Source organism: Meriones unguiculatus, chromosome 2 (genome assembly GCF_030254825.1).
Source record: "Meriones unguiculatus strain TT.TT164.6M chromosome 2, Bangor_MerUng_6.1, whole genome shotgun sequence".
Taxonomy (NCBI): Eukaryota; Metazoa; Chordata; class Mammalia; order Rodentia; family Muridae; genus Meriones; species Meriones unguiculatus.
In genome coordinates, this window is record NC_083350.1 from 126,724,061 (window position 1) to 126,787,424 (window position 63,364).

At 43.8% G+C, this 63,364-nt stretch overlaps 1 long non-coding RNA gene across 1 annotated transcript; it reads right to left on the bottom strand.

Annotated features, from left to right (window-relative positions):
- Positions 1-47,314: 47,314 nt before the first annotated feature.
- LOC132652451 (uncharacterized) lies at positions 47,315-54,428 on the bottom strand. Its single transcript, XR_009590034.1, has 3 exons — positions 53,944-54,428; positions 52,887-53,341; positions 47,315-48,301 (listed from the first exon to the last, which is right to left on the bottom strand). It is a non-coding gene; the product is annotated as an uncharacterized LOC132652451 (long non-coding RNA).
- Between the last annotated feature and the right edge of the window lie 8,936 nt (positions 54,429-63,364).

Here is a 63,364-nt window from a genome sequence, read left to right on the forward strand (position 1 = left end):
CCTTCTTTCTAGGAGCCCCCCCTCACTCTAGCATTTATTCCTTCTAAGAGGCCTTAGACTTAAACTATCTGCAGCTGGCAAAGAGCCCAGCTCAGAATTCGAATGAGGCAAATAGACTGCTGCTGTGGACAGTCTGAATCAGCCCTATATCCCACATCTGAGATTAACCCCAAACATGTTTACATAACATAACTGAGTTTTTAAAGACAAGACTTCTAAGATACCCTACCTTCCCTGTAACAGTGTTACAATTTTATAGAAAAGATGAAGTAAAAGCAAAACAAAAGCAGAAAACAGCCACAGAGAGAGGGTGGCATTGCTGTTTGCCACTAGAAAGGAACCAGAAAGCAACATTCCAGGCTTTTCCGTTGTGAAATGGATGGAGCTTCTAGAACCATCTTTGGCTATGAAGACAGGAAACACCCTAGGGATGGTGGAGCAGAGTGAGGGAGGTTGGTGGCTTCATGGCTGTGCCACACAGGTCCCAGTCATGAACCTGCACACTTAGTAATGTCAGGGTGTAAATCTTGGTGCAGTTCAGCTGCTGTCATGTAGGTTTACTGTCACGCGCTGCCAAGTCTAATGAATAGTTTAGGAGGCTGCCTTAGTCAGGGTCGCTATTGCTGTGATGAATCACCATGACCAAAGCAACTTGGGGAGGAAAGGGTTTATTTGGCGCATCCTTCCACATCTGGTTCATCACTGAAGGAATCTAGAGACTGGAGCTGATGCAGAGGCCATGGAGAGATCCTGCTTACTGGCTTGCTCCCCATGGCTTCCTCAGCCTGCCTTCTCATAGAACCCAGGACCACCAGCCCAGGGATGGCACCATCCACCATGGGCTGAGCCCTCCCCGATTGATCACTAATGAAGAAAATGCCCTAAAAGATTGCCTCCTACAGCGACTCTAGTTTGGTCAAGTTTTGGCATAAAACTAACCAGCACAGGGATCCATGGAGCTGAGTGTGTCTTATCCATGACTGACTGATAGCTCTGAGAGTGGAATTTGGACTCTTGCTGTCTCTTAAATGAAATGAAGCAATTTGGATTCTGCGTGGAGAGAAACAAATGAAAATGTCGTATCACCTCTCAGGCATGATTATAGTGTTCTAGAATTTTCCCCTCCAGGCAGTCACAGAGGAGTAGCAGATGGAAGAGAAGAATCCTGTGTGCTCTGTAGATACAGGAGGCAAGAGGCTGTTTTGTCTGGGGAGGAGAATGGCAATGGAGAGAGAAACACATTAGCTAGCTCCTAGGCATCTTCTGTCTTATACTCACAGGGTAATTATGCAGTTAAAATTAAGATAATTTACCTATCTGACATTTTGCACAAGCGCTGCTGTATTCATTAGCAGTCAAAACAGAAGAAAAAGAGATATGGTCTGTCGGGAACTAGAGTCCTGGGTTTCTTCAAGGTATGATGAGCCAGTGTGAGGGTGAACAAAAGAGGCCTAATTCCCGACCGTGTGGAGCTCACAGCTAAGACATGAGAGACTGGTATTTTTCATGGCACCATCTGGGAGGACTTAATCTTTTAAAGCTATATTTTTGTTTATATTTCTTTTTATTTATGTGTGTCTGTGCACACGTAAGTTCAGAGGATAACTTACAGGAGTCAGTTCTGTCTACCTTTAACCACTGAGCCATCTCACTGGCCCTCGGGAGGGCTTTGTTTTTTTCTATTGATTAAGTTGTTTATTTACTTTGCATCCTGATTGCAGCTTCCCCTCCCTTCTGTCCTGCCTGGTCCTCCCTCACCCCTCCCCTCCCATTCACTCCTCCTTCCTGTCTTCTCATTAAAGGGGAGGCCTCCTATGGATACCAATTAGCCTTGGCATATCAAGTTGCAGTAAGTCTAGGCACATCTTTTTCTATTATGCCTAGACAAGGCAGCCCAGTTAGGGGAAAGGGATTCAAAGGCAGGCAATGTAGTCAGAGACAGCGCCTGTTCCTGCTTTAGGAGTGCCACAGGAAGATCCCACTGCACAATTGTTACACATGTGCAGAGGGCCTAAGCCCATCCTTGGGAGGACGTGTGTGTGTGTGTGTGTGTGTGTGTGTGTGTGTGTGTGTACATGACGGTAGGCGAGTGTGCCATGACATACAGGTAAAAGTCAGAGGAAAACCTTAAGTGCTGCACTTCATCCTTCATCTTTTTTGAGATAAGGTCTCTTTTTTAAAATATGTATTATGTATATGAGTGTTTTTTCTTCACACATACCAAAAGAGGGCATCAGATCCCATTAGAGATGATTGTGAGCCACCACATGGTTGCTGGGAGTTGAACTCAGGACCTGGGGAAGAGCAGGCAGTACTCTTAAGTACTGCGCCATCTCTCCATCCCCCTTGGGAGGGCTTTTAAAGAGATAACACAGCCTAAGAAGACCGAGCAGCTCAGAAGAAGAAAACTGCCTGGAGAAGTCTCCTGGAGCCTGCCCAGGGCTGAGAGTGTATGGGACTGTGAGAAGACCAGACATGAAGGAAAACTGACTGCAGTATAATTTAGCTGATGTACACCAGCAGGAGCCTGTATTCTTCTAGTTGGGACTACTATTGAGGTGGTATTAAAAGTTCTAACCGTAATCATCGATAGTGGCTTAATGAAAGCTATTTTTTTTTTTTAATTCATTGGTGACCGGAAACAGGTGCCTGTGAACTTTGGCGGCCAATCGCATCTACTTTCCGGGAGGAGGCTCGCTTTGACCAACTGAAGTAAAGTTGAATTAGCTATTTAGAAACGAACATATCAGCAGCAGTGAGCGCGTTCACAATGAGCAATGATCACTAATTAGATAATTAGTTCAACATGTCCCTAACTCCAGAAGGAAACGGCACACTCACCAAATCGCCTTCCAGTCCCACTCCCGGGGCCTCCTGTGAGGACAAATATTTTTTTTTTTTTTTTTTTATGGGGTCAGTTAAGTAGGATACTGAATGCAACTGGAATCGGCCTCTCTACAGCCTGTTGTTCACGGCTTCTTTGACTTAGCGTGATGCTGTGGAGGGTCATTCATGCTGTTGTGAACATTAGACCTTCATCCTTTTCTGTATTGTACAGCACATTTTGTTGATGGACATTTGGGCCATTTCAAACTTTTTAGCTATTGTAACTACTGCTGCTGTAAACAAAGGTGCATGAACGCTTACAAAAGCCTCTTCTGAATGTGAATCCAGAATTACCAAGTCCCAAGGTAAGACATATAGCATTCTGAGGAACACAGGACTATTTTCTATTGTAAATGTTGACCTTGACATTTTTATCAGCAGCGTTAGGGGGGCTGCGATTTCCCCACATCCTTGCGGTGCTTTTTATTTTCTATCCTTTTGGTGGCTGCCATCCTCGTGAGTGGGAGGTGCTACCCTGTTGTCGCTTTGGCTTATATTTGGTGACAAGGGTGGGATCGTTGATCAAAACATCTTTGGAGGCTTAACTGTTCAAGTCCTCGGGCCGTTTTGAGAACTGGGCTTTATTGTTGTTGTTGTTGAGTTGTTATAAAAGTGCTTGAAGCGTGTCGCTTAATTATACTGTGTTGCACACTGAACACCCATATCACTCATAGAGGTGTGTATGTTGGTGGAGGATGAGTAGGGAGAAGAAACGTTGGAAAGCGTAGGATCAGGGAACTTGGGGTGTGCCTTGAAAGTGTCATGTTAAGATTTGAGTTCTCTCATCATTCAGAGAAGTTTGACGTCTATGCATTCCTGGATTCTGTGGCTTCAATCTCAAGGTCATGTTACCTCCCATGTCAAGCTCAATAATAAAGAACTGCTCAGCCTGTCCTAGAGCTGGGGACAGAACTCAAACACCTCTTGCATACCAGGCAAGCGCTCAACCACAAAGGTACATCTTCAGGCCAAGAGCGACCACGTTTTCCCATGCCCTGCACACACAGTTGCTTACCAAGCCTCACAGTCGTGCCCAGCTGGTAGTTTTATTCTAATGTTACAGATAAAAAAACTGAAAGTCAGGGAGACTGAGCGACTGGCTCCAGAGGAAGCTGAAGGGGCAGGGGCTTCCTTCTCAGGTTCACGCCCTTTCTTCTTACTCCCCGGATGTCTGGGAAAGCCCCCACCATCCTCTTTTCCTTTGTTATTGATGTCCCTCCCACAGTCCTCCCCACAGCCCACAATCCCGTTCTGTTTGACATGGAAATTTTATAAGCACATCCTTGCTTGAAGTCTTTTAATGGCCTGTCATTCTTGGGGGACCCATCTTCCCTTTCATGTCGTCGTCTTTCGATTCCCTCATTTGTGTTCCACTTTCCAGCAATGTCAGGCAGCTCGTGATTTCTGGGACCTGTCAAGATGCTTCATAGCCTTGTGCTCACAACACAGAGTCCCCTCTGCCACGAACAGATTAAAGGTTTTCAACTCCCCCCCCCCCCGCAGCCCACATTATGAACCTTTCCCATACCCTAAAATGCACCAGTATTGGCAAAAAGAAAGGAATCGGGGCAGAGGCGAGGAGGCTGCCGGTATTTATGTGACTCACCTTGACTGCCCGCAAAAACCAAGCGAATCAACTAGAAAGCTAATGAGACAGCTTAGCAGTCGGTGCCAAGCCGTAGACACGTCAGCAGCCCTCCTAATCCCCTGCAGTCACTGGTTAGAAAATGCAGTGGGAGGCTGAACTCTGACTCCTAAGAGCGCCCCAAATGATAAAACACCAGAAAGAAGCTTTAAAAACGTGTAGTTCGCCATTGTAAAACTTTCTGAAACATGACTGAGAGGTAAGAAAAGGACACCCCGATCCACGAAAATACACTCATGTCTTGACGTTTCTGCGTGAAGAGTTTAATTCCCGTGACTGTGAGCCTGAGGCTGGTCTGCTTGGAGACGTATTATCATCTCTACCAACTGTTTCTCTGGGACGTCTCAGGAAAATGGTGCCATATGTCTAGGACTTAGCTTTCTCGTTTGCAAAATGAGGGTAAAAGTATTAGGTAATATAGGTATCAAATATGAGGATAAAATGACGTGTTTAGCACACTCAGCCCAGTGTCAGCCACATGACACTTAACAAGCTATTTTTATGTGCTGAGTCTTGGGTATTGCCTGACAGATGTGTTTTGGTTTTGGTTTTGCCTGTGCTTTGATGGTGTGTGATCACTGGCAGCCTTCCTTCTTTGTCTGTTTTCTTTTGGTTGTACAGGGATAACTCTACAATGATTTCACTTCTTTAAGTATCTCCAATGCCCTGACAGCTCCCCTGGTCCCACTAATGACCAGCTTCTCCCGTTTTCTCAAAGGCAACTGGATTTTAATGCTGTGGATTACTTTTGACAGTTTTTGGATTTGTTTGTTTGTTTGCTTGCTTCTGGCTTTACATTTTAAAGATTAATCATTACTCTGGGTGTGTGCGCGCGTCCGCGTGCTTGAAGGCTCTCTCATACGCATAATGCGAGTGTGTATGGGGAAGTGTAGCCTGCCACTACTGTCTGGAAGCCAGAGGAAACTTTGTGGAGATGGTCACCTCTTACGGGTATATGGTGGCAAGTGCCTTTATCTACCGAGCTATCTCACTGGCCCTGATTCTGGCTTCTTTTCCTAAACTATGTTCTGAGAGATTCAGACAGGTTCTGTGTATAGTCATCTTATTACTTTCAACGCTGTGTTTAGAACTTTTCTTCTATTGTTGTACGTTTAAGCCATTCTCAATTGGGGGTATTTCTAAGGGCATGGCTACAGTCTCATCCGTGTTTTTGATGCATGAGTCTGGATTTCCCTTGGCTATGTACCGGGGAATGGAAATGCTGAAAGGGTGTTAAACTTCAGTAGACAATGCCAAAGAGATCTCCTGAAGTGGGTTTGTATTCCTGCCAGTAAGGGGGTGGGAGGGTGAGAGACTGTTAGCAGCCTCATGTCCTCAGCGCTTGGGCGTGCCAGTCTTGTTAATTTTGGCAGTTCTGTTGGGTAGGTTGTATTGTTTCATTGTGGATTTATTTTGCATTATTTTCCAATTGACAGAAAATGTTTTCCCAAATGCCTTTTGGGTCATAGCAGGAGGATCACTTCCCACCTTTTAGGAAATGGATTATCGATCTATCGTTATCTCTTTCATTTATAGGCATCTTTTCTAGACGTGAATTATTTGCTGTTTGAGAATTACAAGTTCTTTCTCCCAGTTCATGATTTCCTTTTGTGGCTCTTTTATTTCTGTTTATTTATTTGTTTGTTTTTTGAGATTGGGTCTCTTTACATAGCCCTGGATGTCCTGAAACTCACTATGTAGACCAGGCTGCCCTCAAACTCATGGAGACCTGCCTGCCTCTGCCTGCTAAGTGCTGAGCTTAGGCATGTGCCATGCCAGGCTCTTGCTTTTTGTGTCTGTGTGATGTCTTTTGATGTACAGAAATTCTGAGCGGTTTTGTTTGTTTGTTGTTTGAGACAGGGTTTCTGTGTGTACCCTTGGCTGCCCTGGACTCACTTTGCAGACCAGGCTGGGCTAAAATTCACAGAGATCCTTCTGCCTCTGTCTCCCAGAGTGCTGGGATTACAGGAGTGCAGCACCATGCCTGGCTGGAATTCTGATTTTAATGAAGTAAAATCCATTATATATATATTTAAAGGGTGGTTTTGAATTTACTTAACAAACTTTGGCTAATATGGGAATTAAGGCTTTGACACATGAATTTGGTGAAGATATAACGCAGAGCCTTAACACTGTAAAATCTAACAAAAACCCTAATTAATAACTTAACAAATCACTTCTCCATCTGCTAGCTCATCTTTTTCTGTTTTGTTTTTTAACATGGAAATTAAAATATGATACACTACTAAAGTGTTAATGCTGTGGTCCTTTTCATTAAGGCTTTTAAACCTAATGTTCAGTGTTAGTAATTATGATTTCTACCCAATTAAAAAGATCTTTCCTAGGCTGGAGAGGCGCCTATTGAATGAACCTGGCTCTGAGATTGACTCTTGGGTCCCGTGTAAAGGCAGAAGGAGAGAGTCAAATCTATCAAGTTCTCGGGAACTTTGGTTTCTTTCCTGCCCTGCAATACCATCTGAACAGGAGAATGCCTGTCTGTTTATTTCTGGTCTTTGGTTAATTTACTGTCCTTGTGTCAACATCATCCTGCTTTGAAACCTGATGACAGAAAATTTTCCATCTTGTTCTTCAAGAATGTTTTGACTAATTCTGATATTTTTCTTTCTTAAGAAACAGCTTAATAAACAACTTAATAAACAAACAAATAAAAATTATGTATGCATATGTATTTGTTCTTGTGTGTGTGACTGTGTGTGTTTGTGTGTGTGTGTGTGTGTGTGTGTATAGGCCAGAGGCCAACAACTGTTGGCCTCTATCACTCTTCACCTTATTTTTTGAGACAGGGCTTCTTACTGAGCCTGAGCTCACTGATTTGGCAAGATATGTTGCAGGTGCGTGGTACAACACCAGGCTTCTTATATGAGTGCAGAGAATCCAAACTCAGGTCCTCGGTGGAACCTTTATCCCAGCTCTCTTGCATAATTTCAGAAATGGCTTGTTAATGTCTGTAGTCAAAATGCTGCTGACGTTGCTGGGTATGGTGGTACACACCTGTCACGTCAGCCCCAGGGAAGCAAAGGAAGGAGGGTTGGTACAAGTTCAAGGCCAGCCTGGTCTACATAGTGAGTTCCAGGACAGTCAGTGCTCTGGAGTGAGAAGCTGTCTAAAACACTGAAGCTGTGGAGTGGAGGTGTCTGGGGGTGTGGGGATGTATTTTGGTGGTCGGTCGATTGGCCCTGCGTTTGATTCTTAGCAATGGGCAGAGGCAAGGATAAGGGGAGAAAAGAAAGTGGTGATCACTGAAAATGCACTGAATCTAATAGGTCAACTTGGAAGACCAGGTCGAGACCCCTGGCAGATGCTTTCTTACTATGTTAGATTTTTCTTATGCAACATTTCCTTAATTAATTAATTCTGAAGTTAGTCATATGATTTGATGCGCTGAGCTCTGTTTAGTCATGGGCTAGTCGATTGCCAGAACTATGTACTTCATGCACCTTTGGCCAAACACTCATCAAAACAACCAGTTGTTCAGTTTTTAAAGTTGGCACATAATTTCTGGTTCCTTCAGCTCCTCCTAGGAAAACACATGGATCTGCAGCTCCTGGATTAGGAAATATGAGTTCCTTCCCAGTTGTTACACAGACTGGTAAGTTTCAGGCAGTGTGCTCTGCGGTCCTCTGCACTTCAGCTGCATCCGGGCATTCCCTTCCACAGTGCCCGCTATCTGGAGTCTGTCAAGGTCTCTGCCCTGGGACAGAAGACAGTGTTAATAAACCTCTAAGGCAAAGGTTATTATTCCCTGAGCCCAGAGTTGTCCTGGAGACGCTGCCTGCATCCCCAGGAGCCTTCCCCTCCGCGTTGATTTCCAGGCTTCACCATTCCACGTAACTTCAGGTGGAATCTGGTTCTTTGCTGCCTCCCTGGATTTTCATCATTGGACAGTTTCCTGTCCGTGAGCCTCAGGAGTTTCTGCTGAAATTTCATTCTCAAGGTCATAAGGATTCAGAGTAACCCAACTGAGCTTTAGAGAACGTGTTTTAATATACATGGCAACTGCTAAGCGATTGCTGTGTTGTTTAGAGGGAGGCCTCACTCACTACAAAACCCTTGACGGACTTTTTGAAAAGGTCCCGTTTATCCGTCAGACTAGAAGAAACATTTTATTTTGCTTAATGAAATGGTCAGAACGTTGGGATCATTGCAGGTACACACAAGATATATGGTGCATCTGTTCACCAGAGCTCAATGATGATGACTTTCGTCATTAAGTAAATAAATAAAAACTCAGTCATATTGAAACTCCTGCTCGGAACTCCACCTTGTCACACCACTCTGCAGTCAAGTGTCACACCCTCCCGCCCAATTCTTTTGAGTGATTTCTCAAGAAGAGGCCATTTGTTCTCCAAATGTGCCATTTTCAACTGTCAAAGGTTGCTTTGCGATTAGACAAGTACATTCCAGGAAATGGAGTTCTTCCCCTCTCAGGGAAAGATGTAACTATCATTGGACTTTGCATGTGTTTCCTTTTTGAGACTCCGACCACAGAATTTGTTTATGACTATCTTTAGCACAAACAGGAAACCTATGATGAAATGGGTAAGGGAACTGAGTTAAGATGTTACAAAACTCAAGGGGAATATGTTCCAAATGATCCAGTGGCTTTAAAAAGTGCCCTGGAAAACCATGAGTGTTGCAACACGGGCTTGTTTTCTCAGTAATGGGGAGGCCATTGCACGCCAGCCTAGTTTCTGGCCCTGTTCAGAAAGATAGATAGGTGGGACCAGAGCTGTGGTCTTTAGGCAAAAAAGTGTTTCTCTGTGTAAAAATCTTTCTTGTTTGTACAAAGGTTAAACCAGGAGCACTGACTTCTTACAAGTGTCCGGATCTTAACCTTAACCACCTTCGTGATGCTGGTTTTTAAACTAAGGTGGTTTATTGTGCAATCTAAGGAGAGAGGTGGGTGTTCAGGGGCGTGTCTTTGTAGATGCACGTCACCCTCTATGGAAGCAGCAAGCACCCTCCACCTGTCATTCATTTCCTCCAAGTTCTATTTATGTATCATGAGGTTTCACCGTCAGTCAGCTTAGGGCAGGTTCTGCTGCTACAATAGCAAAAATGGCTAAACTCTCTGTCATTGACTTAAGATTTGCTGGTGGATAGTGAAAAAACCATTACAATAGCCAGGAAGAATGTTTCTCCTTCTCTCCTACCAAACATGTTTGGCATCGTGGCATCCCGGAGTGAGGTGGCCAGCACAGTCCCAGATGACTTTCGGTGCAAATCCACTTTTGTTGTTATAAACCACTGTGATGTAACAGCAAAACTTGTTTTATCCTAATATACTCTGTAGAATACTGGTGGGCGGCGAGTGGACAAGTATTTGCATAGGTTAAATAATTGGTACAAGACTAGTGGAGGGCAGGGGAAGCCATGCACGGCTTCTAACACGTGGGACTGACTATATCTGGCAGAACTTGAAAGAGCTTTTTGTTTTCTCCACTACTGAATCATCATTCTAATACTCATTCTGTTTGCAGGAGCTTATTGGAAAAGAGGGGGCCTTTTGCATTGCAAATAGTGTGACCAACCAGCTTCGTTTGCTTGGGACTCTGAGTCTGATCTAGTTTACCAAGAAAGACTCAGACAAATTAGGACCCAAATTGCTAGGATGCTGTCCTGTAGTAACTGTTTCGATTTAGACATCTTAGAGTCACACTGTATCTTGTGATTCTTTCCATCATAGTACTCATCACACCACGTTGCAAATGACGAAGACAGTTCAGTGTCTGTGTGCACACAAAATTCTGAACTCCAGAGACCAGGGGCCATCCCATTTTCTACTCCCAGTACCTTGCATGGTACCCACAACTTCAAAAGAGCACAAGAAGTACTGAGTGGATGAACAATGTTTCTCAGATACAATTGGCCTTTTCTCCCTTGAGGCTGTGATTAGCATTTTTCCTCCATGAGATATTTTTCATTTTTAGTCACCATTTTACCCAGATGCCAATTTAACTACAAAGAAGGGTAGGGAACCTTTCTTGAGCTTGTGTGAAATTCTCAGTGTGCCCATAGCAGAAAATTATATAAGCTAAGCACTGAGTTTCAGCCTGAACTGATTCCTTACTAGACTGACTGAATAATTGAATTTCCTTGTTTGGTATTTGTTTAAAGACACGAGGCCGTGGGACCACCGGTGGTTATTTGAGGCTGTAGACACATATGTTATAAATTTGATTTAGCTGTTTCTGGTCACTGGGTATGCTGTGACCGAAAACCCAGGCTTCCCAAGTCTGCACCCCCCTCCCCTGGGGATGCAGGGCAGTGTTCCCTCTAAAACCAGAGGCAGGGAGAAAATCTCTGCAGGCATGCCTCAGCGATGGGCTGCGTTCATGCCCAGTTAAGGACAGCCAGCAGCAGATGGAATGATTGGCCCCACAGAATCAGAACCAGTTGAATCTCCTCCAGCTGAGTGTGTCCACAGCAGTGTAGGAGATGCGCTGAGAAAGAGTTTGTGGTTCCCAGTGACTCCATTTAGATTAACTCCCTGGATGTCTTCCCTTTCATCCATCATCTCTCCTAAACGACTAAGATCTTCTGAGGAGTCCTTTAAAGTCTATGAAAAGGCCCCGAGGAGCTGTGGGAATATCACGGCACTTGCAGTGCTGGCCATTTTCAGGTTTCTCGTGTAGAAAATTGTTCTCATTACGTTTCTCTTTCTTTCTTTCTCCTTAGGTTGATTCAACTTGTTCTTTGACAATTTCACATACGTACAGAGTGCCTTCCTCTCACTTTTCCTCCCACCCTCCTTGTCTCCCTCCTGCCCCTGAGAGGAAGGATGAAAATTAAATGCGGCATTAAAAGAAATGGATGCACTTAGAAAAGATATTTGGCTCTCCACTGTAGAGAAGTGGCAACCAGGGTATGTTGATAAGTCCTTGAGTCATTACTGACTTTTAATAGATGAAGCCATCCCAGACAGCCAAGTGGGAACACAGAGTAGTCGCAACACTTTGTTCTTTACAGCAAAGAGTCTGGGCTATTAAGAAACGTCAGTCGTATTTATATCCCCCGTTAGAACATGCTGACCCTCGCCATTTGCAACGGTATTCGCTGGAGTTATTGCATGAGTCGTTTGCCTTCCCCACCCTCCTCAGGAAGTCCTTTCCTACCACTCTACCTGTATTCTGAGTAGGAGATACTGTAATTGATAAAACTCATCAAAGGCATATATGAAAAAAAATGCTTATATGAAAAGAACACAGCCTAATAAGGAATGCTGCTTACTGACCTGCTGTCTGGAGCTTGCTCAGCCTGCTTTCCTATACAACCCACGACCCCTTGCCCAGGGGTGGCATCACTCATGGTGGGCTGGACCCTTAACAGCCAAGGAAATGCTCACAGACTTGCCTATAGGCAATCTGATGAAGGCATTTTGTCATTTGAGGGTCCTCTTTTGCAGACAACCCACATTTGTGTCAAGTTACAAAACAAGCAATTAAAAACAAAACTAGCCAGCACAATACCCAGAAAGATACAAACTGAATGCAGAAGTTTTTCAATGGAAAAAAAGTTCAACTTTCTTTTCAACATATGCTTTCTCAAGCTTTTCAAGTTTGTTCTTTGTGGCTCTACTAAGGATGAAAACCATAGAGCTAGTGATTGGCTTTAAGGACATCTGAGGTTAAAAGGACAAGAAAACTTTAACACACGAGTAATGGTCCAGATACTCAAGATACATATTAATGAATTCAATTATCATACCAGAGACTTTTGTTGATGAACAGGGCTCTGGACACACTAAATTATCATGCAAACCATTGCCTTTGGAGACGTTGGATGCTTGTGCATTTTAATTTGCAAACAAATCTTATAGAAAATTACTTTTTTATTTGCTTTCATTTTATTTAAAGTGTATGGGTGGTTTTTTTTTTTTTTTTTGACTGCTTGTTTGTCTGTGCACAACACGCATACAGTGTCTAAGGAGAGAGTAAGACCCCCTGGGATTGGAGTTACAGATCGTTCTTAGCCACGACGTAGGTGCTGCGAACTCGACCTGGGTCCTCTGGAAGAACAGTCAGTGCTCCTAACTGCTGAACCATCGGTCTTGCTCCTATCATGACCGATTTTTAAACTAAGTCATATCTTCAAAACTAAATACATAGAGAACCCAGGGAATACAGTGAGCTCACCGAGGAAGCCTTTAATTATATTGATATGGCAGAAAATGCAGACATGGAAGATAAGTGAAAAGCGAATGCAATATTGCACTCAGCTCTGCGGCTTCCGCTCAGAATGCGGTTTAAACACTACGCCCCTGTGATGCCTAACCGTGATTGCAACTTGACACACCTGGGGAAAGAGAGCCTCACTGGAGCGATTGCCTCCATAAGATTGGCCTGTGGCACGGCATCTCCGTGCAGCTTTTTTTTTTTTTTTTTTTTTATTAATAAGGGAGGGTCTGACCCACTATGTGAAACAAACAAACAAACAACAACAACAAAAACCAAGCTGAGCAAGCCGTGGGAAGCAAGCGAGTTAGTTAGTGGAATGCCTCTGTGGTCTGCTCCAGTTCCTGCCTTGACTTATGACAGACTTGTGACATAGGTGTCTTTGTTCTCTCTCTCTCTCTCTTTCTCTCTTTCTCACTCTCTCTCACTGCTAAACAAGCCTCGCTTCATAGAGATTTACCTGTTTCTGTTTTCCGAGAGATAAGACTAAAGGTAGGTGTCACCGTGCCCAGCCCTTTATCTTAATTTTATGTTCGGGGAATAGTTCACAGTGGTTTGCATATAACACAAAGCCCTGAAGCTAGATCATAGCTTTAATCGGAGGTGTGGCTATCTCATGGCTCCTGAATTCCCAATCTAACTCCCCATCTGTAATCCCCCACCCCACTTTTCGAACTTTGGATTTGGCTTACTAACTCTGATCACAACGTTTTGATTTTGTAGATTTAGTTACTTCAGACTTAAATGTTCCACTCCATTTTCCCATAGGTCTCTTCATTTCCTGAATTCTTGAAATTAAAACAACAACAAAGAACAAAACAAAACAAAACAAAACAAAAAAACAAAAAATAACCATAGCCCTGGCTGTTCTGAAACACCCTCTGTAGACCAGGCTGGCCCTGAACTTGTGTCAGTCCTCTAGCCCCTGTCTCCTGAGTGCTAGGATTACAGGGGGGGTACCACACCTGTCTTGCTTCATGGCTAGTTTTACTTGAACATTTCTTGAAAAAAAGAACAGGTTGACCTGCATCTAATAATCTAGGTATAGGTGTTGAGGTTTGGGTACCAGGGAGGAGTAACGCTTCCAGATGTGTTCCCAGTTCTCAGATGTCTGGGTGTCATTAGCTCTTTGGCTGAAGTAGGGCATCCCCGGCAGCACAGTCTCCAGCGACGGTCAGCAGCCGTGTGGCCAGCCTTAGGGAACACAGTGTCCTGAGCTCTCTTGAGTTGGTTCATTTGTTTACTCAACAAGTATTCTAAAATATCATGCCAATCTCTATTTTGGTTCCTGTGGAGAGCGAGGAGCCAAGCATCCAAGTCCCCAGCTGTGTGGAATACACTGAGCAGATAGTCGGATACACACAGGAATGTGGGGCAGCTCAGGCAGTAAGTGCTAATGTGGGGGAGGGGGTGGAGACGGGGCGAGGATTGGAGCAAGGTAAAGTAGAAGTAGAAAGACAACTGAGGACATGCCTTTTTAGACAGGGTGGCCAAGGACATTCCTGATGAGATGACATTTGAACATACTGCAAAGGAAACCAAGCTTATTTCAGGAGAGAATATTCTAGACCAGTGGTTCTCAGGCTTCCCAATGCTGTGACCCTTTAGCTTGTTCCTCATGTTGTGGTGACTGACCCCCAACCATAAGATTATTTTTGTTGTTACTTTATAACTGTAATTTGGCTAGTGTAATGAATCATAATGTAAACATCTGTATCTTCTGATGGTTTTAGGGGACCCCTGTGAAAGGGTCATTCGACTCTTCACCCCCACCCCAACACACACACACACAAAGGGTCACACAGGCTGAGAACCACTGTTCTGGGCAGGTAGAAGGTACAAAGGTTTTGGGGAAGCTATGTGCACTGGTTGAGGTACATCTATGTAGATGCAGCAAATCCGGAGCGAAGGGGTTTGGGATAAGAGGTAAGAGTAAGGTCAGAGTGTCAGGGTGGGGTAGAGATGAGTGGTAGTGAGTTTGCCCAGCTAACAGGAGGCCCCGGCTTCATCCTCAGTACCAACAAACAACAAAGAGGAAAAACAACAAATCAGAGGGCCAGGCACAGGAAGATCACATGTGGTCTCCTAAAACCACAGTTCTGCATCTGTGTTTTATTCAGCGTGAAATAGGAAGCCATCAAAGTGTCACAGGCTTCCCAGCCCACTCTGTGGAGGACACGGGGGAGGGCCGGGGGCCAGTTAGACAGCTGTCCACATGAGGGGCAGGATAGGTGCGGATTTGGGTTATGGCAGAGATAGGGACAAAATGGGATGGGATCTTGGTCGTAGATAACGTGAAAGAAAGAGAAGTACAACTAAAACCAAGATTTTCAGCTTGAAGTGTTAGATGGATGCAGTTACCTGTTATTGGGTTACGGAAATACTGTCACTGGGGTGGTGTGTGTGTGTGTGTGTGTGTGTGTGTGTGTGTAATGTGTGCATGAACTGTGAGCATACATTTTTATATATGGCGGTAGGAAACTGGGGCCTCTATGATACACTACATCTTTGGACACATCATATGAGTAGAATGTGTCCAGGGAAGAAGGCAGGGTTAGAGTTCATATGGACTCGCACATATTAAAGACATTTGGGGTGGAGATATCCTAGTGTTAAATGAGATCGCCTAGATAAATAAATGGATTTGGATTAGGAGGAAAGAGGGAACATCGGACTGCACTCTGGAGCCTTCTAGCGTACCACTTCAAACTTGAAGAGATAGCTGGGTGTGCTGGTGTGTGTCTGTACTCCCAGCAATCAAGAACTGGAAGCAGGAATTCAAGGTCTTGCTCAGGTATACAGTGAGTTTGAGACTAGCCTGGGCTACATGAAACCCTGTAGGATGAGCTGAGGCAGCCCTTGCTTGAGAGAGGCAACAGTACACTTTTATACTTGTGTGTGCTTCTTGCTTGTGCCTACACATGTAGATTTTGTACCTTCTCTTTGTGTATCATTTTCTAAGACTTAGCACGCTGCTCTGTCTATTGCTCTGTCCCCCCTCCCCACCCCCCCACTGGTCTGTGAGCCTTTTGAGAGCAAAGACCTAGGTACATTTGTGTGTAAATGCTATCCCAGGATGGTGACTGGGTCATAACAGTAGTAATGACTTGTTATGTCGTAAAGGACAAGAGTGGTGTTCACTCTGTGCCCCAGATGTTCAGTTACCTGGTGGGGGCTACTGGAAGAAGCAGAGTAGAGTGAGCTGGCCTAGGTTAAAGACTCCATCCATCTGTTCAGCAGGAAACTAAATGACAATAGCTGTCATCACCTACAGTGTCTTCACGTCTGTACTCTATTTCCTTCCTGTCAAATAACAGATTGAAATCTATTTTCTCCAAAAGGCTTCTGCCGATTATCCATCTGTTAGTTGGTCTCCTTCCTAAGACACCTCGTGTTATCACTACGGCCGCAGCTGTAACATGCGCGCTCTTGGATTTTATAGTTCTTCCTTTACTGGCCACATTGTGTCCTTAGAAATCATGTCTTTCATAAAATGGAACATTTTCCTACACTGTGACAATGATACCATTAAAATTAAACGGTGACCGGGAACTTAGTATCAAATAAAGCATAGTCACGATCAATAACTTGTGAGAGTTACAACTATAATTCTCCAGAGCATGAGAAAAAAGTCATAAAACTGTACTCAAGTTTCATATGAAGCAGTCATAAACACACCCCGGTTATACAAGAGGACCAGGGATGGCATAAAATGTATGTAAAGAGTGTGATTATACCCCATGCTACAAGTTTCCCCTAAAACAAATTTATATATTAAGATGAATGTTTCCTAATGTAACCTAAACTATTAGGTTATTGGAAGATTATTCAGACCCTTTAAATAATGATTGCTTCTAGCAAGTTGGAAGTGATTCCCTTTCATTCTATGTGGGTTCTTTTCCCCAGAAGAGAGGCTTTATAAGAAGTCCTATTGATCCTTTGATTACACCAAGGCTCAAGAAATGATTCCCATCATTTAAGAAAAAGTGGGTACTTTTTTTTTTTTTTTTTTTTTTTTTTTTGCCTGTATTAGAGTTCTCTAGAGGAACAAAACCAAGAGAGTGTGTATTGGATTGGATTAGTGATATGATCAGAGGTTTGGCGAGTCCAACAACAGCCGTATATACATTGAGGAGGCACAACACTCAGAAGCACAGGACTCAGTAATCGGTCAGTGCAAAAATCTAAAGGGTACAGCAGTCCCAGTGCAGTGCCAAAGCTTTGAAGGACGCCTGGATGCCTGCTTAGAGCTACACGGAGAGGACAAGGAAGATGGAGTCTGATGGCCGTTGGGCAACTGCACCAACAACAGACATACTGACAAGGTGTCTTTTCTTCTTATAAAGTGCATTTGGTCCAGCCAGCCTCCTCTTCACTCCACTGAGTTGTGTTTTCCCCACAGTTACGGTCCCACATGTAAATTTTCTCTGGAAATGTCCCCCCAGGTCTTCACTATTCGTAGGCATCTCCCAGTCCAGTTGAGAAGACGATCCATAAGCCCCATCAGAAAACCGTTTTTTCTGCTCCACTCTTCCTGGGAATGGAGCTTCCTTCACAGAATTTTTTATTGTAGAAGTAATAAAACAATTGCTGATTGGGAGAAAACTCAATAATAACAACAACAATCATGATGATGATGATAAGTAACAATTATAGCATCCTCAGGAAGTCTGTTACAGGCTTTCTAACAGGTCTGACTAGCCTTTCTTGAAAATCAATAAGATAATGAACTTTGTTGAAGGCCTACTGGGTGCTGGGCCTAACACGGGGCGCAGGAGACATTGAGGTGACTGATTTGGCTTTTAGGAAGTGCTGTGAGGTGTAGATTGTCCACGACTAGTCATGAAGTATTTTCTTTAAGATGGTAACAGATTTGGTGACCTTCTATTAGGTAATTTGGTCACATGGTGAACTGCTTTGCAATCAATACTGATCTGGGGATGAGAAAGGACATTTGGAGATTGTTACACATCTCTGTTTTCTACTGAAATCTGAGCATTGGAACTTACTCTAATTAAGAAAAATCTCATAATCCCACTGACAGCATGAATACAATTACCATAATGTTAGGTGAAGCCAACATCATATGTGATAGGGAATCCAATTAAGGACATGCAAGGCTGGGACAATAATGGGAAAGAGCCCCTTGGCCTCCAAGGGCAGAGCATATGGAATGATCTTCCAAAGAGGAAGTGGGTCGAATATGCTCACTCAGATTTATATGGTTTAACTATTTTCTCTCAGAGCTCTAAATTGTTCTCCCCACCTAGGAGATGACAATTTACATATTTCCATGAAAATACCTTGGATCCACACACATAGTAGTTTTGTGGGGAAACAACTAGCTTCAGGGATAGGAGTGTGTTCAAATAATTGCTAAAAGCAAAACAAAACAAAACAAAAAACCCAAAATGTATAAGCAAAGATTTAGTGACCTGGATTCAGATGTAAACAATTATACAAAATTTGGAAAGTTGTTGCCATGGGTCCAACTTATTCACCTGTTCTGGTTTAGAACATGAGTCCCAAGTAACATTTTGATTAGTATGAGTAAAGTGAGAAACAAGACCTCAGAGCCCATGAAGTTTTATGGCAAGATTATTAGTCTGAGCTGTGTGTTTCTGTATGCGTGTGTGTGTATGTGTGTGAGGTGTATTAAAAAAAAAACATTTCTAAAAGTAAGAAATGACCTTTCTGAAAGCTTCAGCGAGTGTGTGAGTGTACCCGTGATGCTCCAGAAGCTAAAATATATACAATCAGAAGACTCAGAGGCACAATGCCTTATGACTGCTCTTCAGTTGCTTTTGCCTTAGCTTCTGATCCACTGACCTCCAATTGTTGAGGCCTCCTTTCACAGATGTCTCTGACTAGACCCCCTTCCTCTGTGGCTCCTCACAGAGCTCAGTAAAAGCCAAACTTATTTTATTTCATGATGGTGGAAACAGAACACAGGGTCTAGGGCATGCTGGGTAAGTGCTCTACCACTGGACGGCACGTCCAGCCCAAGGGGAAACCCTTTAGCACGGCACTTGAGGCTCCTAGAGCGTGGCTTTCCGGGCTCATCTCCCAGCATTCACTAGCATACACCATGAACCCTCCTCACACAAGGAAGGTGCTATGCATTTAATGTCACCCTTTGGAGCGAAGCAGACCTCCACCTTGGAAGCAGTTCAAACGTCACTCTTAATCTTTTAAAATTCCTCCAGGCAAGTGGAAATCTCTGTGTGGAAAGGATTTCTACAGCACCACTTCTCAAGATACGTCATCTATGTTTGTTGAAACAGAATGCATTCATCTCGTGTAGCAATTGATGCTACTAAGACTCCAGCGTCTGAGACGGAAAACCAGGTACCAAGGAGAACCGCTTTTCCAGAGCAGATGCTAGACCACAAGTGCTGGGGTTGCGAAGGAGAGGTGCCAGCCAGGTTTGATCAGCTTATGATTTACTTCAGGGATAGAAGAGACTGGAAGAACAGCCTATGATGTGTGTCTCTCTTCTGATGCCCGCAAGGGAAGAATGGAAGGAGAGACTTTGCTCTCTCCTCAAGTCAGAGAAGGGACCTTCAAGAGCGCCATCCAAGTGAAAACCAGAAATCCCATGAGGATTGATAACCAGTGATTCTGCTCTTGAGACTCTGAAGGCAAAAGACAGTCCACTGGCTGAGTAGAGGAGAACTTTTTCTCACTGGAAATTATCTGTATTTAGATTCATAACAACTTGCAAGAGTTATTAATTGATCAGACATGAGAATCAATGTAGCGAAGTCGCCTAGAGTTTTTTTTTTAAACTAGTGCTCTTTTGATTAAAAAGTTTTATACAATGTATTTTGATCATATTCTTTCTTCTCCCCAGACTTGCACTCACTCAACTTTATGTTCTTTCTTTCTCTTTAAAAAAACAAACAAGCAAAGGAAAAAACCCCAAAGAAATGGAAAGTCAAAACGAACGAACAAACAAACAAACCTAATAGACAACAAACACCAAAACAACAACAATAAAAAAGTGCACAAGAAACCCAGGGAGTCTGCTTTGTCTTGGCTAGCTACTCCCAGGCATGGGGTCTGCCCTGGGGTGTGGTGGTATACTCAGTAACACTTCATTGAAGAAACCTGATTTTCCTTTTCCCAGCAGGTATTAATTACAAATAGCTTCATGGGTTGAGAGTGGGATTTTATGTCCACTTTGTCTTCTCTGAGCTGGAGTTTTGTGTGGGTTGGGCCTGTGGAGCTCCTGTGTGCGTTTCCACAGTCTCTGGGCATTCACATGTGTGCAGCCATTCAATAGGAGAAACCCAACGTGTGCAAGAGCTACTCTAAGGGTCTAGTACGAAGTTTCTGTCACCTGAGGTCACTCCCCTATGGAGAACATTCCCTCTTGGTTTGTGTCCTGTAGAATAAACACGCTTGAGTTTTTAGGCCGCTGCTGGCTTGGCTCCATCAGAGCGTACAACCCATTGGATTGACCTCAGCTTTTCCATGTGTGTGTCTGATGTTGCTCCTTCATTCACCCCAGTTAGTTCCAGCCCTAGTCATGCAGGTTGTGACAGTTAAGATTAGTGAAAACAGCATAATACAATAGTCCAGGCTCAAACTTACTAGTGTTGGACTCTTTGGCCAGTTACATAACCATGTAAAATTTAATTTTTTTTTTTTGCCTTCTTTAGTGGTAAAAAATTGGATTCACTTGAGGATGATAACTATTTATTAGGATTTATTAGATGTATGGTAACTATACAAGATGCTTAGTTCCGTGGCTGGGGACTAAGGAGCGTTGATAACTGAGACTTGTAATATCGGAATCATACTGTCATTAACATTGAGTTGATGAGCGTATACTGAATGTTCCCCAGTCCCAGCTAGGCCTGGTACCCTTGATCTGTACAGCATGCCCTTGACCCACATTGCTGGCTCTGGTCTTGTGGACTGGGGTTTTCCCTCTCTGGAAGGAAACTGGTTTTCTGCTGGTTTGAGGAGGGGCATTTGCTTTACTTCCCCCCCCGAACTGAAGTTTTAGGTAAGGGACAAACTGCTTTGTCTTGACTGCTCACTGGAGCCTTCTTTCTGCTTTTGAAACCCCTGTCCCCTCACTCACAGAGGTATCTGGGATGTCTCACCAGTGAGTGAGATGTCCTGGGAGATCCATGGCCCAGGTCATCTAGGATCTGGACTTTTCATTTTAGTTTGTATTTTAAGACAGGGTTTCTCTGTGTAGCCTTAGTTGACCTGTGCTGGCCTTGTATACCAGGCTGGCCTCAAACTCACAGAGATTTGCATGCCTCTCCCTCCCCAAGTGCTGGGATTACACGAGTGCGCCACCATATCAGTTTGGACTTTTTTCAAAGCTGTTTTGTGACTTTGTTAAGTCAATCCCCACTGACTCTCTGCCTTCTAGTATTTTGTTGCTTTTTCTATTTTCTGTCTTGTACATTTGCACCTGAGGTAAAACTCCTTTCAGTACTATTTGGGAACAGGCAGTGGAGGGGGGCAGGGATCATGTAGAACCTAAATAGGCCATTCATTTAAAAAGTGTCATTTTAAAACAATTGATTTGGGGATATAAAATAAAAATGTTCATATTTTTAAGGCTTGGAGGTTTTTTTGTTTGTTTCTTTTTTAGATTGTGTCGCCTGTTTCCCAGGCTGATCTTGAACTCATGGGCAAAGGTGCTACATCAGCTTTAGCTTCCCCAGTAGCTCAGACAGTAGGTGCATACTCCCCCATCCACATGTCCATATTTCCATACATGTAAAGTTAAAACTGTGAAGCTACCCATGCCATTTTGCAAAGATAAACATGTAGAAAATAAGTACTTTGATGTTCAGTAAATTAACAATCCATAGGGGCTCCATGGTGGAGGTGGAAATCTTTCTAGACTCTGAATAATGAAATTTCTTAAAGACGGTGGTCGGTATCTATGTCACTTGTTTATCAGCAATCATACCTGATTTACGTTGCTTTGAGCTCCTCAATATTTTTTTTCCCCCTGTTATTCCTCAACGAAACCAGTAGAAGAGAAGGAAGCAGAGTTTGCAGGGAGAATTAATGACAAGACCAGCCAGGTCATCTGTACCTAAAGCCGAATGCCCAAGACTTGTAATCCGAAAAAGCCAACGACTTCCTTTTCCCACCACATACACTCCTTTGCTTTTTGTTGCTGTTCATATCTTGTATGTTGTGTTTATGTCTTGTTTGTATTTTATCAGTTCTAGTTGCATTTTCGTCACTTCTTTCTGAAAAACTACGATAGTAAGAAGCTGTGCTTAACTTGGACCTGAAGATGAACACCGAAGCGAGTGGAGCTGGAGCCCCAGACAGAGCTGATGGCCAATGATAGTGAGCATATTTTAATCAGAGAAATCAAAATCAAAGCTGGAGAGCTACATCCCATGCCTGTTAGAATGACTATTATTTAAAATTTTTTAAAGCTTGGGATCGTGCATACAGCTGTGATGGTGGCACTGTAGGGAAGCCAAGTTGTTGCAAATGTACTACCAGAAATTGACTTCATGTAAGCTTGAACTGCATAGGTACATACACCCTGCCCCACCCTCCCCTCCAAGAGGTGGAGGGAATATAGAGGAAAAGAGAACTCGAACATACTATTGCTGTGAGCATAAATTAGCACAGCTGTTATGGAGATCAGTATGGGAGGTTACTAAAAGAAGTAAACAGAGCCATGGCATGATACAGCTGTGTTATCTGTGTTTCTTATGTCTGTGATCAAAGAACTGACAAGAGCAGGTTAAGAAAGAGGAGTTTATTTTGGCTCATGATTTGAGGGTGCAGTCCATCATAGGAATGATTTGATGCTAGCAGCAGGAGAAGGCTGGACACTTTGCAGAAACATTAAGGGAGGAGCGATGAGCATGCTGGGGTTGATGCTTTATCCTCTTTTTCTTTTCTTTCAGTGTGGGTCACAGCCCGTGCGATGAATCTATTCACAATCAGAATGGATCTTCCCTTAGCCCAGCCTTCTGGGAATGCCACCCCAGAGACATGCTGAGAGCTGCGCCCTCGGGGTGATTTTTAAATCTCTCCAAGTTGACAACAAAGATTAATTAATGCCACTTGTAGGTATATATCCAAGTGAACTGATATCAGAATGCCATGAGATACTTCATGCTGTGTTTATTATGACACCATTCAACAACAGTGAAGGTAAGGGACCAGCATGGGTTTCTGATTACACACAATGGAGAAATACACACAATGGAGTTTTATTCAGATACACACACACACACACACACACACACACACATACACACACACACACCTGAGAGGACATTACAGTAAGCAAAGCAAGCGAGACACAGAAAAAAAAGGATGGAATGCTTTTTCCTTTCTTTCTTTCTTTCTTTCTTTTTTTTTTTTTGTTTGCTTGTCTGTTTGTTTGTTTTTGGGAACCCTTTTTCTCAAATGTGGAAGTTGAAGCAAAATTGACCTGAAGAGTGATTGTTAGTGATTATCAGTGGTGGGGAGGGTGGAGATTAGGAGGTTGGATTTGATTAGTGCACACCATACACATGCATAGAAATAACACAGCTACCCTAGTAATAAATACAGTTAATAAAAAACAGTCTAACTTGAAGTTATGACCTGAAGGTTGTTCCTTGTTAAGTTCGCTGGTGGCACATAATTCTTCTCCTTTGACTCAAGGCAGAGTGGGAGGAACTGATGTCTGCATTTTCCCTCTGGAGCTTGTTATTTTGCTCACAACAGATGAATTATTTGTGAGCAAAATATTAAAGATAAAAATCAATTCCCATCATCTTAAAAAAAATGTGGTGAGCGTGTCCCCAGAGTTATGAGGGCTGCAGAGTAATTCATCTATAAAGAGCTACTGGAAGGCAGAGTCCAACAATTCCCCACAGGTCAGGGTTCAGGGAACTGATGCTTTAATGCGGATGGACAGATGGACACTTTTGTTGCAGAAGCCAGGGCAACATGATGGATCTCCAGATTACATGGCGACTTCTTTCAGTATAGCTAACTTATACATGAGTACACGTGATGGAACTACTGTTGGTATCAGTGGTTTTGATGTATTAATTACCACAACCTTCTTCTAGAATTAGGTACTGCTGTTGTTAACGTTTGTATTTGTCCAAATGAAGAAATGGAAACACGGAATTGTTGAGCCAGGATGCACACACAGGCAGTTGGATTCTAGCACCAATTATTATGGTATATGGCTTAAGGTTATTGGTCAGTTTGCAGGAGTGTGCTTTGTGGTACAAGCAACAAACTAGGGCATTAGGGATTAGGGCAAGAGTCAAAAACACCTACATACCAGATCATCAGGAAAAGGGAGAAAAATCAAGGTCTACATTTATTTTAGTGGTGGTTGCTTGTATTGTTCTTGTGAAGTTTTAAATGTTGTTTTGCTATAAATATGGAAATCTATTCTTTTATATGCTAATTAAAATTTAATAAAAGAGGAAAAGATGTTGTTTTGAAAAGAGGCCTTGAATACTATGACATTCCTGAAGTTACTTCTTGTTTTTAAACAAAATCTCAACTGTTCAATTCTACCAATGAAGACTCTGCAGCCAGATGCTGGGGTGAAAACCTGTTAGCTCAGAGAGACAGAGAAAGCACCCAGCTGACTTTCCTATTTCACCTGTGTCCCAGAAGGAAAAGTCCTTTCTCCTTCTCCTTACTGTCTTAAATACCCTTCAGCTCCATGTTCACTCCCCGTCAACCGGTAGCTTGCTCTGCCTCCTGACCTATGGTTGATTTTATTTCGCTCTTGCTTACAGAAAGCTCTTGGGTTAAAGGTGTGTGCTAGGGCTGAGCCACACCACAAGTATTTGTTTACAGTAAAAAGAAAGCTCTAGGATCAAAGACTGAGCCATACCACAATTAGAAATAAGTTTTTATGATTCACAAACTCGGGGTTCACAATGTGATCAAATATCCTGCAACAGTGACTCATCTTGGTGATTCTGGGATTGTTCCACCCAGCTGGTCACTTTTGAAGTCAGATTCTCCTTTACTGTCTTGCTATTTTCCCTTGCTTCTCTTCTGTCAGTTTCATTCTCATCTTTGTTAACTTGTGTGCAGCCACCAAGAGGAGATCCCCTACTCCTGAGGATGCTGAGCTCATGGGCTTATAGGTTCATTCTGGGAAGTAAGATGAAAGGCCAACTTCTTGTCTATATGTTTCCAGATGAGCATACCTTCAGGTTCTGTCTGAGGCTCCCCCAGTGCTCTCCAGAGCTGATTTCTACCACCTGCCTGCGTCCTCTTTCCAGCTGCCATAATGTCCAGCTGGGCTTGCAACATCTGGCAGCTGTTTCTCTTAGCACTGGCTATTCTATCTGGAATGAGTTTCCTCAAATACCTCCTTTAAGACTTGGCTCAAGAATTCCCTTCTTGCAACTGTCCTGGTGCCCGTATTAGGTTCACATCCTGTTCCTACTACCACATTCTCATCTGTGTGATTTTTTTTCTTTTTTGCATAGCACTAGCCAATTTTTAGCACAGCATACAATTAACTAATTTAGTATCTTTATGTGTTTGTTTCCTCCGCATGCCTGTTAGAATGTTGACCTTACGAGAACAGGGATCTTTGTTTTTTTTTCATTAATATGTCTCATGCACCTAGAAAAGCATGTAGCATGTGTTAGCTATGGAATAAGGATTTGTTAGAATCAACTAATGACTGGCTACTGGGACTCCTGCAAATATCTTCCTTCTGTAAGGAGGAAGAGGAAAAGCAGAACTGCCAGTTCCCATCTGCAGCTTATTCCCTGTCTGGTGAGAACCTGATGTTTGGAGCTGTTCGGGACTCATGTGAGGAAGAGTCTAGGAGAATCAAAGAGTACTCCAGAGCTCTGCTTTGCTTCGACTTTAGAACCAACATCAGCAAAAGTCCACTCCAACTTCCTGCCGTGGAGGAAAGGGGGAGGAGGGAACAAAACAAAAAAACAAACTTTTCTTTAAAGCCAGTATTGGGAGTGCTGTAATTTTCACCTAAAGGCATCCTCGACAGAGGTAATCATTTATTAAGTGCTTGTTATATAGTGATGATAGTATGTATATTATTAATGATACAATAATAGTATAATTAAAAGCATTACTTCAATCCCTGGTTCCTGGTACAGTGTTCCTAAAAACCTTTAAAGCATTTCTTGAGCAATAAGGGTGATGGGAACATCTTTGTTCTAATGAGGGAGCCTTCAGGATGGGACTGGTGGCCAGAAAGCCTACGTCTCAGTGAGAAGTTTGGTACTTTCACGTCTGCTCCCTGGTCTCCAGGGAGGGAAGGTAGCTGAGTGACTCACCAAAGGTCACAACCACACCCAGCGGTGGAGCAGAAACATCTCCATTTGAGGGCAGTGGGCACATTTAAGTGCTTGGAGGTACTGGACGCTGTCAGGAGGGGTGGGGTGTGTGCCGAGGGGGCATGGAAGCTCTCTTCGCTCCCATTTGGCTACCTCTGAACAGTAGCTTTATGTATAGAAAGCAGCTATCATGAATAAAGTGCTTTCCTGAGTTTCGTGGGTTGCACCATTAAGTCACTGAGCTTAAGAGGAGGACATTGACCCATGAGTTTGTAGCAGTGTGTGTGTGTGTGTGTGTGTGTGTGTGTGTGTGTGTGTGACTAGCTTCTGCAGTAGGGAACAGTCTTGGGGAATGAACCTTTGACCTGTTCAATCTGAAGTAAATTCTAGGACTTAGCAGAATTGAGCTGTTGGAATATACCCTATGTTGGGTGTCAGAACAAAAATCTACTCTTTTGACATCACGAAGGCAAGGATCGGTAGGAGAAAGATGAGGACCTTGGATCCCCACATGTCTCCCCTGTGATCAGTTATTGCTAACAAAAGCTACCAAATGGAATTTGGTGATGAAGACCGACCTGACACCGAAGGACTTGTGAGGGAATTCAAAGAAATAAAAGACTTGTTAAACACTCCACCCCCTTGAGCATAGTTATCAATGGCTAAAATCAAAGTAAAAGCAAGTTCTAGGCTGAGTGTTCATGACATACCTCAAATAGGCTCTGGTCAGTTTGCACTTAAGCCACTGGCCGCAAAGCCTTCCCACAGAGAAGATTGTTCTGAGACAAGAGAAGGTCCCTCTGTGGACCGTGTTAGCAAGAAGGTAGACCACAGGAGGGAAAGGCAAAGCCAAGAAGTCACTTAAGCTGGGCACGCTCAGGTTGGTGGTGTCAGGGTGTGCAGTAGGGTAGGATGATGGGGGTCTGGGGTGGGAGATGGTGAGCACAAGTGTCTCATTTTGTGTCATCAGCTTCCTGAAGAAACTTGACTGAAATAGATTTTGAGATGACTAGTCAGGGAGCAGGGCCTGTGGGGGTTAGTGCAGAGCTCCTTCCCTCTAGTGAGCAACCACAGGTGGCTGCACGGGATGCAGATGTACAGGAGTTTATTCCAAAGGGAAGAGCTGGCCTGAATGGGACAGGTAGACTGGATGGAAGCCTCTAGAACGTCGTGCTTTTGTACTGAGAAGGGAGACTGACTGACTTCCCCTGAAATGCCAAACAGAACATACTCTATAAAGCTGCTGTTATGTTTCCTTTGCAAGCCATATGCCACCTATTTCATGATAAGTCATTCGCTGTTGTCTCATGCCAGCTATCTGGGTCATCAGATGTAAATCAGAAGAACCCTCTCACATAGTTCCCGTGTGTAATCTTACTGCTGTTTCACAGCACAGCCTCATTGGGACTGCTGTCTATATTCCCATATGCTTATTGATAACCGAGATCACTAATTGTTAAGAAAGTTTAGGGATACAGAGGGGAGGACCAAAGACGGCTGTTCTCAATCTCTGAGCCACGACCCCTTTGGAGGTCGCCTAAGACCATCAGAAAACACAGATATTTACATTCCGATTCATAACAGCTGCAAAATTACAGTTATGAAGTAGAAACAAAAATATGTTTATGGTTGGGATCACCACAACTTGAGGGACTGTGTTGAAGGGTTGCAGCATTTGGAAGGTTGAGACCTGATCAAGGGGCGTGTCTCTCAGCCATCTTTCCATTGCTAGGCAGACATGATATGAATGCGGCAGACACTGATGCAAGTCAAATAACAGTTTGATAGAACGCCATCAAGGGGGAATTAGCGGGGTACTTACTCCTCCCCAAATGGAGAGGGCCTGAATAAGTAATTTTCAATTATCTAAGTTTGGAAGAATTAAAAAAAAAAAAATCCTGATCTAAATGATCATCTGGGCAAATGGTTAGGCAGATTAACAAATGCAAAGTTTGACTGGGGTTGGGGGTCTTCTGTAAACACATCTTCAGTGTAGTTGACAATGGAAAACCCACAACAATTCCCAAGTTTTATCCACTAGGGATGGTGCCAATATCTATGTGTTTTGTCAAGCCTAGAATAACATTGAAAGATTAGAAATATTGGCTCCTAGATAGGAATAAAATACTAAAAATTGAAATTATTAGTTTTTAATTGACTGTTACAGCACGTAGCATTATTTTCATTTGTTGACCACATCTCAATCGATGGAGGACATATTGTCTTTGCGTCACACAGACTATAGTCGTACTGTGGTGTGTTTTCTAGGGATATTGCTGGGGCCTTCTGAAGTCAAAATGCCTTAGTGTTTACCACTCTGGAGGCGGTGGGACTTAAGAGAGTGGAGCTGAGCTGGGCATGGGGCACACACTTTTGATGCTAGCATTTGGGGAGGTGGAGGCAGCCTGGTCTACAAAGCAAGTCCAGGACAGCCAGGGCTACCCAGAGAAACCCTGTCTTGAAAAACAAAACCAACCAACCAAACAAACAAACAAACAAAGAATGGAGCCTAAAAATAAAGTGAACTGAAGTTTCATGCAATAACTTTACGTTATTTAGAGCATCAGACAATTTAGACGCTGAGGGTTAAGAAGACCAACCTGAGTAAAGCGTACAATAATAAGAAGCACAATCGCCTGAGGAAAGTGTGCAATTAAAAGGACAAAGCTGCACGTGACAAAACGCGCTTTTCCATAGGGGCACATAAACAAATAACAATGGCCAGCTGTAATGAATAATTTGAAATAATCTCACTCCTATCCACTACCCCTGGGAGAAGCACAGAAGCTTATTCCAAGAATAATTCCGCGTCCTTGAAGAAACTGAGCTCTTGTTTTCTTGCAGTTTTCACACCCTCACACAACTCCATTCTTGGACTGTTTTCTGACACCTTGGAACTGAAAAAGTCTTTGAGAGTCTTTCTAGAGAGTGTGCAAGTAATATGAAAGGCTAAAGGCCATCTCATTCCTTCTTAGGCCGCTGAGACATCTTCCTGAAGGAGGTCTCACCAGGCTGGGAACCGATAGATCGATGACAGAGTTAAATAAAGTGTGTGTGTTGTGTATGTGTGGTGTGATGTGTGTGTGTCTGAGATTTTAAGCAGAAGCTGGCTAAGCAATGGTGACATTTTAGCTGCACTGTTTAAAGCATTGTTTGTGGTAAGTGTAAGTAGGAACTCTAGGTGCTCTGTAGACAAATAGTAAAACCACGGCTTCTTTGTGGTAGCTCTGAAATTCAAGCTGACTAGAGAATGCACTTTCTGTGTCATACACTGGTTCTAGATCTTATAGGAGTGAGCAAAACAGTTGCTGTTCACTGTGAGCTAATGCTTGGTGATGAAGAAGACAGTGGGCGGCCAGAAATCTTTATCGAAGGAGCTCAAATAAACAAGCCGGGTCTTTTGCATAAGAAGAGGAATTCAAAGAGGTAAGAATAGGAGAAAGAATTATTATAAGATGTTCTATAGACCCAATAGAGAGATTTCCTAAGATGTGTGACTCTTGTACAGAAGGAAGTTAAGGTTTTATAATGGCAGACATCTATGAAAAGGATGTGATTTGTTCTCTTTTCTAGTGACGTTGCTGATGTAAAAACATATCAGGGGCTGGAGGGATGTCGCAGCAGTTAAGAGCAAATGGGTTCCCAGCTCCCTTGCTGGGCAGTTCACAACTCACTGTAACTCCAGCTCAAGAGGACCCAACGCCCTCTCCTGGCCTCTTCTGGTACCTGCACTTACATATGCATATACCCACACATATGTGCACATAATTTAAAATAATTCCTTAAAACCATATAATAAAAATCAAATTTATTTTGATTACATGATAATAACGGCACTATGTAGTTGCCACGCTCTACACAGTCTATTTAATCGAATATTTCCAACCTTGTGCAATACAAACTGCAACTGATCTCACTTTAGACAGGAGGGAATTATGGCTCAGGAAAGTTATATTATTTTCCCCAGATGCAGTCAGTGTTGTTCAGACCTGTGCTACGGTCCTGAGTATGGCTCTGGGCTACAGAGTGGCTTTAATATCCGTTGGAGTTGTGGTTGCCCTTCAGTTCCGTATTTACAGGTTACTGTCCCTTTCAATCCTCAGTTTCCTTTTCCATCAAATGAGGATAAAATGTTACTTTCCTCAGCTTTTTGATAAGGATTAAAGGAGATCATTATTAAGTGGGAAGTGCTTAATTCACATAAAGTGTGTGTAAAGGACAGTTTCTAGGATTATGGATAAAGAAAAAAGGAGAAAATAAACAAAATGACATGTATAGTAATGTATTCTCTCTTCTAGTTTTTCAAGACAGGGTTTCTCTGTGTAGCCTTGGCTGTTTTGGACTCACTTTGTAGACCATGCTGACCTCAAACTCATAGAGCTCTGCCTGCCTCTGCCTCCTGAATCTGGGATTAAAGGTATGTGCCATCATAACCATCCCATAATATATTCTTACATGGAAGGAAATCATAGATTACAACACTGGTTCTCACCTGGGTCTACTGACAAACCTGTAATCCCAGGAGTCAGGATACTGAAGCAGAACTGTCACAAATTCAAAGCCATCCTGGGCAACTTAGTGAGATCCTGTTAAAGTGAAAACACAATACAGTGGTTCTCAATTGGGAAAAGAGTGTTCCTTCCCTCCTCCCTGTAGGAAGGCAACTGGGGAGGTGTTATTAGGGTCTAGTCAGGTGTGGAGAGAAAGTTTAGCCTTCCTGCCATGCACAGGACAGCCCCGACACCACTGAACTTGTTGGTTCAAATATCACCAGGGTGGTGGTTTGAATAGGTATGATTCCCATAGACTCATGTGTTTGAAGGCTTGGCTCGTAGGGAGTGGCACTATTAGGAGGCGTGGCCTGACTGGAATAGGTGTGGCCTTGTTAGAGGAAGTTTGTTACTGCGGAGTTGGACTTTGAGGTCTTATATGCTCAAGCTTTCCCCGATGTGGCACACAGTCTTTTTCTGCTGCCTTCGAATCAAGATATAAAACCCTCAGCTCCTTCTCCAGCACCATGTCTGCCTGCATGCCACCCACGATGATGATAATGGACTAAACCTCTGACACCGTAAGCCAGCCCTAATTAAGTGGTTTCCTTTTTAAGAGTTGCCTTGGTCATGGTGTCTCTTTACATTAACGAGGAGAACCAGTATGGATGTTGAGCAAGTGTATTGAAACAAGGATTAATCCAGTGCAATTTTAATGATCCAGATTAAAAAAAAAAATCACTTCACTGGGCAAATGATTTGAAAATAAGGGGGCATTGTATTACCTTTTCAAGAGTGTGACACAAAACATAAATTTAAAAAAAAATGACGATCTGGAGCTTCTAATTAGAAGGAACATTCCTTAGTTTTAGTAAAAATTTTTTTGTGGTGTAGAGGGGACAGTTTTCAATGCCGGCACTTAGGAGTTAATCATTTATTCGTTAGATGACACAGCTTAATTCATCAGTAAATGGCCTTGGCTGATTTCCCATCATTCACTGACCACTTTTCAATAATCAAGGCTTTAGTAATATCAGAGAAGTCTGATCTAATTAAAAATATATAGGAGAGTTTATCTAAGTGGAAGAAGAGGAAAATTTGGCTTCATTATCGTCAAGGCTGGAGTACAGTGTTCTCTTATTTACAAATCAGGCGCCTCTGCTCTTTATGAGGCTGAGTCACCTTTAATTTGAATATTTCAAAACTAATTATATTACCCAGATTGAAACCCACACACCAGCTCACTCAGAGGTTATTGATCACGATGAACTAATGTTTTTAGATTTATGATCTGAATAATTTATATTGTGCAGCCCGCTTTGCATTAGCAGCTTCTGCGAAGTGGCGCAGAAAAGCAATCTTTTGCCAACTTCTACTCATGTTTGAAGAATTTCCTGTATGTATGTTAAGATCCATCACCCAGAGACGTCAGGTTTTATAATGTGTAAATGCCGAGAGCATTTATAAAGGGAGATGGCTTTTAGATGGAAACTATTACAGAAAGATACACGGTCGCAGGGAAAGCCCATGCCTTGTCACCGTGCCCCAGGCTCCATTCCAGGAAGGATCCAAAGATGCTGACCTCACAGCCAGTCTAGTGTCTAGGGAAGCCTAGTGCTTCTCTGGACCTACCAGGGTCAACTTGCCACCACTGCTGGGGCATGGCATTCAAAGAGGGTGGAATGGGGAGAAAAGAGGTGCTCGTTCATTAGTTCCACACGCATTTATTTATTTCTCTAAATAAAAAATTGTAAGATACACATCTCAGTACATGTTTATTGTTCAATTAAGATGCGGCAGGCACTTTTTGTTTGTTTTTTGTTTTTTCAAGACAGGGTTTCTCTGTGTAGCTCTCGAGGTCGTGGCACTCACTCTGTAGACCAGGCTGCCCTCAAACTCACAGAGATTGCCACCTGCCTCTGCCTCCCTAGCGCAGGGACTAAAGGCGTGCGCCGCTGCCACCTGGCTGCCCGGCACCCCTTTTGTGCTGGCGCCAGTGATGAAGGCAGAAGCCAAGCAGAGAGGAAAGCCTGAATGGGAGCTGCTTTTTGAAAGTTTATAGTTTGGGGGAGGAAGAGAGCCCTGACGCATCTTCCGGGCTTCAGTCTCATCCTGTAAGGCAGTCTGATAAGCGGTTAGAACCGTGTGCAATCTTTCTGGGAGACCAGTTTCCCTCTGGCTGGTGGCTTTTTCTTCTTCCAGCTCGAGATTCCTAGTGAATCTCTCATTTCTTTAGGGCCCATTGCTTCATCAATCTGATGGTTTAAGAGACATAAGTGTCTCTTTAGGGCAGTGGTTCTCAGTCTTCCTAATGCTATGACCCTTTAACACAGTTCCTCATGTTGTGATGACTCCCCACCCTAAAATTATGTTGTTGCTACTTTGTAACTGTCATTTTGCTACTGTTAAGAATCGTAAAAAAAAAAAAAAAAAGAATTATATGGAAAAAAAAAGAATCGTAAATATCTGATATGCAGGATATCTGATATGTGGGTTTTGACCCTTTTAGAAGATTTTCATTTTTGCTGGGTGAGGTGGTACATGCCTATAATCCCAGCACTTGGGGAGGCAAAGACAGGCTGATCTCTGTGAGTTCGAGGCCAACCTGGTCTACAAAGCGGGTCCAGGACAGCCAGGGCTACACAGAGAAACCCTGTCTCAGAATCCCCCCCCAAAAAAAAATAAAAAAGAAAGAGGATCTTCATTTCTATGAGATCAGTTATAATAGTTCATTCTTCTTTAGACTGAAGAGGAAAAATGATCAAAGAAGGCACAAACCAAAAACAAAAAAGAAAGACAAAACATTGTGTATATTGGGGGATACACACTGAAAAGCTAAATTAAAAGCAGATATATGTAAATACAAGTGATTTGTTTGTTCTAAAACTCACTGTAAAGAGTGTGGCAAGAGGCACAAAAATAAACAGCCGTAATTTACAAGGGGAAAACCACAGGACCCTAAATAAGAGGTTAATTTGGCAAAGGACCCAGCTAACTTGAGAGACAGTTCCGTCAAACACTTCCTTTTTCAGGACTGTAGGACTTTGAATCTCCCAGAACCTAACGGGATCCCCAAGGCCTGGGTCTTAAATACACACAAGCACTTTTTTTTTTTTTGTGTGTGTGTGTATTTTCCTATGGAAGGAGCTGAGATCGGGAGGAGATGTGTTCCTGGCTGTCACTCTGAGGACAGCTTCTAGTACATTTTATCTGGCTGTTACAGCTCAGGCAAACTGTCAGCAAATAGAAGTTAGTTTACAGAAATAACATGGCTTCCTGGAACTCAAGGGGAAGGAAATGGGTGGTTTCTTTAGCTACTATAGTATTTCTTTGTGTATGTGTTATAACTAAAATAGATACTTGGCGAATGTCCTCAGGAGGGAAGGTGAATCTGGGAAACGAATGAATTCAGAAGCTATGTACAGTTGTGCTGAACGCACTTGGTTAAGACAATATGGCTCTTTGTTTGCAGTATCCTGGCCGGATCACAGTGGGCTACGTTTGTTCCCTGGTATTTAATCAGTTGAAATCCAAGGATGTTATTATTTACGTATGGAGAGCTGATGACTTTAATGTAGGCAAGGGAGCTTATTTACAAAAGAGAGGTGATTGAGAACGGCAAGAGGAGTGTTGATAGGGCCTTAATTAATCGATTTGCTAATTATCCTTTTCTGCAGGGTGTTAGAGTACTTTTCCTAATGAGCAGCAGAGACAAGAACGCTGCGGAGAGCAACTTTAACACAGTTGTAACCAACGGTCTCTTAGGCATTTTAGGGCATTTCTGGTTTCTTTTATGATGAAATTGTGCACTTGGTAAAACAGAAGGACTGAATATCTTCCTATCGCTGTATTTATTTATCAGTTTATGTGACTTACCTCCAGTCCGGACTTAGGTACATTGAATGAAAATTGACAATAAATTAAATGGCATTTGAGCTTTTAAAAAAAAAAATCAAAATTGTTCCACTGAAAAGGGTGGGACAGGGAGTAAAGAGAGAGCTTCTTGGTTATGAGTATTTCCTGCTCTCCAGAGGACCCGAATTTGATTCCCAGTGCCCTTGTCAGTTAGCGCTCAACCTCCTGAACTCCTGCTCCAGGCTATCTGATATCCTTCTGGCCTCCAAGGACACACATTTAAATCTGGGTGAAAGTAAAAATAAATCTTAAAAACAAAACAGAGCAAGACCTCTTTAGTGTTCATGCTTCTCTGGACTTCTTAAAGGCACCAATGATAGAGTAACAGTTCTTTTTTTTTTTAAATAATTTATTTAATTTTTATTTTATGTGCATTAAGGTAAAGGTGTCAGATCTGTTACAGACAGTTGTGAGCTGTCATGTGGGTACTAGGAATTGAACCCAGGTCCTTTGGAAGAGCAGACAGCACTCTTAACCACTGAGCCAGCTCTCCAGCCCCTAGAGGAACAGTTCTAAACGTGCCTCTGTGAAAGCTTGAAGACCAGGATTTGAATCTCTAGCCCGCATATTATACCTGAGCAGTGAGGGATAGAGACAGGTGGATCCCTGGATCTCATTAGTCCATCAGCTCAGCTGAACTGAGGGGCTCTAAGTTCAGTGGAGATCCCGTTTCAGAAAAGAGAGACAATCAAGGAAGACATTTAAGGTTGACCCCAGGCCTCAGCACACACATACACACATGTGGACCTGAACACACACACACACACACACACACACACACACACACACACACACGGGGATCTTTCTTCTGTCCAAGGCGTGCCTCCTTTGCAGTTTTCTCCACAGGTAGGCTCCTTCCTGACACAAGCTCTTCCTCATGCTGTCTTCCCTGCTCAGCATGCTGTCTCCCCATCTCCCCCAACAGAGCACCTCTTCTCCCACCTCATTTCCATCCACTCTCCTCCCTGATTGAGAGGAGGCAGGGATTGGTGGGAATGCTGATATTTAAGGAACACACATCATGCTTTAGGCACCAGCCTGGCAGGGGTGTTCTCTGTTGAATAATACCTCCGAGTTACAGAGGGAGAGGCAGAAGCTGGTAGAGCTCCAGTCACCTCAATTAGTAAGTGGCACAAAGCCACTGTAGGAATCTAGGGCTTTGGGGTAATTCTGGGGCTTACCATAGAATGCTTTGAATCGCTCCTTCGCTATTGTGTATGCTAAGTCCTAGTTCCTTAACCAGATGGTCTCCTGCTAGGAGGCAGGAGCCTTGTCTTCTGTCACCACAGAGCATGTCCTAAATAGTTAGAGCCTTCTGTTGAAATGAAATAATGTAAGATCGTAAAGGACTTTGGAAGCATTTTCAACACTGGAAGGAAGAAAACAACTCAGAAAATGGCTTTCTCGGGATGACTGTGAATATCGTAAGACACTGTTGTTCATAATGTGGTCAGGAATACGTCACCAGTGTCTGGGAGTAGAGACGGGGCTCCTAGGCTGCTAATGAGAACGGAGGAATGTAGTGGGTGATGGACCATGTGGGACACTGACTGACCTCACAAAAATTGTCTCAAATGTAAATAGGACCCTGCTGAGAAGAAGCTCCTGGCTTAGCTCCCCACTGATGGGAATCGGGGACCCGGAAGCCAGATGGATTCAAACTTGTATCTACCCTTTCATTAGTGCCGCAACCCCTATCCTGAGAGCGGCAAGTCGGCCACATAGTGAAGGCCCAGTAACGTCAGATATTTCTCACCTGCATCCAGAAAACGTTCTCCATGGAGCTGGGGAAACGGCACCATCAGCAAAGTCCTTGCAAACATGAGGAAATTATCGGGGCCTCTGTTCAAACAACAACAACAACAACAACAACAAAACAACTAAAACACAAACAAAACTGGATGTGGCAGCCTGGGAGGTGGCTTAATGGGCAAAGATGCTTTTTCCCAAGCCTGGTTACCTGACTTTGAGCCCCAGAACTCACATGGTAGAAAAACCCTCACTCCTCCAAGTTGTCCCTGTGACTTCCCCGTGAGTGGCAATGTCTCTCCACAACCAAACCAAACCAAACCAAGTCAAGCCAAACCAAATCAACCAACCAACCAACCAACCAACCAACCAACCAACCAACCAACCAAACCCTGGTGGTGGCAGGCACTAAAGTTGTCCCGTGGCTTTCACGTGCACACATTGCACACACGCCCTTCCTCACCTGCACGGCACATACAGAGACCTCCAAGAAGAGTCCCTTATAGCAAGCTGTGATTTTTGAGGCGCCATAGAACTTTCTAGACCAATGCTAATAGTGTAAGAAGGGGGTGCCAGCCAAACCTTAAATCATGCATCTTTCTGGAATCTCGTTCAGAGGCGGCTCCTGACGGGAGCAAGGTCTAGGACCTCGTGTTTCTGATTAACCCATGCTGCTGCCGTCTGTGCGCTGTACGGTAGGCAGGAAGGCTCTAAAGACCCTGGGAAAAGGAGAGTCACTAAATTAAACGATCCACAATTATTGGGTTTCTACTTCCAACTGGGGTTTCTGGAGCTGGGTAACGGAGGTTGGATGAAGCAGTGTAGATGTTTGCATTTGTTACAGAATGAGTTTCCGTATGCTCTGGTGGCTCTGTGTGTGTGTGTGTGTGTGTGTGTGTGCTTACCATTCAGCAGGAACTGTCTACTGTTTTTGTTTTTTTGTTGAGGGTAGGTGGCTCTCTCTCTCTCACATACACAAATACACACAGAAAGGGGAAGACATTTCCTTTTGATAACTGTATTTCTTATGTGTATTTGTTCATGAAACAAAAGGCCCCTTTCGACCCTGGAATCATTTCAGAGGAGGAACTGTAATTAAATAAAGAAGAATCCTGGCTGTTACACTAGGATGCAGGGGTGAGTGAGCGCTCTGTGTGTCAAAACTCGTAGGCACTATGCGTTTGGGTGTTTCATGGGCGTGTGTGAGCTGGGAAGTGTATTCACCCTTTCACTCGCCAGTTGCTTTCTTGAGCCTCACTGGAGGAGAGGTATCTGTTATTTCCATCCACAAAGATTAAAGTCCTTAGTGAAAGGCCAGGAGTCCCTATGGCCCATGACTGGGAACTCTGCACATTAGAGGCAGAAGATGTGATTTGAATATAGTCACTTAGAGACGAGAGTACCCATTATCCACTTAAAATACTTCCCGGCGACATAGCAGGGTTGTAAGGAAGCCAAATCGGCTCTGCCTTTGGCCAGCTGATTTAGCAAGAATTCTTGCAAATTATACAGATGGTGCAGTTGAGTTTGTTTGTGTTTTAAGACACTGCATGCTTGACCAGGGGCTTGGATTTTCAGCCTCTTGGACCAAATTCTAGTCAGTCTTCCTTAGTCTCTATAGAGACTCAGGACAAGGAACTGACCTTTGTCCGACCTTAAAACCACTAACATAATGCAATAAGTTGGTGGTAAGCTCGGCCAGGGGGAACTCCCAAAACTTTCTGGGTATCTTTGCTCATGAGTTTCTTGAGTCACACTTTCCTGTGGTTCTGGATTGCCTTTCTGGGGCTCTGCCTGGTGTTCCAGGAGGAGCCAAAATCTAGAGGGGCTGGTGAGAGGGTTCCGCCAGAGTGTAAATCCTCAAGGGGCTGTACCAGGATGTGCAGAGGGAGAAGAGCTGGAGACTATGGCTCTCTTTAAAAGGACAATTCTAAATTTGTCTCCTAGAGACTATCATAAAATTCAAGCTATTTATCCATCGCTTGGACCCAGTTCCTGCTCATGTCCTTGCAACAGGAGCTGGTCTGAATCTTTGTCATTGGCTACGTGTGTGCTTGTCTTCCAGGTTTTTATCTGAATCATAGCCTCCTCCTGCCATCCCCAGTGACCTCGTGGTTGTGCTTATTTTGGCTCTATGCGAGTGGCATCTTTGGATGCGTGAATAAAGCAGATAAAATTCCCCAGGGTGACTGATCTGCCCTTCATCTATTTTTAGTTCTGCAAGAATTTACCATAGCCCACAGCATAACCCCATCACTGGAAGCCACAGAGCCAATTCTGAGCCCCGCTCCCTCCTGCCCCCTAACTTTTCCCGGAGGCATTTGGTGCAGCCTAAGCAAAAAGGCACGTGAGTCAGTCACTGATTCTTTAAGGCATGTCATGCTCAGGTTTCTATAATCATCAGTGTGTCACTGTCACACAGAAACTCATCTTTGGCTTTTAATTTTTTGCTGGACACTGCACAGAATTGAACGAGTGTGTGTGTGTGTGTGTGTGTGTGTGTGTGTACGCGTGTGTGTATGCATTTGTGTAGCTACCAATACAGAAGAGCAGCAGGGAAAAATCAAGAACCTACTTCAAGCCTGATGACAATCAATTCATTTCAATCAAGAGTCTTACTTGGCTTGAAGCTTACTGTTTAAGGGTGAAATGAGCTGTCTTGCTCTTCCCATCAGGGCTTCTGCAAGCCAACCAGCCCTTCCTCTCTCTAATGTCATCAGTTTTGTTTGTTTGTTTTGTTTTTCAGGTTTTTTTCCTTCAGGATTAAGTCAGGACAAAGCTGTTCTTTGATGTATCCAGGCTTTATTATGATGTGTCCAGTTGGCTAGGCTAAATGACATGCTCCCAGGGTTCTCTTTCTGAGGGCACTTCCTTGGCTGGGGTGGTTAACAGGGAGATCCTAACAACTCTTAATTATTTAATAAAACACAACCCTAAGTGCTGCTTTGGAGGGACTTTGAGGCTGTAATGTCCCTGGTCATTTAAATTTACAATATTGGAAAAGAGGAGTGTTCTGGCTGGGGGTGTAGCTCAGCGGACATAATGCCTGCCTAGTAAGCCAGAAGTTCTGGCTTCTGTCCCCAGCACCACAAATGCCATGGATGTGTGGTGACGCATGCCTGTAATCCCAGCCTTCAGGAAGCGTCAAAAAATAGGATCTATTTTTAACTGGGTATGGTCACCTAAAATAACCCTTCCCCTTGTTCTTTAATTAATTAATTAATCAAACCAATTAATTAAGATAAGGCAACCTGTATCTTTAGATATCTTTAGCACGCTTTGTAGCTAAAAATGACCTTCGAATTTACGATCTTCTTAGGTAGTTTGTAATGTAGGTGGTCACTAACATTCATACACTCGTTAGTTTAGGACTGTGTTCATCAGTGGTCTTAACAGCAGGCCAGGGCAATGTGGACCCTGCTCTTGAAGAGTAGATTTTGTAACAGGAAAAGCTGACAAGGATGGAGAGGTTGGCAAGGGGTGGTTATGTGTGACCGGGAGATGGTACATATGCCGAGGGACCAAAGCTGCATCCCTGGAGGTGGAGGAAAGAGCCTGGCAGGTGAAAAGCATTCAAACTGTTCTGTGGGGTGCTCCTGGGGGAGTGGGAGAGAGGAGGCTTGGGAGAGAAACCGGTGAGCTATGCGAGTCAAAGTAAGGATGTTTACTACTCCAAGGGGTACATATTTGCTTTCTAGAAAAAAATCTTTGGACATACATATTACATATTACTATAGTAATAATTGCTATAATAAATATAACATTTATAGCTATAAATTTATATAATATTAATAATATAACAAGTATAAATATATTTATAAATATAAATCTACAATATAAATATAAATGTAAAATCAATTTTTACTTAAAATTTTATTTTATGTACAATAAAATTTACAATATAAATACAAAATTTTGACATGATTATAGTATACATAATACTGTTATGTATGTTATAGAAAACTCACACATACTCACATACATATTAGTATTCTAATTTGTTTGCATGTTGCGACTTTAAAGGTCCTGGAGCATGCGTAGCTTCGCTTCTGTGGGTGTTCTCAGCTCTTGCTTGGAGCCCTCCCGGGTACCACGCCCTCTGTATTGGGTGAGCGGCAATTAACGACCGCCATTAAGAGTGGGTATTCTTAACCCACTCTCCTGCTGTGTGCTTTCGGTTCTTACCTGTTGAGAGAAGACAAACCCTGCGCCCTTCACATTAATTTGCCTGACAGTTTCCTGGTCTCAACATTTATTTTTGGTCCTATTAAGACTCACAGAGAAGGCTTCTGGTTGCTGGGAGTTTTCCAAACCTCATTCTTCCTGGCCTTCTGTCACCCCCTGAGGTATGGGAGTTCAACCCTTCCTCTGCCTATTAACCCTTCCTGACTGCTAGGCTCCCCGATGCTCTCGGAATTAATTCTTAATTAAGTGATGAAAGCACGTGCCATCCTGAAAAAGTGAGGCAGTGGATTCAGTTCTGTCAGTTCCAAGAGAGAGAGAGAGAGAGAGAGAGAGAGAGAGAGAGAGAGAGAGAGAGAGAGGAAATGACCGAGATGGAAGAGTGAGGAGGAAGCATGTGACAGCAGCAATCTAACCTAGTAGCTGAGCTTAAATTCAGTCTGTGTCTTCCTTTGCTTTCATCCTTTTCAGATCTACCGGTCAGTCCCTGAAAGTTGTTTCTGGGAGAGATGGAAGTCAGATTCTACTTTTTATTTGTGGGGGAAATGGGGATGGCATTGCCTACCTGTGAGACAATGAGCAAAGCAACTGGCTTGGTGTGGTAGGTGCAATAATTTGGGGTATTAAGCTCTATGATCTTGAACAAAGTGATTTTTTGGTTTGTGTTTTATTTATTTATTTATTTATTTATTTATTTATTTATTTATCTATCTATTTATTTATTTGGAGACAGTGTTTCTCTGTGTAGCCTTGGCTGTTCTGAACTCACTTTGTAGACCAGGCTGGCCTCCAACTCATGCCTCTGCCTCCCTGAGTGCTGTGATTAAAGGCCTAGGTCACTGTGCCTGGGTACAAGATGACTTTTTTTTTAGAGCAGTGGTTCTCAACTGGTGGGCTGTGACCCCTTTGCAACCCTCTATCTCCAAAAATATTTACATTACGATTCATAACAGTAGCAAAATTAGAGATATGAAATAGCAACAAAAGTAACTTTATGGTTGGGGGTCGCCAACAGGAGGAACTGTATTAAAGGGTTGTGGCATTGGGAAGGTTGAGAACTGCTGTTTTGGAGGCAGAGTGGGAGGATGTTACTGTCACCTCCACTTTCATTCATGAGGGGATAGAAGCCATCATTAGTTGCTGTAAGAGCTGTAACTGGTCTGGTCTTTCAAGGAATACAAAAAAGTCGTGATGGCCACATTCGTGTGTGTATGGGCAGCAATAATTGGACAGTGAGTTATTAAAAAAATACATTAAGTTGGAAGGCAGGTGTCGGGGGGAGTTGGAAAAAGTTTGAGTGGGAAAGCAGGCATGAATACCATCAAAATTCACTGTATGCATGTGTGAAATTCTGAAAAAATATTAAACATCGTATATTAAAACTTTTCTAGAGTCACGATGATGGTCAGATGCCTGGATTGTAAATATTCATAGCACGTGCCCAAACTCGTAAGAGTGAAATGGAAGGGGGAATATTTTAGCAACAGGGCGGCACGAGTTGTGAGCTGTGCAACAAGGGTTGACTCATGTGCTTTAACAGGCTCAAAACGGCGAGCGTTATGCCATGAATACTTCACCAGAGTAAAGCAAAAGCAAGTGGAGAGAGGTCTACGGACTGGTTGATACCCCTCCTGGCTCCCGAATGTAGGCTGGTCAGTCCTGACATGACCCACTTAAGAGCTATTCGGGGACTAACGCTGCTGACTCCAGAAGTCCAAGTTAAACACCTGTATCTAACCCTCCCCCTCCCACCACCACCCCCTTGACAGACCGGGGTTTGGAGACCCTGAAAGCAGACTTGCCAAACCACGTGCTACCCAAGCCATTGCCCTGTGCCACGCCGAATCCTGGCATCTCTGCACAGCCCAGGCTGCCTGGGCGCGGAGGTGGTGCTTGGCTTGTTTTCTGAGGGTTCAGGAGCTCAGTGTTCTCAGTCCACCCAGGCAGGACCAAGGCGCTGGGCACGTGTGAGCAGGTGCAGATGGTGACTGACACCTGAGGACTCCAGAACTTGCTCACCGCCAGGTCCGTCCTGTCGTCTAAACTGCACCGCCAACCCTCAAACTGGCCACACTCGCCCTCTCGGTAAGGATGGCACACATGCTGTTCCCTCCCCACTTTGGTAACCCCCAGTCATCTCTCTCGAGGTTTCACATGAAATATCACTTTATTCAGAAAGCGCTCCTGTGCTCGAAGCTGGTCTGAGGATGCCTCTTGGTAATTGTACTTCCTATAAGTTTCACATTGGAGTCACTTGTAAAATCTCTGTGCTTAGGGGGAGGGTGGGCAGGCTCTCTCCCTTTTACTGCTCAAGAACTTGGCATCATTGAGAAGAATACATTGATCCCCTCTTCTCACAAGGTGAGGATGGAGATCGTCAGCCTTTATTTGTTAGCAAGCAGGAGTGGCTGGCGGAAGTTGGGCAGACATCAGTCTCCATCGACTGACCCAGGCACTGGCAGGAATTCGGAGGCTGTGGTGGTGGTGGTGGTGGGGGGACAGGCCTGACCCCCCAACCCCATTGGCTCCATTTGCATGTGAGAATAAATGGTTAGTCAGCAGCAGCGGGAAGAGAGTTTTGACACAGGGGAAGCTTTCTGGTAGGATATAAAAGTTTGCTAGAAATGGGTCGGATAACAGAGGATGTTGTGGAAAAGCTTCCCCAGGGGCTGCAGAAAAGAGGCCAGAGTTCCATTTCAGGCGGTTATTTTCGGCTTACCCCAGGTAGCGGGGCAGACGAGACATCCTCTCAGGGTCCACTTGTTCCCTTCCTCTGACCATAATAAATGAAGTCGCACTCTGGCCGCCAATAAGCATTCAAGCATGCTCACAAAGGCGCTCGCCCATTAGGCAGTCCCGTGGTTGTAAATGTTGCTACCCTAACCCTGCCGAAGGGTCTGAAGTCACCTTTTGTCTAGAAAACTACTTCCATGGCTTGGCATGGCAAATCTTTTCTTCCAAAGGGTTTGTTCTACCTCTGAAAGAGAGACACCGTTTACCTCCTGTGTCAGCCCTCTCCTGAAGGAGGCAGAGAGCACAGGGTGAAGCCAGAGGATTAAAATAATAGGCCGCTATTCTAATTCCTACAAACCAAGCCACCCGGAGACTGTCGTGTGTCCTAATCCCCACCAGGCTGAGACACATTTTCTCTTTAAAATGGAAAAAAAAAAAAAAAAAGTCTGGAATATGCAAATGAATCTAACTTAATTAACTTTTACGACCACAGCTCCTTTGAGATAACCATGGGGGACAATTGGATTCCATTAAAATTCAGTCATTCTGCTAACACTTCAGTGAGAGACCCCTATTTTCTCCAAAAAAAAACAACAAGAGAAATGTAAGCCCAGCCAGTCAGAAACAACTGGAGTTAGGCTGTCTGCCTGACGCCCCAGAAGCAGCTCACAGAGTGACAGCTCCAGCTTGTCACCTGAGTCCCCAGGAGCCACAGCAGCAGCAGCAAAGCTAACCCAGGTTGGAATGTCAAGAGCTGACCCAGAGTTACCTAGATGCCCGGAAGTGAAAGATAAGAGCCGATGCTTCAGGCTTTTGAGCAGAAACAAACCTCAGGGGAGATTGTTGCCTTCATCTGGGGTCCGGGGTGTGCGTTAAGGGGCAGAGGGAACCAGGCCAGTCACCCTCAGCTGCCCATTTTACAGTGGGTGGTCCCTCCCCACCAATCACAAATGCAGTGCATATTTACTGTGAAAAGGGAAAGAAAGACAAACCACAGAACAACAAGACTCTGCAAGGTGGTTGAAAGATGTTAACTGTTCCTAGGAAGCGCTAGAAGGCTCTTCTAGTTTGTCCATCCTTTTCCTCTGTGACCAAACGTTCAAGGACTTTGCGGATAGTGGTGGGGTAGTTTTGCACGTGCGCACATTTTAGCACACAGCGTGGAGCTGGGAGTGTATGCTTGCTAAGTCGTTCATTCTTTGATGGGTGAGCAAGCATCCCTCCTAAGCCCTGTTTTCCGTTCTTTTGAACAGGTACCTAGAACCTCCCTTTCCTTTAAAATCTCTGTCTACCACAGCTTGTCTCTCCAGCCTTCACATGACGTAACTGCTGTGTCTTTGTGTCCTGGCCCCTGAATTGCTGCTGTCTTTGGTTAGGGAAGACAGCCTTGCTAATTTTATGAATCATATAGATTGTCCGGCAATGAGTAACAACGTTTTGGGTGTCTCTGTTGCCCCCCCAGCTACGGAAACATCTAGTGACTGCAGTGCTGCAATTAATTTTGCTATAGCCACAGGCAGTATTTCTTCTTCGCCCGCTGAGCTGTATCTAAAGCAGGCATACTGTGAAGAGCAAGGCCAGTGGTCAGCTCAGGTGACCCCGCACCATGCAGGCTGCCCCCTGGGAGGAGAATTGCTGCAGGTGGCGTTCACATCGAGTGGATTTAAAAACACGTTTGTTTTCTCACGGTGAGAATTTTCAAATGGCGAAGTTTGCAGTTTAGAAATAATTTAAAAAGTAGAGGATGGGGGAAACACATTCTTTTGTCACTGTGAGAAAGAGGAGAAATAAAGGTAATGAAAAAAGGCAGTGCCAAATCCTGGCTTTCTATTAAAGCAATAGTTTCATCTTTCTTTCAGGCCCTTTGGCTTAATTGGTTCTTAAAGTTATTCTCCTGCCATGTTCATGATGAAACATCTGTGCCCGGATTATTAACTTCAGCAGCTACGGACACTGGCTAAGCGCCAGGGTCTGCCAGCTGAAAGAATGTTTCAGTCCTGGCCTCAAACAATCAAAGCAAATGCACCCTTATTGTTTCTCCAGTTCCCGCCCTTCTTAGCCCAACTCATCTTTTATTTGGTGTCAACGTATCTGTACTTTTCCAGCCACCATTAATGCTAAGGTGACTTCCATCACAAAACAGCTGACTTTTATTTGATAAAATGATACAAACGTAGTTTAAAGCTCTCGGCTGAGGACTGGACAGATGGCTCAGAGGTTAAGAGGGCAAACGACTTGAGTTTGATTATTAGCTTCCATCTCCCAGCTGCCTATACCTCCAGTTCCAGGGAGAGCCTATGTACATGGACATATATACATATACAAAATAAAATAAAACAAATCTTAAAGCAACCTCTCTCATCTGTATTTGCTTTTGTCTTTCTAGATACAAATGTGAGGGCTGGAGCTGTGACGACTATCTTGGAAGCATGAGGTGACAAGCCAACGTGGTTATAAAAGTAAAGAAATTTGGGATCTCAAGGGTGTCTTTGAGCAGCTAACATTACCCCAATAGCCACATTTTTCAGTCATGGGAAGAAGACATTTATTTAAGACATTGCTAGGTGGGAATTCAGAGACTTTCAGCTAAAAATATCACCAATTGCATTCTCCAGATAAGGGATCTGAAACAGCAAAACAAGTTGCCAAATTTCTATACTATTTCAGGGTGCTCTGGGAATTTGGCTTTCCATAGTCTGACCCAGAATCAACAGCCTTCTCTCCTAGATATGCTAGCTTTCGGTCGACTCACCAACTTCTCAGGAAACCTGACCTCGATCCTGAACATCTCTCCTTCCCTCTGCTCAAGTCTTGTTTCTGGTTACTCTGATGAAACACGCCAACAAAAGAAACTTGGGGAGAAAGGATTTATTTTAGCTCACAATCCCAGGACACTGCCAATTGTGGCGGGGAAGTCAAGGCCGAAGGCTCCAGAAGCAGCTAGTCCCATCCCGTCCACAGTTAAGAGCAGAGAGAATGGATGCATGAATTCTTATCACTTAGCTCACTTTAGTACCCAAACCAAGAGGATGGTGCTGCCCACAGTGGGCCAGGTTTTCCCATATCAATTAATGTCATCAACCAATCCCTCACAGACATGCTCAGAGGCCAACTGGAACTAGACAATCCCTTATTGAGACTTTAGAGCAGTGGTTCTCAACCTTCCTAGTGCTGTGACACTTTAACACAGTTCCTCAAGTTGTGGTGTACCCCAACCATATTATTTTTGTTGCTGCTTTATAACATCACATCACATCACATCATGTCATGTCACGTCACGTCACGTCACATCACAATACAACATCACATAACATAACATAACATAACATAACATAACAACATAACAGCTTGCTATTGTTATGAATCATAATGTAAATATCTGTGTTTTCCAATGGTCTCAACTGACCCCTGTGAAAGGGTTGTTTGGCCTCCAAAAAGATTGGGACCCATAGGTTGAGAAATGCTACTTTAGATTGTTTCAAGTTTTCAATTAAAAGTAACCTATCACACCTTCTCATAAATGTCAAGTAACCCATCACACATTCTCATAAATGTGTGAAATGTCAAGAACCTGAGCTCACTTCTCACTTCCTTTCTTAAAACTGTTAATAATATTCAGTAGCCAGCCCTCCTCCTCATGAAACAGGAGGTAGGTTTGTTGGGATGGTGAAGGGAACCTGTGGGAATAGGAAGAGGTTTAGGAGGGGTGGTGTGGGGTACTTATGATAATATACATGTATGAAATTGTTAAAGGATAAATTAACGTTTTTTTAAACTTCTTACAATATTTCTTCCTTTGTGGCAGTGATATAAGCTCAGCTGTCCAGAGAGCCAGAAAAGGAATATTATTAATAAGGAAATCAGTTGTGGGGCTGGAGAAATGTCTCAGTAGTTAAGAGCACCTGTTGCTCTTGTAGAAGACCCCGATTCAGTTCCCAGCACCCACAGGCAGTTAATAACCATCTGCAACTATGATTCTGGTGGATCTGATACCTTCCCTCTTCTGACCTCACAATCCAGGTGGTGCATACACACACATGCTGGCAAAACACATATAAAAAGAAATAAACCTTGGAAAAAAAGAAATCATTTGCGGTTTTCTGTGGTATCTAGCCATGGAACCCTGTCACAATGGATCCACCTACAGTGCAATTCCTGCACTTGAGGCTCAGGGATCATTGCAGAAGAAGAGGCAAGAACTAGAGGACCGGGGACCAGGGAGTTTGCTGTGAGATGTGTCTCTTAGAAATGTTGGAAGTTACACCCATAGAATCTTAGCAGCACGGCTGCCTAAACACGATATGAATAAGGACAATACCAACCCACGAGCTAATACGGAAGGGGGAACGCTCTGGAGGCCTCAACCCTAGACAAAGAACCACAGGCGACTAAGGAATGCTGAGAGTGATAGAAATAGTGTATGAGCACACCAGCTGGTTTTCCAAAGCTGTGCGGTCATTCCTGAAGACGGGTAACACAGACTGACACACACACACACATACACACACACACACACTCACGCACACACACAGACACCAATTATTAAAGAAAAAGAGGCCATGAATTTGAGAGTAGGAGGATGGAAAGGCTTGGAGGGAGGAAATGGAAGGGGGAAATGATGTAATTATATTATAATCTCAAGAAAATTAAAATAAAAAAATCACTTGCGCTATTAGTCAGCTATTGCTGTGGAATAAAGAGCCCCTCTTCTAAACCTAGTGGGTAAGAACAACGATGTTTATTTCTTCCAACGTTTCTGAGGGCGAGAGGGTGAGCTCGGTTGAATGACTGTGGCTCAGAGCTTTTGTGAGGTGACATTCAGGATGCTACTGGGCCTTCGGTCATTGGATCAAGTGGCTGAAGCTAGAAGCTTCATTTCCTGAAGCCCACTCGCCGGCCGGATGCTTTGGTTCCTCCTTGTGTAGCTCTCTCTCCACAGTGGACTCCACCGTGTGGAGCAGGTGAACAACGAGGATAACCAGAGCCACCATGTCCCTTCTGGCGTCAGCTCGGGAGTGACATTGTCATTCTGGTGGACACACCCACAGCAGCCGGTGCAGTGTTGGAGGGGAACTCGCCAGGAGGTGGATGCTCTGGAAGCAAAAGTCCCGGGTGACTGTCGTGGAGGCTGACTGCTGTCGGAAGTGATGGGACAAAACACTGCTATCTGCTGCTGAGGCTCGGAGGCTCGGTCACCCATCAGCGGGGTGGACCAGCTTACTGCGTTTGAGACAACGGCAGAAACGCAGAGTTCTAAGTTAATGGTTCAGGATTGAAAAAAAACCAAAACCAAAAACAAAAAAAACAGAACTATCCTAACACGGTGAGAATGCAGTACCGTTTGGGCCCAGGCGCTGTCCCTCCACAACCAGAAGTGTGCGCTTTTGTTTCCAATCTGTGTTGCTGTGGGGGGTGATATTTTCAGTAGTTTTCATGGGGAGCCCAAACTTAACCAAGGAACATGATCATTTAAGGATGAGTTTCCACACAAGGCAGGAGAGAGTGAAGATCTATGTGTGTCAGCTCATGGCGATGGAATTTAATGCCCAGAATAAGATACTCCCAGGTTTTTATTTTACATCTCTCTCCCTACGCCTCCCTCTACCTCTCCCTCTGTTTATTTCTCTTACCTTCCCTCTCCTCTCCTCTCCTTGCTCTCCTCTCCCCCTCCCCCCTCTTTCTGTGTGTGTTTGTAAATATGAGCACGCACATGCCACAGCAAGCATAAGGAAGTCAGAGACAACCTTGGGAGTTGGAGTCTCCCTCCAACCTGGCGATTGATCTCAAGTCATCAGGCTTGCCCAGCAAGAGCTTTTACCTGCTGAGAATCCCTTGATTCCCAGAGGCAGATACTTTTGAGAGTGAAGAGGGTGTCATAGCAACACTATTGATGACGTACTGACCAGAAGAACAGTCTCAGAACAGACTCAGGTGTTGGGTCACCATTCACAGAGCCCTCAGGAAATGCTCTCCTGTCCCTCCTCCCTATCTGTTGCTATCCACTCACTAGTCCCCAAACACACACACTTCCGCACCCTGCTGCCTATATGCCTGCTGTCCCCTCTGAGTGTTTTCTTTTTTATCTCCTTCTCTTTTTATTCTTGGGCTTCAAGTGTGAGAGTCCCTCTCCATTCTGTTGTCTTTACCTCCTTGCCTCCTCTTCACACTAACTGCCCAACTGCCCTCTCACTTTATACACACCCGTGTGTGCGTGTGTGTGCATGCGTGTGCATGTGTGAATGTCTGTACACATTCTCACTCCAGCATTTGTCCAGCAACCCACAAGCAGGGCTCTGTGGCTCCTAGTTACTCGCTCTGTCACAAAGCTGGTGCTTGGGCAAACACTTAAGCCATTTTATTTTGACCATTACCTTCTTTCTTTTCTGCTAGTACCCCCTGTAGAAGATGACAGCCACGATTGCAAATGCTAGGCAGACAACAAGGGGGTGGGAAATGCAGGAGCGGGAAGAGTCCTTAAGCTGAATAATTGGTTCTTGACAGCTGATTATTGACTTAAACAGGGATCACAGTAATTTAAAACCTTTCTTCTCCTTTTCACTTCCAGCAGACAGAGCCGTTTTCTGTTGACAATGAGCTTGTATGGTGATGCGATGGCTTCTCCAGTAGAGACTGTGTGCTTCATGAAAGCTATCTCCTTCCGAAGCTCATCTCCAGCCAGGGAGAATCACTCCTAGGCACAGACAGGACATGTAGGAAGATGGACCTCTCATCTAGCATGGCTAATGCTCTGTGCACATCAGGGGGAAAGATGGGGATTGAGTGACAGTGACGTCTGCAATGAATGTCCAGAAACGTAAGAAGCAATAGGGCTGACAATATAGCTTCAGTGGACAGAGTGATTGCTGCTCAGGACTTTGCAGGACTCATAGAAAGTAGTAGAAGAAGAAAAAAACAAAACAAAACAGAACCCAAAACATGACTTCAGAAAGTTGTCTTGTGATGTTCATATGAACATGGTAGGTGGCACATGTGCGTCCCCTCCCATCATATGTATAATGATGATGATGATGAAATAAAAAATAAATGGTAATATGGGGGAAATGCTGTTAGAGAGATGTTTTATGGGTGGAAGATGAAGCTAATGGTAGAACACTGTTAGAATGCAATAAATTGTTTCTATTTTTTGTGAGTATATGTGAATATACGTATCTTTGAATACACATGAACATGTATGAATGTGCAAAACCAGACATCAGATCTCTTCCTCAGTTGCTCTCTACCTTATTTTTTTGAGATAGGCTTTCCTGGTTAACATGAACTCAATTTGACAGAGCCTAGACTCATTGAATGGTTTAGAAATCGCCTAGCTCAGATTGGCCTTTCATTGTATCTCCTGGGGAAGGAGGAGTATCTTGATTGTGTATTGATGTAGGAGGGCCCAGACCACTGTGAGTGGCACCATTCTCTGGGCAGATGATCTGGACCGTATAAAGAAGCTTCCTCAAGCATAACCCAGTTACTGAGTCAGCAAGCAGAGTTCATCATGGTTCCTCCACCCCTTTTTAAAATCTTATTTTATTTCTTATGTGCATTTGTGTTTTGTTTGCGTGTATGTCTGTGTGAGGGTGTCAGAACCCCTGGAACTGGAGTTGCAGACAGTTGTGAGCTGCCGTGTGGGTGCTGGGAATTGAACCAGGATCCTTTGGAAGAGTGGTTAGTGCTCTTAAACCCTGAGCCATCTTTCTAGCCCCTCATTCTGGTTCTTAATGTACTTCCAAGGGTTGTCAGTATGTTCCCTGGGCAGAGAAGAACAGCAACCAGGCCTGCCTTCAGTTTCCTGCTTGTGTTCCTACCCTGATTTTTTTTGATGGTGGTCTGTGACCTGTGTTAGCCAAATAAATCCTTTCCTTCTCTGCCAGGGTATTTTATTAGAGCATGTGGAACTCTGCAGGATAAGGTTGAAGTCTGACACTTCCGGATAGCCTCTGTGCTCTGTCCATTACAGTGGACTCCTTTTTCTCAGCAGGGTTCTCTCTCTTCACCTGATCTGGTAACCCCAGATCTCATAAGGAGCATCATATAGACCCCAGGGAGGATTATAGGCTAGACCCTTTCCTGATAAAAGAAACCTGCTCAGCAGGCACCTGGAGAGTCCTGGAAATACTCCACCCTATGCTAAGGAGATCTTATTTTTCATGAACGATCTTCAATTATACTTGGAGATTTTCCCCCATCCATAGGATAATTAAGTACTGTGTTCTTCTTCTTGTGATAAGACTGTGCTACTGCATGTAAAAGAGATATGTAAATCAAATTTCCCTAGCACCCCTGACTCCATCAAATCAAACACATTCACCCAGAAAACCCTTCCTCTTCCCGAAGTTTATAAGTCCCGGATTCCACATGAAATAAATGTGCTGGGATTGTGTGTGCTGTGTGATACCATCAGCTTTCATCATGGCTGCCTGAGATTCGTCATTTATTCTGGGGATGGGAGGACTTCCCTCCTCCCTGGAGATTTACTGCTGAATCCCTGGGGCTTGGCTGCCAGCTAGGCTAACTGTAGCCTGCCCAGCTGCCGTGAGCTTCTGGACCACCTGGGGCTCGACTGCCAGTCAGTTGGCTAGGTGGAGCTTCTCCTTTCACCAGTGCGCAGAACTGCCTCGGCAGCAGTTGACCTGCCGAATAAAGAACCACCATCCAGGTTCCCGCCAGGTGGAGAACGGCAATAGCGAGAGAATGAACTGAAGAGAGGGTCTCTCAAGGAACATGAAGCTTGCTGACTGGGCTGGGCTGCCCGGCCAGCGGGGTCCAGGGATCCTCCTATCTCTGCCTTCGCACCCTGATTACAGGTGCATGCTGCTGCAGATGGCTTCTTCATGAGTGTGAGGGATCAAATGTGGGTCCCTTTAGGCTTACTTGGCAAACACCTTACCCACTGAGCCATCTCTTAGCTCCCGAATTATTATTAACTTTATTACAGATGTCAAAAAGAAGACCTAGAGCAAACAATAACCATGCAGTGCCCTTTTCATTGATGAGTTTTTCTTTGGGATCCTAGAAAACCCAGAAAGCCTGTACTCAGTTCTGGGTCCTATCCCCCTTGGTGGATCAATGGAGAAATGACTAATTTCGGATCCTCCTCCTATGATTTGAAATTAGTCATATTCTCTCTGTCTTCTTCTTTTCCTTCTTCTTTTCCTCCTCCTCCTCCTTCTTCTTTCCTTCCTCTTAGACTGAGCCATATTTCAGTTTAAGATAGCTAATAGGCAGGGGAGATAGCACACATGGAAGAACACAGATCCCCAACAGGGTGAGGCAGAGGGTTCATGAATTCAAGGCAAATATTGGCAATTCAGTGGGGATTCATCTCAAAAATACTGTGTACTGCTGATCAGACCTAGCCCACAAGGTTAGATGAGCTATGTGAAAGGCTGTGAAGCCTATAGATGGTAGTTAGGGCTAGCATTGGGATGGTTCTCAGGCAGGGTGAAGGAGAAAGAGTAGGAGGGAGGAAGAGAGAACCATAGTTAACCCTCCGCCAGACCTCTTCTGGCTGAAATCTTGGTTTATCTTGTGAAAGCAAAGCTAATAATAATACCCAATTAACACGTGTGCTTAGAAATTAGTCTGGGGTTAAGATTGGGTCTGTTTGGGCGGCTGGTTCTGACATCACACCCTTTCAGCCCGTGGCTGGCAGTAAGACTGATGCTCTATTATTGCTTGCTTTGGGAAGAGCGCTTCTAAAGCTAAGCTCTTCCCCGTTTAAACTACTTCTGCTGAGCCCTGTAGCGTTGATTCTAGGCCTCACATCCTGCAACTGGTTGTGTCATGCTTGACTCACCTCCAGATGAATAAATAGCTCACAGAAAACGCAGATGTTTCCAAAGTTGCCCGTTTTCTAACCCTGCACCTTCAAGCGTCCTGGTAAGTAGCCAGAGCATGCAGATTCTTTCTTGTCTCGTCGTCCCAAAACCTTCACACATTCTCCTTAGAATCTTCCAGAAAAGAGGCAAGCAAGCTTGGAAGAGCTGTGTGTGACCTTAGTCCTCGCCACCCACAGAACAAAGGATAATAACTGCTCCAGAGGCTGTCGGGAAGCCTGAGCAGACGAGATGAAGTGTATGTGGCAAGCGGCCACTACACGTAATCGCGTTTAGTCTTTTTATTAATAACGACGAGACAAGCACGCAGGACAGAATGACGTGAAACAAGTCCCGGAGAGCTTGCTTTATACTCAGTAGTCAAGAGGCTGCCCGTCAATGTTTTCCACGTGTTGATTCAGGGGCGAATCTCTGTCTTGGAGGGAGAGACAAATGTCAGCTCTAAATACTGATGCGATAGATGGAGGATGCTTTCAGTAAAGCGAGAGCTGCTGAGCAAGATAATCCAAGCTGCCCGTGCCCGGGCAGCTGTTAGTATTGCTGTTTAATGGAGCGGATGCTCTGGCTGTCACTCTCTAACATATTGCTAGGGAGCTAGACAGGGATTAGTAGCTTTAGAAGCCACAGAAGATGGACCTTTGCCTCAGGGAGAACTTTGGATTTCACCCCCACCCTCAGTTCTCTGGTAACACTAAAAGGGACAACATCACAAATGCTCCCCTCCCCCTTAAGCCTCCTGAATGAAACAAAATGAAATAGAGCAACAACAGAAACCGTTGGCCCTGAATGGACACATGCCATTCTGAGATTAGATCATTACATACTATTGTCTCCTCCCTGAAGAGTTAATCCAGCTGGGCCTGTCAATCACCAGGCCTAGAGACTACCCCTTAAGGAAACCTGAAAGACCTGAAGTGTTAAGGGGATGGGGGGAATCATTATCCCCCTAATGAGATAATGTACTGATACCTCCAGGAAGCCCCTCCCTCCGGAAAGAAGTTTGCAGACCATCCTTACCTGCTTAGTCAGCTCCATTCTTTTGAGTCCTAAATTCAAACAGCATAATTTGCCTTCTGTTTCTGTATCATTTTCAGTAGCTGAATGTGTGCTGTGCTTGTCCACGAACGAACACTTTTCCTAAGACTCTGGACCTCCACACTTGTCTTCTGAAGCCCTTCTTCCATCATGTAGCTGGTCTTTACTGCTGAATGGCCTGGTTTTCTTGAACCCTAACTCAAAAGGAACGCTATTCCCTTCTCCTTTCCATCTCTCTCTTCCCACCAAGATTTACAGCCTGCAGAAACTGCTGTTTTTCTTTCAAATGCTACTAAAATGGTCCTTGAGCAGCCTTCTGATTCTGTTTTTAAAGTCTTTTATTAACGAGACTAAAGAAGCCCCGAAGGGAACCCAATTTTCTTGGCAGTGGTGTTGGAACAGCACCACCTTACATTGTATCCTGATGGCAGTGTAAAACACGTAGCCTCTGGCGCTGTACAACACCTGGTTTCTGGACCAAAAGACTGCAGATCAATCGTCCAGAGCTCTTCAGGCTGGTCAAGTGTATCCTCCTCCTGTCAGTCACGAGGGCTGACGACCTATTCTTAGACTCTCAATTCCGACGGACCTTATTAAAATGGTAATGTCCTTGGTGTCATCAATCACTGACACATTATGTATGGGTGACTTTGGCTCCTGTTTGCAGATTAAGCTTTTCCGGAGGAGATGGTTTCCAGGGAAGTGCTCAGAAGTGGTAGCCATCCTTCAGGCAATTAGAGGGATATGTAGAAATTGAAGGATGAGGAATGCAGACATTCTAAAACTCTCCTGTCAGGGGAAGTTAACAGGGACATGCTGTGTCCCGAACACAGCTTTGTCTCTGTTGCTCTCTCCTGCTTGCAGGCGATGATTGCACTAATGGAGGCAGAAAGAACAGAGCTTTTTCTCCCTTATCCTTCTACACCCATGATATTGAACATTGGGGATAATTTATGTGAAAGGCATCCCTAAGAAAGTTTGTGTCTGTGAGAACATTCGAGAGTGTACGTCATACTCTAGATGACATAGCCCCGTACATATGTAGACTTCAGTGTGTGTGTGTGTGTGTGTGTGTGTGTGTGTGTGTGATATTGCCTATTGCTCTTAGCACCACAATGGGGAAAATAGCATAAGATTAAATCAAACACACACACACACACACACACACACACACACACACACACACACACTATAGTCAAGGATAAACATGTATCCCAGGTTGGCCTCAAACTTACTCTGTAGCTAAGGTTGGCATTCAATTCCTGATCTTTCCTTTTCTGCCTCCCAAGTGCTCAGATTCCAGGCATGTGACGGCATGTCCAGTTAGTCCTTTATTGATATCATCAAGGATAGCAGTCTACACATAACTGTATATGCTTTATTTTCACACCAATAGCAGTATAGTGAGTTTGCCTCAGCCAGCTTCATCACAACAATGTGTTTAATGAAGGTTATGATGCCAACACCCAGAAAATGTTCAGCTCCATTATAATCTGTCCCACACTGGCAGAAATGTGGCTTATTTGTTTTAGAAGCTAGAGAAAACAGGTGTTGAACTTATTAGCAAGAAAAGGAGTGTTTATTAGCAGTGAGGAAAGGAATGTCAGGCCATTTGTAAAGCTTTGTATTTTGAAGTTATGAATTATTTATAGGACTTTAAATATGTTAGTAAAACAAATAAAAACGTAATACTTTAATAGCCTAAGGTGGGTAATGTGGGTTCTGTTAGTAGGGAAATTAGAATATTATGTTAAATCATTCTTCATGAAGACACATGCATTTTTAAGATGAATTGGTAACAAGGACCACATTAAGGGGGGAAAAACCTTCAATGTTATTGTTTTAACCGCAGCTGCAATTGAGATTTCATGATGTTATAAGTGGCTCAAGGAACTGTAAAGTGAGAGTAGACTTGTTACTGCTTCTTATCATAGAATTTATTTCTCCTGTTTGTTCTGTATATGTTGTTGGTCTTCCTCACATATAGTAGTTTGGATCTTAGAGGCCACTACAGCTAAGAGAGTGATGATTCTTGTTGTTGTTGTTGGGACCTTTAAGAGGTGGGACCTAGCGGCAGGAAGTTATGTAATTGGTGTCCCTGTGAAGAGACTACTTGGCCTCTGGGTTCTTCACCATTCTCTTTGCTTCCAGGGCCCAGGAGGCAAGCAGTTGTGGTCCCTGCCATAGGATGCTGTCTCACTATTGTGGCAGAAGAGTTGAGGGTGAGGTTGAAATTGGCAGAAATGTGGACTGGAAGCCCGGCCTAACAGCAGGCTCTATGTAAAGGGCTCAGAAGGTCCCAACCTTGAGCCAGGACATGGGCACCACATAGGCAAAACAATTTCCTGGTAGAGGGGATTCAGACTCAGTTATTCACTGATCAAACTCAGAAACCGTGAGCCAGCTAGTCCAAACATGAACACAGGAAATCATTTGTCTTTATAGGTGGATGTAGTTCAGGTATTTTACCACCATAACGGAAATCAGACTGAAGCATGCCTGTGGAGGGGGACAGACCCATTTCTCCATTCTCTACTGTTTCTCTGACTTTCCTGCCCAGTGCTGGGTATGACTGGCCTATATTCATGGAATGGTGATTTATGATCCAGTCTCACCCGTTGGCTCAAAATTACCCTCGACCTAAATTTAAGTACTAAAACACGGTGTCTGAAGATTGTTTAAAACAAAAACAAAAATTTGATCTTGGCATGACATTCGCCATGAATATACTCTCTGCTTGACATAGATTACTGTAGCTCTAGGTTTTCAACATCTGTTATTTTAAAATAAATTATTCAGTGCTGCTAGATTACATCTAAATGGAATCAATCAATTAGAACTGTGGAACTTGACACTTGAAGGATAGGATTATCTTTTTTCTTTCTTTTTCTTTTCTCTCTCTTTTTCTTTCTCTCTTTTTTCTTTTTCTTTTTTGACTGGACTGTTAAAGTTCTTCCTTCTTAGTCTTCTCCCGGAAGGATTTAAGCAAATTGGGCTCTTGACAGGCTCTGTCCCTTCCACCTCTCTTTAAGATTTAATTAATGTGCTCATTATTTGGCTTTGCTCATTCCAGTACTGCTGGGCAGGGGGCAGAGGAAGACACTTGAATAAGGAACATGGGAGTGAGGTCCCCTCCCCCTTCCTCAGAAGGGTGAAGTTTCCTGTCCCAGCTTTTCCTGGCAGTGAATAAAGGCTCCTGGGCTGATGCTAAAGGCTTGCTTTTATGTAGAAGTCCCTGCCAGGGCTTTCCATATTGAAATGAATCATTGTCGCCTGTGTCAGGTTTGCTTTTCATTTGCTTGATGTATTTCATCTGCACTGGGGGTGTTAGGAATCACTAATCTATTGTATTTATTGTCACAGATTTATACATTGGGTTTTCTGCAAGGCTACTAAAATATGCTCTTTAAAGACATTCAAGTGTAATTAGCATTTTATGTTGCTGCAATGTTTGGTTCCAGGACATATCTTAAAGGTTAATAAGAGAAAAAGATTAAAAATGGATGCGATCAGAGCATGTTGTATGCAGGCATAGAAATATCACACCGGATATTTTTAATACATACACACACACAGATACACACACATACATACATATGGCATTAATACAGGTTAGTAGAAAAACAAACCAACCATCATTTTCATATGCCAAAAAAAGTGCCTGGGATAGGGTGACTGCTAGTTTGCTACTGTTTGCTAGGGACTTTCCAATTTTAAAGGGGAAAGTTCCAAATCCCAGGGACCCTTGCAGGCCTGGGTAAATAGAAAACCTTGGTCACTCTACCCTTCTTGTGTTGTTGAGAGACCTTATCAGTATTTCTTGAAACCAGGGCATGCAATTGATTTTGAGTCCAGTGTTGTGCTTTCAAGGGTAATAAATCACAATCACAGCCAAGAAACAATGGTCAATAGATGGCACAAGTAGACGCATCTTAAGGAACTGCTTTATGCAGATTTCTGTGAGGTAATGTCTTTTAGAAGCAGTTAAGGATTTAGACCTTAGTGCATTGCTTCTTTTTTGGCCCCAAAACCCTCAGAACCAAGTTCATAAGCTATTGAAGTTCAGAGAACTGCAAAGAATTCCAGCAGGCTAAATATTGCTTGTATTTCAGGACTGAGTCCAGAACAGCTGATGATGATAGCGTTAGCATCAACTGTACCAATGAGGGACTGGAGAAATGGTTCAGTGGTCAAGAACACTGGCTGCTCTTTCAGAGGACCAGGGTTCAGTTCTCAGCACTCACAACTGGCTATAAAGCAAGTTCTAGGGGATCCAATGCCCTCTTCCAACCTCCACAGGCACATGTGATGCAAAGACATACATGCAGGCAAAACACACACATAAAAAGAAAACAACAACAAAACTTTAAAAAAAGGTACCAGTGAAACCTTTCATAGAATAAATGAATCACTGCTACACAAAGGCCCCGTAGATGAGAACCAGCGTTCCACTCCACACAGGTCAGATCAATCTGCACACTGAAAAATGTCGCTGTCATTCCTGCTGTCCTAGAGACACGAATGCAGAGGCATGGAAGTCTCAGCCATGCTTTTGAGGGTGCTTTTGTGCACCCTCCTCTCTGTTGTACATGGTAAGCCCTTGAGTATCACTCAAGGACCCCTCTGAACTGATCTGATTCTCAGCCCCTTTTTTTGTGATTATGTTCTACCTTTTATGTGTTGGGTCAGTCACTGTTACCCACAGAGGTGACACAGAGAGCCTCATGAAAATGGCTTGTTATCTCCAGAGGTCCTAGGGCCGGATAATATGGTGTGCAGGGCCACATCAGAAAGCAACAGAGTGGTTAAATAGCAGTGTGGGACAAGAATAAGGGAGAAGCCTAGACCTAGAAGCTTTACAGGTTTCCAGGGGAAAGGCAGGGTAAGGATAGAGGGAGCCATTCAGGAGGGGCTAGTCTCCATACATTTGGCAGGCTTTGTGTTAGGAGTGTTTCCTTATCTGGTACTCGGAATGGCTAGGGAAGATGTCTGGCCTAGGGGATTGTGGGATGGGTGTGACTCAGCACTAACCACACAGAAGAGAAATGGCTCCGCATTGATCACTTTCCTCTTTAAACCTTTGCCACCTCTGATAATTGACTAGCTCCAGGATGGTCAGTGTCTTTTCACCTAGATAATCTTCTTTCCCCCCCCAAAGTTAGGTTAGTTTCTCTCTCTCCCTCCCCCTCTTTCTTTCTTTCTTTCTTTCTTTCTTTCTTTCTTTCTTTCTTTCTTTCTTTCCTTCCTTCCTTCCTTCCTTCCTTCCTTCCTTCCTTCCTTCCTTCCTCTCTCTCTCTCTCTGAATTTATTATTCATACAGCATTCTGCCTGCCTGTGTGCCTGTTCACCAAAAGAGGGTACCAAATCTCACTATCGATGGTTACTAGCCACCATGTGGTTGTTGGATATTGAACTCAGGACCTTTGGAAGAACAGCCAGTGCTCTTAACCTCTGAGCCATCTCTCCAGCTCTCAGCTAGATTCTTAAGATCTCAAACTATTATAATATAGCCAATAAGATGGCTCAGTGGGTTAAGGCACTTTTTATCAAGCCTGACTTCATGAATTCAATTCCTAGAGACCACATGGTGGACTGAGAGAACTGACCCTGGCAAGTTGCCTCTGAACTGCATACACACATCATGGTACATGGATACCCGTACACATATATACACACAAAGTAAATAAGTTCAAAAAAATCATATATGCAGAAAATTAAAACATAAACAGTAGAGATAGACATTTATCTAATTTCCTCAAGAGTGGAAGAAGCATGGCATGGCACATTGGTTCTCAACCTTCTTAATGCTGTGATCCTTTAATACAGCTCCTCGTGTTGTGTAACGTGAAAATTATTTTGTTGCTATGTCATAGCTAATTTTTCTACTGTTACGAATTGTGAGTATCTGACATGCAGATATGTGACATGCGACCCCTGATAACCACTTTCATGGCAAAATGAACTAGGGTTTGCGGTCAGATAGAGCCCTGGTTCTGCCCAGTGCTAATATAAGACACAGGTGAGTCTCAGCTTCTTTAGGCGTCAGCTTATCATAATTAAAGAAGTCTCATGATTGTGAGGAAAAGCAAGATAGTGCATGTAAAACGTTCTTAGAAATAATGCTAAAAGGAAATATAAGCCCACTATGGTTATGCGTTTACTATCTTTTGACACCTGCACATTAAAGGTGGTCTTAGCTGCTGGTAAGTTTTGGCATAAATTCGGGCATCAAAGACCATGGTATACTCCCTTGGCTCCACCCTTACCTGCTAAGGAACATTGGTCCACAACACAGGGCTGAAACATGAAAATTGTATCAAATGACTCCTAGATTCCTTTATTTTTAAAATTCCATGAGTCCATTAAATGTGACCTGAAAATCTGAGGTGTGCCTGTGTTCTAGAGCAGCTACTGCACCACTAATCCCGGCGTGTTCTCCCAAAGCTACCATCCTGTGTAGAGAGTGATTCCGGCATCCCTGTGTCTCTTTGATATAATCTGGGACATCTTTTTCATAGTCCTCAGACATAGATGATTGAGTTAGGGATAGAAACCTTTGTGATAGACTGGTTATATTCTCTTAATGGAAAACTGGATTTAGAAAAGAGAAACTATGCAGTGATGCTGGACCTGGGAAGATACGAAGTGGGTGATTAGAGGTTGAGGGGACCAATTTTTGGAGGCCATGATGGATCACATGAAAGCAGAGTCAAGGAAGGTATTCCAAGAATGGGAGAGAAACAAAACAAAAACTAGGTAACGATGGAGAAAGTAATTTCTTTGGTTATTCTGTGTTTCATCTGACTGCTTTCTACAGATGAGTCTAGTATCCACTTTAACCTCTGCACACAGGAGTAGTTTTCTTATTCCCAGCATCACCCTAAGACACAGAATAACATAAACCAGGAATCGATGAGGATTTTTTTTACTTTCCTTTTTGGAACAAGCACTTGGCTCAGCTTTCTACGTCAGGAAAACACTCAATGAATTTTTATAGACTAACATGAAAGCCACTTATTTACATATGCCTAGTTTCCCTGACGCCATTTGTATAAAAAGGATTAGTTATAATGGACGATCCATTTCAAGAAGCAGTTCCCTGGTTGTACCCATAGCCTACAAATAAATTTGAGGGCTATCTTAGCTCTGTTTCCAGGAGCAGCACAGAATCTAGCTCACCACAGGCTTTGTCTGAAAATGTATGTTGAACTGAATGGCCCACAATTGCTATACATACTGTGGGTATATAAAAAGCAAGATAAATTATGGTTGCTCTACTTAAGCAGCTTGTAGTGTACTTGAGAAGATTCATGAAAAAAAAAAAAAGAAGAATGCAAGAAGGCACATGGTGATCTGCAAGAATAGCTTAGGAACAGAGGGTCAGGAAGGTTTTATTTGGAGAGGCTTCCTAGAGGAAGTCAAGTGATACTTTGAAAGCTGGGTGGGACTTGGCAAGGCAGAGAACGGTGGAGAGGAAGGACAGAAAAGGGTCCCCAAAGGCTTTGTGTAGAAAGGGGATTTTTGTAGTACGCGCAAATTACAGTTCAGTGGTCCGCAGGAAGGCACAGAAGACAGCAAGATGGAAGCCAGAGACTCCTGATTGCCTCTGGAGCTAGATTTTCAGCATTCCAACCCTAGCTCCCCTAAACTTCTCTTACTAGCTTCGTGCTATTGACAGCTTAAGAGTATTCTAAGAATTATAGAGGTTTTGTTTTCTTCATAAAGTCTTTTAAGTTAGCATCTATAGCTTTTTGAGCACGTGCCTAATGTTAACTGTTGTCAGGGAAATCTATCGGTAAGACCCAATTAAAAGAGCCATGTTATTAATTTTGAATTGCCACATTGAACAGGACATCTCTTGGTTGTTAAGGATGCCAGCTGTCGTTTGAGTCACTGCTGAATTTGTGGAGCCCTAGAGGGGACTGGTTTAGAGTAGGAAATAAACATTGAGTATATAGGACCCAGTGGAAGGTTCCAATGATGGAGAGAAGCTAGGACTGGGCACCAACTGCCAGGCACTGCCGTACTTTCCTGATCAGAGGATGATGGGATAAACGTGAAAAGAAGGGATATGGTTTAGCAAGGAAGGCCCTGTTGTAATAACCTCAGGGTTAGGTGAAGAAAGCCAAAGCCAGGCTTTGACAGGGGAATGCGATGGGAAGGCCGTGAGAACCTTCATAAAAAGCTGTTTGCCCTGCTCTAGGCTGGCATAGCCCCGTGCTTTGGCAATCTCCTCTTGACTTCTCTTTGGCTTTGCTGCCATCCTTGTCTCAACATGGTCACTCCTTGGCTCACTCAGGCACAGCCTAATGACAGATCTTTCCCAACTCTGGTCACAAGCTTCTCTTTGCTGGACCCCTAAGGCCTGTATTGTTGGAACCCAAAGACCACTGGCTTCCTTTCCTACTACACACCCACCTGTCTTTATCACTCCGCAAGGCTGTGGCTCGGATACATCGGACAAACCTACCTCTGGAATGTGCTGTGCCCACTCCTCCTGTAAAAATCGGCCTGGTTAATAATTCCTTCATCTCTTCTGGTTCACTGTTCAAATGCCATCTTAATAATGGCCTCTTCCTCAAACACCCCAGCAGCCTCTCTGCACATTGGTACCCCCACTTCCCCTCACCCTGCCCATCCTTTTCTGCGTGGCCCTTCGTGCCACCCAACATATGATTATTTGTTCATTGTCTAATGTCCCCACTAGATTCTAAGCCTTAGAAGCAAAGATATTTTCTCTTGTTTTGCTCATGATATATCTCCAGGACCTAGAACAGTACCTGGTCAATAAATGTGTTGCATGAATATGTGACCAGAATAATCAGAATTATTGTCAATCACAGTGCCGTCTCTCATTCTGTTTCATTTGCTCTTTGCAATGGCCCTGTCACGGGCTCTTTGTTTTGTAAACTGTACCACTGAGGTACAAAGACAAGAAGTGGAAGAGAACACATTGCTGGTGACAGTCCATTATGTCCAGTTTCTCTGTCCTTAGCTCTTGCGTGGATAAAGAATGAGGTGGGGAGGAGGAGGGAGTCAGCTGCCGAGGCCTCTAACCTCTGAGGAATGGCACTTGCTGACAGAAGTGGAGATGCCTTGAAGTCCGGCATTTCTGAGAAAGAAGTAGGGCCAGGTAACAGGAAGATATTCAGGGCAATGACTGCTCTTAGGCCAATACATTATCTGAGACTCTGCGAGAGTAGGAGTGGAGGCTATCCATAATGAAGCTAGAGCCACAGGGATAAGAGACAGTTGTCCCAGCAGAAGGTGGCAACTGAGTGGTCATAGCCTTCCTGGACATAGGGGCTGGCGAGTTCCATGATTTCTTTCTAGACACATGTTGGGGAGGCACAAAGCTGAGCCCAGTCAGGCAGAGATTCGTCAAGGCTCTCCTTGAGACTGC